Source organism: Salvia hispanica, chromosome 4, assembly GCF_029641045.1.
Source record: "Salvia hispanica isolate PSC_SH4W2 chromosome 4, Shi_PSC_v1, whole genome shotgun sequence".
Taxonomy (NCBI): Eukaryota; Viridiplantae; Streptophyta; class Magnoliopsida; order Lamiales; family Lamiaceae; genus Salvia; species Salvia hispanica.
In genome coordinates this window covers 35,824,209-35,894,899 of record NC_142695.1, presented here as the reverse complement: position 1 = coordinate 35,894,899, position 70,691 = coordinate 35,824,209, and the positions used below count along the sequence as shown (strand labels likewise).

At 36.9% G+C, this 70,691-nt stretch overlaps 5 protein-coding genes, 2 long non-coding RNA genes and 1 other non-coding gene across 21 annotated transcripts; 5 read left to right on the top strand and 3 right to left on the bottom strand.

The window, feature by feature from the left end:
- The first annotated feature begins 3,302 nt into the window (after nt 1–3,302).
- On the top strand, nt 3,303–6,471 carry LOC148928552 (ABSCISIC ACID-INSENSITIVE 5-like protein 2). The gene is made up of 4 exons (XM_089057122.1): nt 3,303–3,485; nt 3,653–4,592; nt 4,903–4,974; nt 6,176–6,471. Exons 2-4 carry the CDS (start codon nt 3,789–3,791, stop codon nt 6,254–6,256), a joined length of 957 nt encoding a protein of 318 aa, XP_088913248.1. The 5' UTR covers nt 3,303–3,485; nt 3,653–3,788; the 3' UTR covers nt 6,257–6,471.
- A 352-nt stretch (nt 6,472–6,823) lies between these two features.
- MC9 (metacaspase 9) lies at nt 6,824–7,973 on the top strand. The gene is made up of 2 exons (XM_089057123.1): nt 6,824–7,206; nt 7,287–7,973. Exons 1-2 carry the CDS (start codon nt 6,861–6,863, stop codon nt 7,889–7,891), a joined length of 951 nt encoding a protein of 316 aa, XP_088913249.1. The 5' UTR covers nt 6,824–6,860; the 3' UTR covers nt 7,892–7,973.
- An 809-nt stretch (nt 7,974–8,782) lies between these two features.
- Nucleotides 8,783–13,108, bottom strand: LOC148928550 (protein ZINC INDUCED FACILITATOR-LIKE 1-like). 5 transcript variants are annotated; one of them, XM_089057119.1, is made up of 14 exons: nt 12,541–13,108; nt 12,339–12,420; nt 12,141–12,243; nt 11,913–12,015; nt 11,716–11,769; nt 11,554–11,616; nt 11,191–11,240; nt 11,027–11,102; nt 10,719–10,925; nt 10,399–10,486; nt 10,095–10,241; nt 9,916–9,997; nt 9,158–9,280; nt 8,783–9,056 (listed from the first exon to the last, which is right to left on the bottom strand). In XM_089057119.1, the coding sequence occupies exons 1-14, from the start codon at nt 12,595–12,597 to the stop codon at nt 9,020–9,022; spliced, it is 1,272 nt and encodes a 423-aa protein (XP_088913245.1). In that variant the 5' UTR covers nt 12,598–13,108; the 3' UTR covers nt 8,783–9,019. The 5 variants fall into 5 exon arrangements, 4 of the variants coding, with proteins under 4 accessions (XP_088913245.1, XP_088913244.1, XP_088913246.1 ...); XM_089057118.1 differs by having other exon boundaries at nt 9,237–9,280; XR_016128921.1 differs by having other exon boundaries at nt 8,960–9,056; nt 9,237–9,280; nt 10,156–10,241.
- Nucleotides 13,109–16,007: 2,899 nt separating this feature from the next.
- On the bottom strand, nt 16,008–17,575 carry LOC148928549 (uncharacterized). Its single transcript, XR_016137756.1, has 2 exons — nt 16,837–17,575; nt 16,008–16,730 (listed from the first exon to the last, which is right to left on the bottom strand). It is a non-coding gene; the product is annotated as an uncharacterized LOC148928549 (long non-coding RNA).
- A 9,171-nt stretch (nt 17,576–26,746) lies between these two features.
- LOC125187283 (protein ZINC INDUCED FACILITATOR-LIKE 1-like) lies at nt 26,747–31,946 on the bottom strand. 7 transcript variants are annotated; one of them, XM_089057112.1, is made up of 18 exons: nt 31,787–31,946; nt 31,564–31,710; nt 30,495–30,535; nt 30,295–30,355; nt 30,097–30,199; nt 29,877–29,979; nt 29,676–29,729; nt 29,513–29,575; nt 29,154–29,203; nt 28,990–29,065; nt 28,680–28,886; nt 28,228–28,315; nt 27,981–28,066; nt 27,794–27,901; nt 27,672–27,716; nt 27,493–27,581; nt 27,261–27,304; nt 26,747–27,077 (listed from the first exon to the last, which is right to left on the bottom strand). In XM_089057112.1, exons 2-18 carry the CDS (start codon nt 31,706–31,708, stop codon nt 26,941–26,943), a joined length of 1,500 nt encoding a protein of 499 aa, XP_088913238.1. In that variant the 5' UTR covers nt 31,709–31,710; nt 31,787–31,946; the 3' UTR covers nt 26,747–26,940. The 7 variants fall into 7 exon arrangements, with proteins under 7 accessions (XP_088913238.1, XP_088913241.1, XP_088913237.1 ...); XM_089057115.1 differs by lacking the exon at nt 31,787–31,946 and adding an exon at nt 31,168–31,223 and having other exon boundaries at nt 31,564–31,697; XM_089057111.1 differs by having other exon boundaries at nt 31,564–31,941.
- Nucleotides 31,947–47,096: 15,150 nt separating this feature from the next.
- On the top strand, nt 47,097–47,695 carry LOC148928548 (uncharacterized). The gene is made up of 2 exons (XR_016137532.1): nt 47,097–47,210; nt 47,442–47,695. It is a non-coding gene; the product is annotated as an uncharacterized LOC148928548 (long non-coding RNA).
- Nucleotides 47,696–58,307: 10,612 nt separating this feature from the next.
- LOC148928547 (small nucleolar RNA R71) lies at nt 58,308–58,414 on the top strand. The gene has a single exon (XR_016129723.1). It is a non-coding gene; the product is annotated as a small nucleolar RNA R71 (small nucleolar RNA).
- A 4,185-nt stretch (nt 58,415–62,599) lies between these two features.
- Nucleotides 62,600–70,326, top strand: LOC125194236 (uncharacterized). 4 transcript variants are annotated; one of them, XM_089056336.1, is made up of 10 exons: nt 62,600–62,718; nt 62,789–62,834; nt 64,312–64,421; nt 66,045–66,292; nt 67,531–67,686; nt 67,778–67,934; nt 68,225–68,361; nt 68,658–68,693; nt 69,278–69,809; nt 69,915–70,326. In XM_089056336.1, the coding sequence occupies exons 3-10, from the start codon at nt 64,343–64,345 to the stop codon at nt 70,079–70,081; spliced, it is 1,512 nt and encodes a 503-aa protein (XP_088912462.1). In that variant the 5' UTR covers nt 62,600–62,718; nt 62,789–62,834; nt 64,312–64,342; the 3' UTR covers nt 70,082–70,326. The 4 variants fall into 4 exon arrangements, with proteins under 4 accessions (XP_088912462.1, XP_047948308.1, XP_088912461.1 ...); XM_089056335.1 differs by adding an exon at nt 63,370–64,161 and having other exon boundaries at nt 62,610–62,718; nt 69,278–70,326; XM_048092351.2 differs by having other exon boundaries at nt 69,278–70,326.
- The last annotated feature ends 365 nt before the right edge of the window (nt 70,327–70,691 follow it).

The window sequence follows — 70,691 nt, the reverse complement described above, 5'->3', positions numbered from 1 at the left end:
GTCTTATTATGTTATTTAATAGTATAATTTAATTTAACCAAAGTTATTGACAAATTGCTATGGGGTTAGTGAGCAATTTAGATAAAATATATAGATATGATTGCAAAAGTATAAAAAGTAAGTGAGTGGAGAATATTCTTTTTGGTTTAAACTTCTTTTTGGTTTAAGTTTAGTGTAAATGGTTGGAGTAAAACCAATATTTAGTGTGATATTTACACTAAAATAGGTTTGAGTTTAGTGTAATAGTTGGAGATGGTCTAACACTCCAACAACAACATAGAATGAATTCATCTCAATTCTTCACAATTACTAGCTCTAGGAGGGTAAATAACAAGATATAACAAGATTCTAACCTCAATTAATCAAATTTTCGAAATTTGTGTTTTGAGCTTGCAATACAAAATCTGAAATTGGAGAAGAGGTGGAGAAATTTGAGGGTTTGGCTGGTGGCGTGGACCAGCACTGGCCGGGATGGTGTCGCCGGCGGTTTCTGACGGTAGCTCGGTGAAAGACTTTAGATTCCCATCCTTTTTCCTATTTTCTTTTTTTTTTCTTCACCTCCACGTTTCTCACTCCCTCTTTATTCCTTCCATTTTTCTTTTCTACTAAAATATACTCTATCGTTCCATAGTAATTGAGGCATTTCAGAGATTAAAAAAAATTGTGTTAGGTGAATTAATTAAATGGAGAATAAAGTGGAAATTGAAAAAAGTAGAAAGATGAAGAGAGAAAAGAGTAAGAGAGAGTAAAGTATATGTGGAAAACTGTGTTGACTTTTACTAATAAGGGAAATGACTTTGTTACTATGGAACGTACCAAAATGACAAAATGACTCTATTACTATGGAACCGGGGGAGTACACACACATATATGTATACCCGTACAACCATTAAAATACTAGTCTATTTCTATTTAGTACTCCCTCAGTCCCGCTTAAGATGACACACTTTCTTTTTTAGTTTGTCCCGACTAAGATGACACATTTCTTTTTTTGGTAACTTCTCTCTCCAATTAATACACTCAACCACTTTTTCTCACTCCTATTAAAATATCCATCTTTCTTTATCTCTCTACTTTAGTACTTACACCCACCTTATCTCTCTCCAATTAAACACTTTAACCAATAATTCCTAAAATTTCATGACGGCTAAGCAATGTGTCATCTTAGATGGGACAGAGGGAGTATTAACTATCACTTGTACATATATAATACTAGTATTAACACCCGAGCTATGCATAGGAAATAAGAGTTTCAAATAATGAATAGAAAATATAATAAATAAAAATATACTTATCTTGTCTCACTCAAAATGAAGAATTTACTACTCCCTAGTGAATAAAACATTTATGCAATTTTAATTTATAATCTAAGTGGAGTAAAAACAATAAAATTAATGACAAAAATAGATTGTGTGACTAATAATCAAAGAATATGAATTAATTAGTATAAGATATACAAATAAAGAAAATATGTGAGAGTAAAGAAGTTTATTGAAATGCTATGCAAGTCATTAATCCAAATAAAAGGTAAATTAATATATAAATTTAATAGCTTAATTTATAAAAAATTAATTTAAAAAAAACATATGAAATATTAAACATAACCATATTAAATATATTAATAATTTAAATCATTAAAATATAAAACTTCTTTGAGAAGTCAAGTTAGAAATTTGTATTATCCAATAATCACATTTTAGTTGACTATTTATTTCTTTCTTTTAATTTCAGACCCTAGCATAACTTGGTATACATTGACAAAGACTAAATGAACTTTTTATATTGGAAAAAATATATTTCTTACTTCCCGCCACATATACACATAAAAAGTAGTATATTACTACTATCACTTAAAATAGCGATAATATTTTATGCATCTTGTTTATTTTGAATAATGTGATAATTTACACTACTCTTTATATTAAGATGTTATTCTATCACTTAGTAGTATTGTTTAATTAGAGACGAATTAAAACCTTTAATTGAGTAAATATAGGATGAAAATTGTAAGCATTACATATATGTGTTGTCGTTTAGCTTGTGAATTAATTCGGAGAAAAAGTATTGCAATAAATGATTAAATCTCAATTTTAACCAAAATAAATGGAAGGCAAACTAAACTCTTTAGCACAATTTCAATTTAACTCAAATATAAGGCTAAAAAATATATAAATTTAATAACTTAATTATAAAAAAAATTAATGGTAGTGCACTATTTAAATGTGTTTTAAAACTTCTCTAAGAAGTTAGCATTTTATTGGGCTATTATTCGTCCTATTGTTTTTGTCTTAAAAAATTATTTTTGGATAGAAGACACCTCATCTTTTCATTTTCCCTCCAAAAATGATATTAAGGTCTTTTTACTAAACTTGCACTTTAGATTAGGATAGATAGATATACACTAAAATTCTACAATTCTTATATTTATTTCTATTTTCTATTTCTATTTTCTAAATTTGGGGTATTACACAAATATTATATACAATGTTAGATGATATCTGATAAAATAAAACAAAAGTTTTCTATGAAATATTAAATTTTTGTTTATTTCAAATTAAAATTTATACGTATGTAGAATTATATGAAAATATAATAAATAAAAGTAAATCAACTAAGCGGTCAAGTTTTTATAGTATTTTCATAGATTGATAAAATGAAGAAATAAATTAATTGTTTTAAAAAAGTTTTAAGTATTAAATTAAACATAAAATACTATCCCACATGAATTGACTTTTAGTATTGATGATAAAAGTGAAATAGGAGAATAGAGTATAAAAATAAATAGATATAGTCAAATTTGTCCCTAAAACTGGAAAGGCTAAAATGTGAAAAATGAAAAGAAAGTCATAAAAGGTGAAATAATATCTAAAATGAATTATAACATTTTACTATATAAACCTTTTATGCAAAAATAATTTCATTAAGTACTAGACAATGAATAGGAATAGAATGAGTACATTTGTTAACACAAAAAGTGAGGTAGATTTGAAAGGGGTTAATAATCTAATTTAGTGAGAGAGATTTTGCAAGGGTTTAAATGTTAATAATCTAACTTAAGGGGTGAATTGACTTAAGAGGAAGGCCTGCACAAATTTCAAATTATTACTCCTATTAAACATTTTTAAATTTTAATCTTGAAACCCACAAGGAAAAGGGTGTTTTCGAATTATGATTTCGCAGCACAAGTACCGGTAATGAGAATTTAATCATATTTTATAGCATAATATAATGCAAAATCATTTAAAATTAGCAATACTCATTAAATGCATTTTTATTTTCCTGTAAGAAACTAAATAGAATATTCCTTCTTCTGTCTGTATTTATTTTGATTTCTTAACTCAGATTTTGAGCTCAAGTTCTTGCAGCATGGCTTCTCGGAATTCTATGCTCTAATAGAGAATGCTGGAAGCAACTCTGGAACCATGCCAGCTCAATTTTTGGTCTCGGAGCTACTTTCTCTCTCTTGGATTCTGGGAATTTTTCTGGTAAGATTTCTGCCCCGTGTCTCGTTTCCTTGAATTTTTTTGTTAAATGATTCATGCATTTTGTTCAATTTGATTTTGGGAGCCCAAAAAGATGTGATCTTTACTGCATTTCTACGATTGCTGATTTCTCGAATGTGATGGGCCTCTTCGTTTTCCCTTTTTGGCAGATTGAGTGGTTTCAATTCTTGCAAGTCGAGGGCTTAAGAAATTTGTTTGGTACTGCTAATTAAGGGGGTTTTTGAGTTTGATTTCTGAGGTAGTTAGATTGAGAGAGAGCGATATAGTCGAGGCTATTTGAATTTGATGGTAGCTCAGAGAATGGGGTTTCAGAGAGGTGATGGTAGCAGCGCTGTTGGGACCCAAATCCAAAACCCGGACCCGAAATCGAACCAATTGGTTAGACAGGGCTCTTTGTACAGCCTCACTCTTGATGAGGTGCAGAATCATTTGGGGGATTTAGGGAAGCCCCTTGGTAGCATGAATCTTGATGAGCTTCTCAAGAATGTGGAAGTTGCTGAGTACGAGCAATCCGCGCCTTTCCAGCCTGCGTCGGGGTCATCGTTGAATAGGCAGTCTAGTGTTTCCATCCCTAGGGATCTAAGCAAAAAAACTGTTGATGAGGTGTGGAAAGATATCCAGCTGGAGCAGAAAAGGAGCAGTCTTGATAGGAATGCCACTTTCGGGGAAATGACGTTGGAGGATTTCTTGGTTAAGGCCGGGGTGGTTGCTGATTCGTCACTGGGGAAGAAGAATTTGGGGTCGGTTGTAGGAGGGGTTGATATGATTGGGTTGCCTCAGCAGGCTCAATGGATGAATTACCCGATCTCTCCTCAGCAGCAGCAACAGCAAAATATGATGCCCGTTTACATGCCGGGCCATGCTATCCAGCAGCCAGTTCCTCTAGGGGGAAACTCTGTCTTGGACACTGCTTACCCAGAAACCCAGGTAATGTCGTCTTCCCCACTGATGGGCACGTTGTCGGACACCCAGACAACGAAACGGAAGAGGGTTCCCCCGGATGATATAGCTGAAAAGGGTGTTGAAAGGCGGCAGAAGAGGATGATAAAGAACAGGGAATCTGCAGCACGTTCACGAGCAAGGAAGCAGGTGCTTTTTTATTGCAGTCAGTGTTGGGCTGATATCTTCGATTTATTGGTTTTTAGCATATACTCCCTCCGTCCACAAAAAATAGACAAAAATAGACAAGGTTAAACTAATATTAACCTTACGCATCATTCTAAATGAGGACCCCACAATCCACTAACACTACTTCCACCACATCTAAAAAAAAAATACTTCCACCACATTTTCCCTCCCTCTCTCTTACTTTACCAATCATGCATTAAAACTCATGCCATTTACAACTTTGTCTATTTTTTGTGGACGGAGGGAGTATTAATTATTTATTGCTGTGCAGGCCTACACCCATGAGCTCGAGAACAAGGTTTCACGCCTCGAGGAGGAGAATGAGATGCTCAAGAGACAACAGGTTGGCTTTGCACTCAACACCCTTTTGTTTGTTTCATTAGTGCGGTTCATTTCTTGCTAATTTTACAGTTTCTTAGCTTACTTTCAACTCGGAATAGAATTGGTAATGATGTTAAATTTGACCTTTGTTTGCCACTCACTTATTTTATGTGGTTGCATTATACTTATTAGGCATTTAGTTTTTTAAAAATAAAATTAAATTAAAAAACTCTGAAAGTAGTGGATTTGTGATTTGCTCCCACTGCTTCCTCAGATTTTGATGTGTAGAATCCTCAATGACGATTTATGATTTGGCTTCTCCCCATATAGTCTTTTCAACTGGTTATCGTATCCTATGCTTTTTTTTTTTTATTACGTTTGATGGCTATTCACAAATCGACTGAGCAGTAAATTCTCCTTCTTAATTGCTGGGATCTAATGAAGAAATAATGTCTGACCTCAGGTCTAAAATGTTATCATTGAAATATTAGAATGTAAATATTAATCCAGATCTTTATGTGAAAGTGCCTGTATATGTTAACATGCTACATTACTTCTTATCTAATGAAAAGCCGTATTATTCTTGATTGACATATTAACCTCTACGTTAATGATTAAGCTTCATTAGTGCATTATTTGACCTTAAAACTTTGTTTGTGTGGCAAACCCTGCATCTCTGCGTAGCTTACATCTTGTCGGAAAGTCAAATTTTACTCCCTGCATACTAAATACTCCCCCCCTTCCCCAAAGAATATGCACTTTGGATTTAGCACGGGTTTTAATGTAAAATTGGTAAAGTAAGAGAGAGGTGGAGAGAAAAAGTAATTAAAGTATTGTTAGTTGAGAATGGGTCCCACCTCATTAGAGTGAAAAGAGTTTCCAAAATTGGAAAGTGCATATTCTTGTGGGACGGACTAAAAAGGAAATAGTGCATATTCTTGTGGGACGGAGGGAGTATTGCTTTATTCCTAGCTTGGGGGCACATGTATGCATTAAACATTTAGAATCATTTTAAAATACTCCCATGATAGAAAAGAATCCACAACTATTAACATTTCCTCTTTGAAATCCCTAACTGAATGTGCTCCATCTCCTGAACTAGAACGAGCTACTAGCAGTGTGAATTTAGTGCATGACCATATGTATTCGTGTATTCTCACATTATACTGCATTTTTTGACCATGTGAGTACTCTACTTATCTTTGTTTGCCACCATCTTGCAGGAATGGGAGAAGGTGCTGCCGAGCATACCACCACCACAGCCAAAGTTTCAACTGCGTAGAACGAGCTCAGCTCCCATGTGATAATGTAGATTGATTGCTTGTTTGTTTCTTCTTGTTTTAGTTAAGATTAGCTAGTGTTAGTTTTTCTTTTTCAACTTTACTGCTCACAATTGCCTCCTGTCTCCTTGACAATATCTATGGTTCGAATATCCTCTGGCTGTCTTATATGTACATTTTATAGCATCTACCAAGCTGGGAGGGATTATATGAAAACCTTGTTGTCATGATTTGATTCATAGTTGGTCTCCATTGATGTTTTCATCACACTTCAGTATTTTACTAATCTGTCATGTCCAATTTTATCTAGTGTGGTTGTTGATGATTTAGGAAAAATATTCCCAGTTTAGAAGGACATTTGTTTCCATTTCCTGTTCTTGAAAGTCAAGACTTTCAAACATCAAAGAAACCTTATTAGCTGCATTGCTAATAAGAGCCAAAACACATTCACCTACTGTTTAAATATATAGCTTTCAAGTTACTTCAGCAGGAATTATGGTTGCTTTCTCTCTTTAATGTTCTTGCTCACAAGCAATATTTGCTCAAACACAACAAGCAACAATTTGCATAAATAGTGCCTTCATTCACCCAACATCCTACACTAAATCTACCAACCGATCTGTGCAATATGGCGAAAGGCAACAAGTGGGCTCTTCTTGTGGGATGCAACTATCCCAACACCGCCAACGAGCTGCACGGCTGCCACAACGACGTTCTAGCTATGCACGAAGTGCTCACAGCCAGGTTTGGGTTCAAACCAAATCATGTTGAGCTTCTCACCGACAAGCCTGGAAGTCCCGTCATGCCCACCGGTGCCATCATCAAGAAGGCACTCAACAGCATGGTTGATCGGGCCGAGGAAGGTGACGTCTTGTTCTTCCACTACTCGGGCCATGGCACTTTGATCAAACAGCCTCACAATTCATCCAAGAAAGAAGAAGCCATTGTGCCTTGTGACTTCAATCTCATCACCAGTTAGTTTTCTCATACAAAATTGATAACAACACTAATGTTTTTAAGATGATTACAGATTATTCTTCATGCTGTTTGGTAGGTATGGACTTCAGGCAGCTAGTGAATCGTGTTCCGAAAGGGGCAACGTTCACCATCCTCTCGGATTCTTGCCACAGTGGCGGCCTGATCGACAAAGAGACAGAACAGATAGGCCCTTCTGCCACCTCAGACGCGACGGTTGCTGCAGAATACCACAAGCTGAAAGAGATCCCTTTCCAATCAATACTGCAGTATTTCATGTCTTTAACCTGCAAAATCAGCACAGACATTGGCACACATTTGGTGGAGGTGTTTGGAGCTGATGCAAGCCTCATGTTTCACCAGCCGCAGCCGGCCATCAGCAAGCCGCTGAAGCCGGATGAAGGGATCCTGCTCAGTGGATGCCAAACGAACGAGACGTCTGCAGACGTGGAGATCATGGAGAATGGAAGAAAACCATGTGGAGCATTTACGAATGCGGTCCAAATGGTGTTAAAGGAGAACCATGGCCCTTTAAGCAACAGAGAAATGGTGATGCTAGCTAGAAAGATTCTGGTGCAGCAGCATTTCAACAGACAGCATCCATGCCTATACAGCAGTGATGAAAATGCAGACAAAATTTTCTTGGGCTCACCACACAAACCAAGTCCAAAACAAAGCATGTAAAACCAACAAGTGATTTCAAGATAACATTCTCCTCGAAAAGAATAAATTCCTTAAAGTTATACAGTGCTATACTTTATAATGAGTTAACAATCCAAAATTAAATGCATCTCATTTCCAATTATTTTTAGAAGGCCTCTCAGTTCAATTAAAGTGAACTTGAGTGGAAGATAGTTCTAGAATTTGATGGAAACAAAATAAGTTTGTCTAGATGCAGAAAAATTAAAATTTTATCATTTACTAAATTTTAATATTTTTATAATTTGTATATTTATATATATAACTAAGCATAGATAAAATTTAATGTTTTTGTTTTTTTAATTATATTTTATCATTACTAAATTATAATATTTTTTTTGTGTGCTTTTTTAAATAGATATATTCACAACAGTATAATGTTCCGACTAGTGGTTTAACCGGTTGAACTATAAACCAGTAACTTTGATGGTTTGATGGTTCACCGGTCTACTTTGGAAGAAATAACTAATTTAGATGTACTAAAAAATTTTGACTAAAAAAGTGAAAAGGGCAAAACAAGTTTAAAAATAATGCAAAAGTATGTTCAATATAAAAAAACCTTTCACCATGAACCTCGGGTGATATTAATTTCATGATTTCCCACAAATATCCAAACCCTATTCAGTATTCACTATAACCGTTCAAAAAAAATAGTCTTATTTTATCATTTTAGAATGTTTTAAAAAAAATTGTCTCATGTACCTTACTCACTTTTTCTCCTCTTTTTCATTTTTACTTACTTTTTCTCCACCCTGTTATTGTACCTCTTTTTCTCTTCACTCCTTCTTAATCAATTTTTCAATAATAATCATGTCATCCATAAATAGGATTATTTTATTTTTATGGATGGATACACTATTTTATTGGAAAACTATAAGACCTAAGTATACACTATTTTATTGAAGAGATGGTACAATATCAAACATGCCAAAAAATTGATACCTTTTCTAAGCTTCATTTTTTAGACCAAATGTACACTATAAACTACACCATGGAAGACTATACTGTTCCGATCAGCTCAAGAGACTTTCACGGTCACCGGCTGAACTTGAACACATGTCATCATCGGGGATGACAAGAAATGGATGGAAGGTCATTACGAAGCCGACAAACTCAACCACGTTTAACACGAAGAAAACTAGGTGAACACCTGCATTGCAACGGTATAATTTGTTGTCAAACTCGGTTGATTACATATACATATGCAACAGCTCAACAATATCGTGTAAGACCGTCTAACGGCTCAACTACCCGATTGAAATAATTTTTGGAACTCGTCCAACGGATTTTGACATGTTGACTATTTTACATGAGACTCCCCCGTTGGTACCTGGTAAGAAGTCTGCATCCAGACGGCCTTGAGCATAGGAGAGTCTGGACACATCGAAGACGAGAAAGTGATGTTAGAACGCGTATATCAAAGAGGAAGTACACAAAAAATTATACATTATGCCTATTATATCGAGAATATTGTGATAAATAGTACTCCCTCCGTCCCGGATAATTCGGGTTACTTTGACCGGGCACGGGTTTTAAGAATTGTAATGAAAAGTGGGTTGAAAAAGTTAGTGGAATATGGGTCCTACCTCTATATATTAGTTTTATAATAAAATATGAGTAGGAATGAGTTAGTGGAATATAGGGTCCACTACCAAAAATGGTAAAAGTGAAGTGGGACAAATTATGTGGGACGGACCGAAATGGAAAACTGGGACGAATTATCCGGGACAGAGGGAGTATTATATAAATCTAATTCATCCGCTATCAATAGCCTATGTTATGATGATAATCGATAACAAGTAGTAAATGCGAATTATCCGGGTCCACTACCAAAAATGGTAAAAGTGAAGTGGGACAAATTATGTGGGACGGACCGAAATGGAAAACTGGGACGAATTATCCGGGACGGAGGGAGTAGCAACTACTTGGTTGAAGATGGAACATAGAAATGATTCATATAGAGTATAAAAATGTGAGCTGAAAATGAGAACTGTTCGAGTAAAACTCACAGGGGACCTCCGGCTGCAGGACCGATTGCTTTACAGAGAGACATGGCTGTCATGGATATGCCATTTGCAGCTCCTTGTTGCTCTTTTGTCAGAAAAGGGGGATATCAGACTGGTTCGTAACAGTTTGATTCATGAATGTGTGTGAAATTGCAATATGATAATGAGAGACCGGGACTAACCACAGCTATATTTTGAAGAACTAACAAATGGATTAGAGATGGGAGTTTTTGGGAGACGTACAGATCCTATGCGAGAGACCATGACAGGTCCCAGTATCCTCTCAATCAAGGTATATACGGAGAGCTGAAAGATAAGCACACCAATCCCTGAATGACCAAAGAAACATCAAATGAGATACGTCACATACATGTGAATCCACTTAAAAGAAAAGGAACAAGGATATTTCACCATGGTAAGTGCATTTCAAAACATGGTCATCTAAATGAAAAGCTATACGGCGACAGAGAAGGATAAACTGTGTACCTGTGATCGAAAGAACTGCACCAACATCTGCCGAGTCAAAATGCAAACCCCCGAGCGTCCTTGAGCTGACAGCCCACAAAGAGAATATCTGGAGAAAATGTAACAAATATTACTAAATATATGAGCATCAATATATTATTGGAGCCATAAGTCGTCCAGTTAACGATCTAATTAATACTATCGAAGGTATATGATGTTACATGCCTTGGGATGTCTATACCAAAAGAATATATTAGATATTTCACAAAATAAGAAATATAGAGTGCATTAGAGTATGAAAAAATATTTCTTCGTAGAAAGGAAGAGAACAAAGAAAATACCTCACTATAGGCCATATCATGGAGCTGGAAAACACAATACACAATAATAGCAGACATCAAGGGCCAATTTCTTAAGAGGCTTTTCTGAGAGACTGTGCGCTTGAGCTCAGAAACTTCCACTTTATACAACTCAATAGACTCGTAAGCTTTGCATTCCCTTGCAGATTTCTGAGCTATGTTTTCTTTGTTATGGAAATGAATTGTTTTCTGCAATGCTTCATATTTGGGGGGGGGGGGGGGATTTGTTGAGTTGTCCGACGCACGATACTGGTTTTACTTTAAACGGATGGCTTAGGAGAGAAGCATACGGGGAGCCAGAGGCAGAGACTAGACGCCACCAAAGCAAAGGCTGAAATCACTAGACAAGGTAAAAAGTATGGAAACCTGCAATTGATATTGATAGCAATGTAGAGTCCGTTTGCGCTATAAAATCATGAAGGCAAAAGGAAACGAATGGGGAAACCAGGCTTACCTTCCGAAGATGGATTTTTCGGAGAAGATTTGTGGATATTTTTCTGCAGGCTAAAGTCATGCAAGTCAAAATTACTGAAGTGTAAGAGATACTTTCCAGTAGATAGCCTACAAACTTCAAGATATGACAATGCAGAAAAGAGAAATTTGCGATATCCAGCACCCAAAAATAAAATTATGTTTGACTGAGCTTGAGAAATATTTTATACATTGAAGAGATATTTATGTTTAACAATAGTTACATAACTATATGCATTAAACTCAGAAATAAGTGCAAGTATATTAGTGTTTTTTCATGATAGTTTTTTATGCACCAATTATGTTAATCACCTGCAATTTCTTGGAGTGTTCCGAAACAAATTACCTGAGCAAGAAAGCCTCCGACAGCAGGACTGATGACCAAGCCTATGCCCCAGGCTGTGTTTATCTGTTAAAATCAAGTTAAACAAGCAACATATTACATATCAGGATGATATTGATAAATAATGAATTGAGCAAAGGAAAAGAACAAGGATCAAAGCCTCACAACTGACATCACCAAACCTTGGTGCTCTTTACGACAAATATCAGAAGCATATGCCTGGTCAATTGGAAATTCAAATGAAAAATTACAAGGTATTAAGAATTTACTAAATGCCAAGAAACAAACTTCAGTGTTGAAGTGCATATAAAAAGAAACAGAGAATATAGCTAAGTTACTAGAAAAGTTTTGGATCAGCGTACCCTTAAAGGTCCAAGCGTTCCACATAAAATTCCAAGAAGGAACCTTGTAATAATGGCCATCCAAAAATTTAAGCTAACACCAAAAATTGTATTGAATATAACCCTGGAAAATCCATCCAAATAAAGATACGAAAAAATGTAATAAGATCATAAGAGTACTTAATAAGGCCAATTGACACAAATATGAATAAGTGTGTAATTGGCAAAATATATATTATGGACACTCACACTATAAATGTTCCAAACATTATGACTGGTTTCCGACCATATTTATCAGCTATAAGTCCCCAGAGAAAAGAAGTCAAAGCTCTCCCGAGCATGAAAGACGATCCTTCAAGAAATATTAGCAACATGTTAAATACTTATCAATTATACAATTGTCTCATATACTATACAAGTATACAACAATGTTAAAAAGAGACCAACCTACATATCCAGCATAGTAACTTATGTCTTCCTCCTTTTCTGAAATATGGAGATCTCTTATCCGCAGTTGGTAGGTCGAATGCTATTTATTTACGATGCAAACCAAAAAAATGAGATGACGGGAACACGTTGAATGATACAGACACTTGAAAGTGTTGAAAAGTTACAATACAGAGTTTTCAAGGTTGGGGCGCATCACTACCATAAAATATAGGAAAGGGAAAAGAGACGATATTGGCAGAGCTGTCAATGGCACCATAAGATATCATTAGAATACAGTAAAAGGATAAAATATCAACGACATAAATGTGCATTAAGTCTAAAATCGCAAGTAAGGAAAGATCGAGCTAAGCAAATTGGTAAAAGCGCGAAAGTTTAATCATGAAAATTTTAAGCTATATGTGATGGACATATTTCTCCACCTCACATTATACCAGCTAAGGCATCTGCATCCCTCCACACCAAATTTTTTGTGATTATTGCAGCAAAAGTCAGTGCTCTTGCAAAAAACCAACTTCAGCCAAAATGCACAAACCATTTCCCAACCCATTTTACACTCAATAAAGTATTTGGTTCCTACTTTTCCTTTGCTGATCATACCATGTTTTATCAAGTCCTATGTGTTTCATTAAGCAAATTCCTTATCTTATCACTTCTAAAAATTCATGATAATACTTTTCAACAATAACAGTTTTTCTGAGTATTAACTACATCATATTGATTAACAATATTAATGGAATAAGTGAATTTGAATTAGGGTAGAAAATGACACTTACTCCAAATTTTGCTAATAATGACACTTATTCAAGGCATAGTAGAGGTGGTTGGGGATAGCTCTGACACAATGCATCATGTCCCCATCCGAAACACAACTCAAAGTAAGTAAAATATCAATAAATAATGGAAAACATTACACAAAATGCAGAAGACAAATAAAGGCCAATGATTATAGTGTGGAGGAACGAAATATAAACTCCGATTAAATTCGTTCACCAAATACAGTATGATCAAACCAATTCAATCCGGGATAAACCTCACAAATCAGCTTAAGAAAATCATCTAAAAATCCAATCTTTTTCTCCATACCAAACCCCAACATCAGATTAAAGATGCACCTGCAGAGAGAGTGATGAGCCAGACCAAAGTGAGAAGCTTGAATGGAATCTTTCATCAGAATCCCTCGTGTGTTCAATCTTGCATTCTGGATCAGCGGCGCAGCATTTTCCGGCATTTCTGCCATTGCATTTTCAATCGGAATTTGGAAGGCTGCTATAGTTTAATAGTAATAAGATCATTTTCAATCTTACGTGGCTTTTGTTTTTATCTTGTTTTTCCACTGGCCAGCAAGAGTGCCTTCTCCACCAACCACCATAGTTAGTTATACTACAGATTTGCAGACAATAATAGAAGTATTAAACTTTGCTACCTTCTGCTTAATATTTTGTGGCGGGCAATAATAGAAGTACGTGTAGAATTATTTTGTGGCGGGCAGAGTTTATATTTTTAGGGTAGTGATTTAGAGACATAATGTCTTATGCCATAATACCCCTATGTCACTTTGCCATAAATGTAATTTATATTTTGACTTATATACCCTAATGTTATTTTAGAAAGATAGCTTAGATTATGAAAATTAAATTAGCTACTTTATTGATCATATAGTTTTAATTAGAGTATTTTAATCTTAATTATAATTTTATGGAATGGTGCGACAATTTGATTTTGTTTTCTTTGCATACTTACTTTAACGGTATAAACTTTATCAATTAAATAATAATTTTTAAAACATACATATTTTTTACGAGAAAGAGCTCATATGATTTTTTTAAAATATAAAACTAAAAATTATTGCTCTTAAAAATATAATTTACGGAGTACTATTTTATTTATAAAAGTTACTCTATTACTTTAATATTATAAATATATTATATAGGACTAAAATTATAATTCTTCTAAGTAAAAGTTAATGTTTTTAACTAATAAAAGTTATTCTTCTTACTAATAAAAATTATTATTGTAATACTATAAAATATCATTATTTTGAATAGAAATTACTCTATACTAGTATTATTTTTGTGAATAAAAATTATTGTTATGATCAATGAAAGGTATTGCTTTTAAAAGATCAATAGTCATTTTGCATTTATCATGTGATGATTCAAACACCTAATTCGACCAATTGGATGGAAGCATGTTATCAATTAAGTTGCACTTCATCATCGTATAAAAATTACTCCAAAATTTAATATTTTTGTTCTTTGATTAATAGATACATTTATTTGCAATTTTATACTAAAAAATAAGAATTAAATGAAATTAGAAATTAAAAAAGTAAATAGTTAAATAAAAATTATGAAATGTTTGAAAAATAATACATAAACATAGACAGTATTAATATATCATTTATCAAATTTTTGTTTCATATTATTAAAAAAATGACTTAAAAACTATAATATTTTAATAGCATGAAAGACAAAATACTAACTATATGGCTTAAAATATTAAATAAATAAGTTAAAAATATGTGATTATTTTTTTTTTATCAAAGTTCGACTATAACGCTCTAAAAAGACTTTACAGAAATTAAACTTTTAAAAAGTAAAGAATTCGAATCAAAATTGTAAACTCAATTAATATAACTAAAGTCCTTAATCAAATTTTAATTTATTTCATAGTAATTGAGCTTAAAACTCTAATACTCCTCTATAAAGAAAAGGAGAAAATAAACTACTTATAAAATTTAATTATGATAGAGTTAGTTTGAAAGATATATCCTGGACTAAATAATACAATAATTTTGATTTTAAAAAATAAGTGTATGACTTTATTAATTTATTATATTTGTATAGTATATCTTCAATTAATTTATTATTAAATGTTTGTTATTTATTTTGTATTTATATTTTTTAATATTAGTATTGGTTTTATTAATTATACTAAACCAAAATTAATCACTTTAACTTATCAACATTTTCGAATTTTAAATGAATCACAATCAACTTTTAACCAATAAAATTATTAAATAAAGATTTGTTGTAACTAATTTGTTAATTTAGAAAGTATTAGAAGAATTCCATAATTATAGGAATAGCAAATCTCATTCATCTTAATTAGAAGAGATATAACGGTTATAGACTTATAGGGACAAGAATGTATATTTACAAAATATTAATTTAATAAGAAATGAAATCCTATTTAAAATGACTATTTTAACCTCTTTATGACATTATAGCTTGGAAACATTATGTCTCTAAAACATTTTTCATATTTTTAATAGTGTTACATTTAAATAAAGGAGTAATGTATAGATAAAGATATGTACTATATGCTCTCAGATTTGCCCTTAAAACATATAGATAGGTATCTCACAAATTCGGTTGGATAATGTTTCTGCATCAATTTGTCTATCGAAAAAAATTAAAGTTTTTCTTTTTTAGCCTTTCATCAATCTTCCACTGTATACTTTTCCCTATAGAAATCCATGGGTTTCATCCTAAAACCAATTGGTGATAGAAGGAGTGGCTCATACGATTAATATACTAGTTTCAATTTTATCTTGACACCGATGTGGAATAGTTTTATGTATTTTTTAGTTTCAGTTACCAACACCCTCCCTTAAACCCCTCAAGGTGAACCTTGTGTCAAAGTGCATACATAAAGTAGAGAAGATTAAGGAAATCATTCATTTGATTAGGATAGGTACAATACCCTAAAATAGATTGATTTGTAATTGATTATTTTTCCTTAGTTAGGGATTATGTTTTCCTATATAATAGGAGATTCTGAACTATGCAAAGACACAAGAAATAAACAATTCATTCTCTCAAATCTTTTCCTCTCTTTATTATGCACAGCCACAACATCGCCTCTCTCGATTACATCTTTCAGATGGTATTAGATAAATATCATCATAGTCTCTACCTTTACCGACCCTTTTAAACCCTGCAAAACAACAAGGAAAAGAGGATGTCAGAATCAGATTCCGAAACAAATAGCTGTGTAAACTTCACACCCGAATTTGCGGCACAATTCGCCAAATTCATGAGACTGAGTATGTCACAGAAACCACCAAATCAACCACCAACCCAGTCAACCCAGCCAGAATCACTGGGTGTCGTACATGTTTAAAACAAACTTGATAGGGATAATTACTCCCTCTGGGCGAAGCCAATGACACGGGCAATCACTAGAAAGGGTCTGAAATCTCACATTACTGGAGTTTCAGACCTTTCGGCATCCATTGATCCAAACTACCCGAAGTGGGAGCAACGAGATAACAACATCGAGACTAGCCTTGTGAACGAGGACTCACAGTATGAGACTGCCAGAGACCTATGTGAAGCTCTAGCAATCACATATGAGAGTGGAGCGGACTCGTTCCAAATTTCAGAGCTGCACAGGCAAGCATGTGGAATGAAAACAAGGTAATATGTCATTAGAAGCTCTATGGAATAAATTTCAAGATTTATGAATTTCCACAGACAGTCGGGATCCAAACCTGATGGATTCACCAAGAAGCATCGAATGGTAAGATCAGATATCAGAATACCCATAGGCACCGATTGTATCAATTTATATGGGCGCTTGATGACAAATACGACAAGATCAAGAGGGAGATCCTGAACATGGACCCAATTTCAACGGCGAGAAAGGCGTATAGCCTGGTCAGACAGGAGGCCGTGAACGAGAAACTGATGAATCCAGGGCCAAAGGCCCCCTCCGAAATTGGAGTCGGACTAGGGGCGTTCGGCTGAAATCGAACACAGATCCCTCCACCACACCACCGTCCCGGAACTCAAACTACCGCAGAGAAGAAATAAAAGTTAACTGGTATGTACCCATTGTAGATGTAAAAAGCATACGAAAGACACATGCTTCCACATCCACGGATTCTCGGAGTGGTACGAGGATATGAAGAAGGCTCGACAGGCCTTGAATGCCAATCGAAACAACAGTGGTGGTGGAAGAGCAGCGGCGGCTATCACAGTTAGCAACCAAGCCGCCTACACCGAAATTCTAGTAGGCAGCAAAGGTCAGTCAACTGTGAGCAGCGAGAACAGGTCGGAGGAGAAGGCTATAGCCTCTGTTTCGGTGGCTAGGACATGGTCTGAAGGTGAGAAATCGGAATTTAACACCACCAGCGGCGAGAAAATGCCGATGGCGACGATTCCCACGGAGGCTGTGGTTAGCAGAGCGCGGCGGAGATATCCTCAACAAATGAGTGATTTTCACTATTAATACCCTAGAGTTTTTTAAATTCCAAACCGACCCCAAAAAACACCCTATATCGCCTATTATACCCCGCCCTCATACTATCTCCCAAAAACCACCTCCATACTTCCCGAAATCTCATACTGACCCCTGAGCCCAAAATACCTCCGATTAACCACCCTTAAACTCCGAAAAATTCAAAAATCACCCCCATACTTCCCGCCGCAGGGCAGTCAACTCCCATTAGTCAGAACGTGGAGTTGAGGTAAACAGTTCAAATATTGATATTGTACTTCCTGAGAATAGTAATGTCTCTAGGAACAATGGAGATGACTGTGAAACCAACGGGAGAAATGGAGAATCATATGACTTACCCTTGCGAAGCACTAGAGGAGTCCCCCCCCCCCAAAGGTAGTCACCGGATTGGAAGGGAAGAAAGACCAAATATGCAATGATTAATGTTGCACAGGGACAACCCTCAGAAATGGCCAGGGCATTTGAAGCAGCACTGTATAAGGAAGAAGAAATCCCATAGACGTTTGAGAAAGCTGCGAAACATAAATATTGGAGGGAAGCGATGAAGAAGGAGATAGATACTCTCATCAAAAATGGAACATGAGAGGAAGTGCATGTTGCCTCAAGGAAAGAAGCCGGTGGGATGCCTATGGGTATTTACTGTCAAAAGAAGAGCTGATGGTTCAATCGAGAGATACAAGGTGAGACTCGTGGCCAAAGGATACTCACAGGTATATGGGGTAGACTAAGAAGAAACTTTATCTGCATTGGCAAAGTTGAATACTGTTCGAGCTTTACTATCTGTAGCAGCATGCAAAGATTGGCCCTTACACCAATTCGAAGTTACAAATGTCTTCCTTCATGTAGAACTAGAGGCAAACAAAGAAGTATGTATGGAAGTCCCTCTAGGATGTTTAGCTGAATTCGGAACCGGACAAGTATGTCGTTTGAGAAATACATTATATGGGCTAAAACAGTCTCCTAGAATTTGGTTCAGAAGGTTCTGCCAGGCAATGTTCAAACTCATATTTAAACAAAGCCTTTAAGATCACACACTCTTCACAAAGAAAAGAGACGATAAGGTGACATGTCTGATCCTGTCTGATCATCTATGTCGATGACATGATCATCATGCTGGGGTTTGGTGCCCCTTGCACAGCGGAAGACTTGTACAAAATAAATAAATCAGACAAGGATCGATTTGACCGATTATGCGATTAATCAATTCACATGTTAAACAGATAATTGCATGCTAGAACGCAAATAATTCATGCTTAGAAAATATAAATCCTAAACATGATTTCTACGGTTTAGAGTTACCGATTTGATTCTCCAAAGAATCGACGATTGCTCGCGCCTTCTCCACGTGATGATCTCCAATACTAGACCACAGATCTTCTGACTGGTTCTCGAACTGTATCTCGATATCAGGGTGGGCTGATCTTATCAAAATACTAGGACTCGAATAAAGAAGACAGAAAAATTCCTCATGGAGGAGGAGCTGAAAAATTTTCGATTTCCTCCACTAATGAGAGAGGGGGACGAAAATTTCATCTAATAATTGTGATTCTGTCTCTCCTTTATTCTCCTATTTATATTAAGTTCATATTGGGCCCAGTCAGGGATCTATGGAAGGTTTTGGATATGGGCTCCCCCAATTAGCTTTTTACTAATTAAATTGAACCCACAATTTAATACAAGCTTACATTGGAATATTACGAACAGCCACTAGAAGTAATATTGCACTCCCCATCCAAATCCAAAATTATAAGTAATCCGGGCTTCCGTTTTGTTTATTATTTATTTCTCACGCTTAAGATATAAATGTCCATTAATTAATTAATGTCTGCTATGGACTTAATTAATTAGCATCTTATTAATTCCAAGAGTGGTCTTAGCAAGAAACACTTATTTATTATTCATAGAGTAATAAAACTCCAACTGGCCAGTTTCCCGAATAATAAAACCTTGTTCGAGCTCCTCTTGAGGACATTATCAAATGAGACTCACCTCGTGCGCGATTCAACATAATAGCAATCCTAGCACCGCTAGATATTAATCACCACTACCCAATATATCAGGATTATTGGGTTGCGAAAAACCCGCACCATTTGATAAGTCAAAGTAGTGCATAATCAATACCGTATGCTCAATGCTAACGTATGTAGATTAAGAAATAGTATTTTATCAAGACCTAGTCTTTCAGTACATAGCAAAAAGACACGTCTTGCTGTTAGATCCATTCAGTGCTATACCACACCAACGTCATCTTATTTCAGTAAGGCTTAGAAATAATCGGACTGACATTGCAACCTTTCACGATAGGTAGTCTAAGCCTATCTGAGATCCTTTTCTTTTGCAAAACATTGCATAGAACCGACTGTGTTACCTTAAAGTGGACGACGCCCACAACCAGTCTACTAAACAAAAGACTTAGACTTTTTTTGCTTCTTATACATTTAAATGTTTATAAAACATCTTATAAATGCACAAGCAAACACAATGTAATAATATATTGATTCTATTCGTGCGAAACTGCTCGAATAATACTGAATCGGGTTAAAAGTGGATTATAGAGTTTTACGTATACAAGCAAGATTCTATTCGAGCGAAATTTGATCGAAACATGCTTTTCAGTATACCAAACCTAACATATCACTGGAGATGATATTGAAGAAATTCAAAGTTTGAAAGAGAACCTGATCAAAGAGTTTGAGATGAAAGATCTAGGAGCGTTGAAGTACTTCATAGGAATCGAAGTGATGAGATCCAGACACGGATATTTCCTTAGGCAGAAGAAATATGTCTTGGATTTGTTGGCAGACACAAGCTTATTGGAGTGCAAGCCTGTAGAAACTCCCATGATGCCAAACCATAGGTTAAGAATAGAAGAAGGAGTTGATCTCGCTGATGGAGAAAGATATCAACAATTAGTGTGGAAGCCATAGACTGATCACATGGAGGCCGCCTTGAGGATCGTTCGATATTTGAAAGGAACTATGGGGTATAGAGTGTTCCTAGGAAAAGGAGAAGATCTAGAGATCGATGCATACATTGATGTTGACTGGGTAAGCAATCCAGTCGATAGAAAGTCGACAGGGGGCTACTTTACATTTGTTGGGGGAAATCTCGTTACTTGGAGGAGCAAGAATCAAACGGTAGTAGCTCTATTTAGCGTTGAAGTCGAATTTCGAGGAATCAAGAATGTACTCATGGAAATCATGTGGTTGAGGAGATTGTTGACAAAAATTGGCTTCCCACCTACACGAAAAAAGTCAACTATTCTGTGACAACAAGACAGCAATTAGCATTTCAGAGAATCCAGTACAACACGACAGAACCAACCGTGGTAAATCAAAAGTCCACGTGATAATATTCCCAATTCAGTATCACACGATGAATTATGTTCATTAAGATTGAGTTGGATCAATTTTTTCCCATAAATTTTTGAAGAACTTTGTTTGTGGCTTTTAAATTCAGCATAGGTGATTATTCTTCTTCGGATTTGTTTGAGGTTTTCTCATAATTGAAGTTAAGTCATTATCTTCTATCAGAATTGTCCATTCTTCCATTTTTTTTTCTGCAAATATTAAAGTAATACTTATTCTCTAACAATTTGGTTCATCTTGTTTATTTTTGAATTTATACACCCAACAATCCATATAGGTAAGTGCGTAACTCGGGAACATGGTGATTGGAGCTTAAAAACTTTTTAATAATTTTTTGTTGCCGTAAATTTTGTAATTATTTGATAAAATGGCTGTAAATTTATTTGATTAAGTTAAATCCGTCGTTACATATTTATTTCTGATTTCATAATTTTCCTATCAAACATAATAGGTTTATTAGAAAAAAAAATTAACGAGGATATCAAATGTATGCTAGTAAAATCAAATATTTTCTTAATTTGGCCATAAATCTGAGACACTAACTAACGTAGGCATAACTCACATCACTTATCAAACAAGTAGTTGTCATCGGTTGATTGGCATGAATTTTATGAAATATAGTGGAAATTGGATAAAAAAGGTTAGTGAAATGTGAATCATATTTTTATATATTAAGTTTATGATAAAATGTGAGTGGAATGAATTCGTTAAAGGTGAGGTCCATTACTAAATTAGTAAAAAGTAAAAGTGTCAATTAATTGGAACTTTGTGTCAATTAAAGGGTGGAGGAAATATTAAATTTAATTGACCATTATTCATTTCTTTCTCTCGATTGATAAAACAGAAAATACCTTCTCTATCTCTTAAAAATAGACCACATTTATCATTTTAGAAGGTATTATTCCCTTTCCCATATTGAAGAGGTATCTTTACCTCTCCATTGATGGAGATGTAAAATCTTGTAACTACCATACTTGTCTTCTTTTCATGAAAACTATTCTCCGAGGGAGAAGGTATTTGAAAGGTATTACACTTTATGTTTTTTAATACATTTTGTACTACTCCCCCGTCCCACTTTAGAAGTCTCAATTTATCATTTTTTGGTGTCCCACTTAAGGAGTGTTGGAATATTCCATAAATGGTAATAGGTCCCACATTGCATATCATTTTTCCTCTAACATTTTATTACTATAAAACTAATATGTATGAAAATAGGATCCACCTTCCACTATCTTTTTTCACCAACTTACCTTTACATTTTATTAAAACCTGTGCCGAACAAATTAGGACTCCTAAAGTGGGACGGATGGAGTATTATTTTATTTTTTTTAAAATAATTTATCTTTCTATATTTTTTTTCCTTTGGAATGTATTACTCCTTCCGTTTTGATGCACTTTTTATTAGCACTAAAAATACCTGCAAGTATACAGAGTAGATCTAGTATAGCTAAAGGTCAGTACCGGGATATCGTGTTGGGAATAAATTTACAGACTGCCTACCACATACTCAGTCTCATATACTATTTGGACACACAGTTGAGATTTGATTAAACTAAGAAAAACAGATAATAAAAGCAAGTAAAGAAAGCAATTAAATGAAAACAGTGAAACAGTTTCGCAGTTTGCAGTTAACATGGTTTTAGAAATCAGATGGGACAAGGGAATCCTAGGGTAGTGATTTCATCAACTCAATAGTAATTCTAATTATTTAGTTCTATGTTCATCCGACTCAAGCTCTACTAGGAGTTCTTCCTATCATGTATCAATACTCATGTCACAAATATTGCATTGACACATAAAATATAAACCACTCAAAGTCATCACCGATAAGAGATTAGCAATAAATTAAAGTAACAACCAAGCAGTTAAATATAAACAAAGGAATAATTAAAGTAAAACGAGTTCTGAACATTAAACAAAATAAAAAGAACTACATAGAGTCAATTACTTTCATCCCCTACGATTCTATAAATTTAGCTATCCATACACAGATAATCTAAATAAATATAAGCAAAATAAAATATGTTCAATCTAACAAAAACTAGATAAAACCCGGAAGAATTAATCCTGCTCTTGCTTGATCTTCCTTGAATTCTATGCTCCTTGTAGAAGATGGAAGAATTTATGTGTAAGGTAGGGTATGGAATTAAGGCTCTAAGATTGGTGAATTATATGAATTAGGTTATGGGTATTTATAGGCATGAAAAAGGTTTGGAGAAGGTAAATTTCGTGCCTTATAGTGTAAGGAAAAGATTTGTCTTCAAGGTAATATCTTCTTTCCTTCCTTGAATTTCCGCCTAAATTCCCGCCAGCATTTGACAACTTTGCATGACTTTCGTAGAATGGTCATAACTTTGTCCACAGAACTCCGAATGAGATGATCTAGGTACCATTGGAAAGCTCTTTTGAAGACGAAGAGAATGACATATACAAAGCTCTGATCGGACTTTAGGATCACCGGAAAATAGAGTTTGAACATAGCTGTCGTGCGCCGCATTTTCCCAGCGGCCCTTAGCGGGCGCTGGAGAGAGTCAGAGAGTTCTGGAGTGCTTTGCAGCGACCGCTTGCGTGCACCAGCGGTCCGCTAGGTTGCCTTCCGCTCCAACTTCCGAACTTTGATGTTTTTATGCCCTTTTTTAGCTCTATCTTGCACATTTCTCACAAAACACGCCAAAATACCAAAATAGACAAAATATGCAAATAATAGACATGTAATGCAACTTTGACACTCAAAACGGACCACAAAATGGCCTTAAAATAGTGCAAAATCCGAGCGTATCACGTTCCACAATAAGAGTCACTCCCATTTTATTTTATTTTATTTTATAAATTTCCTATTGTGATTTTTCTCAAAATTTTCGAAATGCATACTTAGTCCTTCCAAACTAATGACACTACAGACTAAATAAATAAAATTTGGATGTTAAAAGGGGCTGAATTTGATTATTTAAATTTTAAAACGTTAACAATGGTTGCCCTTTTATTTGGAGAAGAAGACGAAATTAAGAAGAAGAAGAATAATAATACTCTCTCCATCTCATGATAATTGTCACTCTTATTATGAGCACGAATTGTAAGAAATGTAAAGAAAAGTTGGTTGGAAAAGTTGGTTGAATGTGAGACCCACTTTTTTATTTAGTCTAATGTGCGACCGTGACAAGAGCTACAGGGGCGGCAGGAGAGAACGGCGGCGAGGTGTCAGATATGCTTGGATTTTGCACTGTTTTAATGCCATTATTTGGTCCGTTTTTTATGTCAAAGTCACTCTACACGTCCATTATTTGCATATTTTATCTATTTTGGTATTTTGACGTGTTTTGTGAGAAATGTGCATAATTGAGTGCTTATGCTAAACTTTGTTTGATGCATGATTTGAGTGCTTATATACACATTACCTTTATACACTTTGAGAGTGAGGGAACACTTCCCATCTTTGGAAGTTTGCCACATGTGAGTGCTTGAATTTAAGGAGTTCCACGAGTTAGTAATGAAAGTGCACTAATAAGCCTTGCCTGATTTGATTGCATTAATACATGCTTAATCTATTCTTTCATCTTTTGAGGCAATGACGACGTCTAGTCCTTGTGCATTCCGTGCGTCTATTCTTGTGTCTTTATTGTTTTGTTCGAGGACAAACAAAAATGTAAGTTCGGGGGAGTTGATACGCTCAGATTTTGCACTGTTTTAAGGCCATTATTTGGTCCGTTTTTTATGTCAAAGTCACTCTACACGTCCATTATTTGGATATTTTATCTATTTTTTGGTATTTTGACGTGTTTTGTGAGAAATGTGCATAATTGAGCAAAAAAAGGGAGTCAAAATGCAAAGTCTGGAAATCTGGAGTCAGACGGCGACCGTCGCGAAGTTGTATGGCGACCGCCGGCGCCGGCCAGAGCAAATGCAGCGGCCCGCCTCGGAAAATTATACTTGAAAGAGAGTCTCACCCGGCGGCCGCCGAAGGATCAGATACTCTGAACTCCAACGCGGCGACCGCCGGAGAAAGGCGGCGAATCCGATTAGCCCTAGATCTGCTCCAAGATTTATCATATTTTGAAGATCTTTTCCTTCTACAATGAGGATTGGCTTTCCCCAATAAATAGGACCTCAAGCTTCATCAATCACAGAGCTTCTTTTTGCAAAATAATTCACAGAGATCAAAAGCTAAAGTACTTCAATTGCGCAAGGAGTTGAAGAAGGATTTCAAGAACATCAAGAACGACAAGGATTCAACCTATGAGTTTTATTTGCTTTAGTTTTATGTTCAAATTGTCTTCCATTCAATCTATGTGTTTAACTTATTCCATTATGTGTAACTAAACTCATAGGATTCTAGGGATGTGTTAGTAACGACTTTGGTTATACAATTCCTTTTTCTATTTAATATCCGTTTTTTTTTTTTACTTTGTTTCTTCCCTAAGTAAATCCTGATGCTTCATGATTGAGTGACACAATCGTGTATGATTTAATATAGCTTGCTTCATAACTGTGGGAGAGTTCTAGCGAGTTAGATCCACTTAGTAGACGCTACAGTTAGGTTCCCTTAAAACGGCACTGTTAATTGAGAGTGAGGACTTTTCAAGGGTCTTAGGAGCTTTATGGAGTTACGTGTTAGGATTGACAACCCTAATCTTGTAATCAACGTTTGCATCGCATGAGCATAAGCTAGGTGACTCTTCCTATCAAAGTAATAACTGTGCTAGGGTACTGTAGTTTGGAATTTGTATAACCATAACCGTGAACACATATCCCTGGAATTCCCTTATCTCTATCGTTTGTCTCTGTGTTTTAATTGCATCTAGTTGTTATTTGTTTTCAAATCTTTTCAGTTTTCAAAAGTTTCCAAAATTCTCTTGTTCTTCCAGATAGTAATTGCGTCTTAGTAGAAGATAGACACTTTGTGTTTTCCTTCCCCGTGTTCGATATCCGGTACTTACCTTTAGCTATACTATATATACTTTATACTTGCAGGTTTATTTAGTGCTAAAAAATAGTGCATCAGTGTCGCGGCGGCCACGAGGGCGGTCGGTGGGGTCGAAGAACAAGCCGAAGCTGCCCATCATCATAACCCACGACAGCGCAGTCTCAGGGCCAGGTCATCGGCGGCACCGTCACGGCCCCCTCATCGATTTTGGAATTTCTTAGCATTATATTAATTTTATATTTAATTTTGTTTAATTAATTATGCATTAGTATATTAATTAAGTTAAAAAAATCATTAATTAGGCCTTGACCGTTAGTTTTTTGCGGAAAAGGACCACTTCGATAACGATTTCAAATGTTTAGGACCACTTCGATAACGATTTCAAATGTTCTGGACCCGATTTTTAAAAAGTGAATATTTTGGACCAAATTCGTATTCTGACTATATGTTTAGGATTACCTTTACTCTTAAAAATAATGCAAAAAGTATGTTAAATGTATAAAACAACCTTTCACCGAGAACCTCCGATGATTTAAATATATATTTCTTTTGGTAAAGAACCTCGGGTGATATTAATTTAATGATTTCCCACAAATAAGCAAACCCTATTCACCATAAATCTTTTTTATGTAGTTCACTAATAAAACATAAGGAAAATGTGTCCAAAAATAATACTCCATCCGTTTATGAAAACTAGTCTCATTGCCATTTTGAGATGTCTATAATTTCATTTATAAAAATAGAAAGTTTCTCTCATACTTTACTCACTTGTTCTCCTATCAATAAAATCTGTTGTCATCCACAAATGAGACTATTTTTAATGGACGCATAAAGTAAATAAGTACATAGTGCACTATTTTGTTGAAACACTGTGAGCTAAGTACACACTATTTTATTGGAAGAGCTAAGTGTACAATATTTTATTGAAGAGATTGTACAAAATCAAACATGCCAAAAAATTGATACCTTTTCTATTCACAGTTCGCTTATCATTACTCACTATGCTTCATTTTTTAGAACAAATGTACACTATAAAACTACACCATGGAAGAAAATACTGATCCAATCAGCTCAAGAGACTTTCCTGGTCACCGACCGAACTCAAACACACGTCATCGTTGGGGACGACAAGAAATGGATGGAAGGTCATTACGAAGCCGACAAACTCAACCACGTTTAACACGAAGAAAACTAGGTGAACACCTGCATTGCAACGGTATAATTTGTTGTCAAACTCGGTTGATTACATATACATATGCAAGAGCTCAACAATATCGTGTAAGACCGTCTAACGGCTCAACTACCCGATTGAAATAATTTTTGGAACTCGCGTCCAATAGATTTTGACATGTTAGACTATTTTACATGAGACTCCCCCGTTGGTACCTGGTAAGAAGTCTGCATCCAGACGGCCTTGAGCATAGGAGAGTCTGGACACGTCGAAGACGAGAAAGTGATGTTACAACGCGTATATCAAACACGAAAAATTATGCCCATTATACCGAAGAATATTGCGATAAATAGTTGCAACTACTTGGTTGAAGATGGAACACAGAAATGAGTCATGTAGAAGATAAAAATGTGAGCTGAAAATGAGAAATGTTCGAGTAAAACTCACAGGGAACCTCCGGCTGCAGGACCGATAGATTTACAGAGAGACATGGCTGTCATGGATATGCCGTTTGCAGCTCCTCTTTGCTCTTTTGTCTGAAAAGGGGGATATCAGATTGATTCGTAACAGTTTGATTCATGAATGTGTGTGAAATTGCAATTTGATAAGGAGAGACCGGGACTAACCACAGCTCTATTTTGAAGAACTAACAGGCCTGTCGTGATGGATATCTGTTAATGTTCGTTGTGAATCAGTAGAAAAATAGAGAAAAAATAGAGTGCAGTGTAAATTGAAGATAAGAACTCACAGCGAGCACGTTCTTGAACATTGAAGCAAAATTAAGAAGTAATAAGAGGATGAGACCCGATAAATTGGCCAAAAATGGGTAGGTTGTTAGCAACGGTATCGAAATGACCTGCAAAGGATAAACAGGCAGGCAAGATGTTAGAAGGACAAGCAAATGGATTAGAGATGGGAGTTTTAGGGAGACGTACAGATCCTATACGAGCGACCATGACAGGTCCAAGTATCCTCTCAATCCAGGTATATACGGAGAGCTGAAAGATGAGCATACCAACCCCTGAATTACCAAGGAAACATTAAATAAGATACGTCAAATTACAGGTGAATCGACTTAAAGAAAAAGAGCAAGGGTATTTCACCATGGTAATTGGTAAGCTGCATTTCAAAACATGGTTATCAAAATGAAAAGCTATACACAGAGAAGGATAAACTGTGTACCTGTGATCGAAAGAACTGCACCAACATCTGCCGTGTCAAAATGCAATCCCCCGAGCCTCCTTGAGCTGACAGCCCACAAAGAGAATATCTGGAGAAAATATAACAAATACTACTAAATATATGAGCCGCAATAGATGACAATTTATAATTAAACAAATTATTGTGTTTAGGTCTACTTTCGGATTCCAGAAACCATTAAGCAAATTAGCATGAGGGCCATTGCTTATTCTTGAGAAACTGTATATTATTGGAGCCATAAGTTGTCTAGTTAACGATCTAATTAATACTATTGAAGGTATATGATGTTACATGCCTTGGGATGTCTATACTAAAATAATACATTTGATACATATATATGCTGTTTTTACAAACAAAATACTAAGAAATATAGAGTGCATTCGATTATACGAAAAAATATTTCTTCGTACAAAGGAAGAGAATAAAGAAAATACCTCACTATAAGCCATATCATGAAGCTGGAAAACACAGTACACAATAATAGCAGACATCAAGGGCCAATTTCTTAAGAGGCTTTTTGGAGAGACTGTGCGTTTGAGCACAGAAACTTCCACTTTATACGACTCAATGGACTCACAGGAGTCGCCTTCCCTTGCAGATTTCTGAGCTATGATTTCTTTGTTATGGAAATGAATTGTTTCCTGCAATAATTCATATTTGAGAGGGGGGGGGGGGGATTTGTTGAGTTGTCCGACGCACAATACTGATTTTACTTTAAACGGATGGCTTAGGAGAGAAGCATACGGGGAGCCAGAGGCAGAGACTAGACGCCACCAAAGCAAATGCTGAGATCACTAGACAAGGTAAAAAGTATGGAAACCTGCAATTGATATTGATAGCAATGTAGAGTCCGTTTGCGCTATAAAATCACGTAGGCAAAAGGAAATGAATGGGTAAACTAGGCTTACCTTCCAAAGATGGATTTTTCGGAGAAAATTTGTGGATATTTTTCTGCAGGCTAAAATCATGCAATTCAAAATAACTGAAGTGTAAGAGATTCTTTCCAGTATATAACCAACAAACTTCAAGACATGACAATGCAGAAAAGAGAAATTTGCGATATCCAGCACCCAAAAATAAGATTATGTTTGACTGAACTTCAGAAATATTTTATACTAGTATTGAAGAGATATTTATGTTTGTTATTATTTACATTACTATATGCATTAAAATCAGTAAGTGCGGAGTAGTTTTTTTCAAGTTAGTTTTTTATGCACCAATTATGTTAATAACCTGCAGTTTCTTGGAGTGTTCAGAAAGAAATTACCTGTGCAAGAAAGCCTCCGACAGCAGGACCGATGACCAAGCCTATGCCCCAGGATGTGCTAATCTGTAAAAATCAAGTTAAACAAGCAACATATTACATATCAGGATAATATTGATAAGATAATGAGTTGAGCAAAGGAAAAGAACAAGGATCAAAGCCTCACAACTGACATCCCCAAAGCTTGGTGCTCTTTACGACAAATTTCAGAAGCATATGCCTGGTCAATTGGAAATTCAAACGAACAATTACAAGGTATTAAGAATTTACTAAATGCCAACAAACAAACTTCGGTATTAATGTGCATATAAAAAGAAACAGAAAATATAGCTAAGTTACTACGAAAGTTTTGGATCAGCGAGCGTACCCTTAATGGTCCAAGCGTCCCACATAAACTTCCAAGAAGGAACCTTGTAATAATGGCCATCCAAAAGTTTACGCTAACACCAAAAAATGTATTGAATATAGCCCTGGAAAATTCATCCAAAATAAAGATACGAAAAATGTGATAAGAGTACTTAATAAGGCCAATTGACACAGATATGAATCGGTGTATAAATGAAAATATAAATATTATGGACACTCACACTATAAATGTGCCAAAAATTATGACTGGTTTCCGACCATATTTATCAGCTATGAGCCCCCAGAGAAAAGAAGTCAAAGCTCTCCCAAGCATGAAAGACGATCCTTCAAGAAATATTAGCTACATGTTAAATACTGATCAATTATACAATTGTCTCATATACTATACAAGTATACAACAACGTTAAAAAGAGACCAACCGACATATCCAGCATAGTAACTTATGTCTTCCTCCTTTTCTGAAATATGGAGATCTCTTATCTGCAGTAGGTAGGTATAATGCTATTCAGTTACTATGCAAACCAAAAAAATGAGATGACGGGAACACGTTGTATGATACAGACTCTTGAAAGCGTTGAAAAGTTACAGTACTAATTTAAGGTTGGGGGCGCATCATTACCATAAAATATAGGAAAGGGAAAAGAGACGATATTGGCAGAGCTGTCAACGGCACCATAAAATGTCATTAGAATACAGTGAAAGCATTTAATATCAACGTCGTAAATGTGCATAAATAAAGTGTAACTTAGCAAGAAGGGAAAGATTGAGCTAAGCAAATTGGTAACAAGCTGCTACTATCTTATACTATCAGACAAGCCAAAGTTTAATCATAAAAATTTAAGCTATTTGTGAAGGAAATATTTCTCCACTTCACATTATACCGGCTAACGCCATTTCCACCCCTGCACTCCAATTTTTTTGTGATTATTGCAGCAAAAGTCAGTGCTCTTGCAAAAAACCAACTTCAGCCAAAATGCAAAAACCATTTCCCAACCCATTTTACACTCAAATTCCTTATCTTATCACTTCTAAAAATTCATGATAATACTTTTCAACAATACAATTTTAACAGTTTTTCTGAGTACTAATCTACATCATATTGATTAACAATATTAATGGAATAAGTGAATTTAAATTAGGGTAGAAAATGACACTTACTCCAAATTTTGCTAATAATGACACTTATTCAAGGCATAGTAGAGGTGGTTGGGGATAGCTCTAACACAATGCATCATGTCCCCATCCGAAACACAACTCAAAGTAAAATATCAATAAATAGTGGAAGACATTACACAAATTGCAGAAGACAAATAACATTTCTTGACCTCCAAAAAAGAGACAAATTTCCCTGCATAGATCATTGTCATTTATGATCAACACCTCACCCATACCATTAGCTTAAGGAAATAAATACGAGTCCCACATCAATAAAGGCCAATGATTAGGAAAGAAACATAAACTCCGATTAAATTAGTTCACCAAATATAGCACTCCATCCAAACACGTGCACTGGTCCAACCACCAACCAATTTCACCATCGAGGGCTGCTATCAAACCAGTCAGTTCAATCCGAGATAAACCTCACCAAATCAGCTTAAGAAAATCATCTAAAAATCCGATCTTTTTCTCCATACCAAACCCCAACATCAAATTAAAGCGAGTTCAAAAATCAAGAAAAGACGTAGTACCTGCAGCGAGAGTGATGAGCCAGACCAAAATGAGAAGCTTGAATGGAATCCCTTCATCAGAATCCCTCATGTGTTCAATCTTGCACGCCGCGCAGCTCTCGTGGTAGTCTTGTTTCTGGATCAGCGGAGCAGCATTTTCCGGCATTTCTGCAGCGGAGTAAAACTCAATCGGAATTTGGAAGGCTGTATAATGAATCCAGCTGAAGGAGCTGTCGCAGCTTACGTGGCTTTTGTTTTTATCTGCAGCAAGTGTGTTTCTCCACCATAGATATACAGATTTGCAGCCCAATAATTATAAATAGGAGTAATAAACTTTGCTACCGTCTACTTTTAATCAGCAAATTGTTGTGTTTAATCTTCAAATTAGTACGTGTAAGCATGATATGATAGTGTATTGCCAAAACTTAGTACGTGTTGAATTAGATTGTGGCAGGCTGAGTTTATATATTTTAATAATGTTAATACTCTCTCGATTCCATTAACACTTTTTATTTCTTTCATCCTTAAAAAAATATGAATATTTTTATTTATAAAAAGTTATCTTAATTTATTATCCTTATATATCAAGTTATTTATAATTTATACTATCATTGAAACATTAATTAGAGTCTTACTATCTACTAATACTACTTTAATTATCATTCCTCCCGTATCTCTTACTTTATCAATTTTGTCTTAATTCTCATGACATATCATAAGTCCATATTTTTATAGAAATATTTAAATTGGGCCAAAATAATTATACATATTTAATTTAATCAACCATTTTTCTTTTTCTTTTTTTTCTCTCGATCGATTAAACAAAAATAGTCGATATTTGCGTACCAGAATACTGCATGCGTCCACGAAAAATAGTCTAATTTTACTATTTTATGGTATCCAAAAAAAAGTCTCATTTCTGAAAATAGAAAGTTTCTCTCACATACTACCTGGAGTACTTTTTATCACCTCTTCCATATTTTACCTACTTTTTTTCTCTTACTTTACCTATTTTTTCTGTTTCTCTCTTACTTTATTAATTTCTAATTAAAACTCATGACGTTCACAAATGAGACTATTTTTATTGACAGAGCGTATAATACTCGTGAGTGTGAGATTAATAATTTTTTAGTTCGATAGATTGTACTAGTAGGTGTCGTTCGATTGCCATAAATGATTATCGCATGATTAGCTATTTAGAATTTAATTATAAAATTATTTTAATTTAAAATAGTGACTATAACTATATATCATAAAACTTTCCATCTAAAATTAAATTGTGGTATTCAATTTTATAAACTAAACATAGTACTTATGGATGCTACTAGTTAATTTTACAAACCGTCATATACTAGTATATAATTATAAATGTGACGTAAGTATTGAGATTATTTAATACTCCCTCTGTCCCATTAAAAATGAAACGTTTTCCTTTTTTGGTTGTCCCATTAAAAATGAAACGTTTTCTAAAATAGAAACAACTCTATCTCTACTTTTTCATCTCTCTTACTTTACTCTCTCTTCTTTCACTCACAAAACAACACTACATAAAATCTTGTGCCAATTCCTAAATATTGCATTTTAAGTGGGACGGAGGGAGTACTACTAACGGAAAGAGTAGTGGTGGACTCCCGCGTATTCGTTTTCTTTCACTTTCATATTTTCCTTTTTCTATTTGGGAAATATATATACTAGAACTCTCTAATCAAAATGAGAAACCATATTGATATTCTCCTTCAAACAAGATTTATATATGAAATGAAACTAACTCTCTGCATATTTGTGGGGGCTTTTACGTAAAACGACATGCACTATTAGTACGTATCTTCTATAGTAGAAAAAAGTATTTGGTGGATGAACTAGTATAAATATACTGTACTGATATAGGTGTCCATTATAAGTTTATAACAACAATGATTCATTAAATTTTGAATTCAAATTTTCACAACGTCATCATTACCTTATACACGCTCGCAATAATAAATTATTAAATTAAAAAATAAATCATTTTCGCGAAAAATAATAGTACTAATGCATGTTTGCAAAATAAATTAATAGAGAAACTGTAGTGATTTTGATTGTTTAATGAAGAAATGTTTGACTTCGACTTGAAAAATGTATCATTAATTAAACATTTCCTTGTAAAATCCGAACAGTACGATAATCACGTGTGACATTATTATTCGAATGATTAAGATTTACGCGAAGTTAAATTCCTAAAGTTAAATTCGATAACAAAGATTCTAACTTGAACATCAAGTTAGTAATGAGTTTAGACGAAGTCTAAAAGTGGTTACTTTTACTTCTTTTTATCCAGTAAATAATACAACTGGAATCTAATTGAAATTATACGATAAAATGGTGGAGCCAATTTTTTGAAGACATGTGTATGGTATCTTTATGTATGCTAAAGCTAAGCATAAGTAATGATTTCATACCATGCCTTTGAAGTTTGAAATGGCCCTATTTAATAACGAGACCATAACTCTTTTTAAGCACATAGTATATAAAATGTCTTAACTTCAAAGGCCCTATTTAATAATGAGACCATAACCCTTTTCAACCATGCACATATATATATAAAGAGAAATGTTTTAGAGACAACCATGCACATGTATATAAAGAAAAATGTTTTAGAGACATGATGGCAATGTTATAATGAAGACTTTATAGTAATTATATATCAATTTATTTTTAGTTAAATTAATGTTTATACATTTACTTTACTATTCCTTTATATTATTACATTGTACTACTATATTAATTAGATCTAATTAAGAAGTGTATTTGTTAACATGGGGCCCGTATATTTATGATGGACAATCTTCATTTTGTTTCTCTACTTCTATTGCAATTATTTATGGATATATATTTAAATATAAAATATTAGTATAAATTTGTTGTCTTTATATATTAACATACATGAATTTCTAATTAAATTAATCTTTATATATTTCAGTGAAAAAAATTTAATAAAAAAATAGTTTATTACGACAATAAATTTTATTAATGAGTAGAATAAATTTTATTATTAAAATAATATTAATATCTTTTACTCACAAAAATTATAATTATTATTTATAAAATTAATAATTTTATTTATAAACACAATTATTTATATTTTAAAAATTTTATTAGCATTTCCCATAAAATTATCCGATCTACATTTAATAATACTGTAATTAAGATTTTAAATAGTCTAATTAAAGTTATGAAGACATTAATGCAAGTATGTGTGAATTAAATTTCATAATTTAAGATTTGTCTTTCTAAAACAACAATAGGGCAAATTAATTACAATATAAAGTATGATCATGGCAAAATGACATTGGGGTATTATGGTATAGAGACATTATGTCTCTGAATCACTATCCATATATAATATCAGACCCCAACCCCTCTTTCGCACGTATACTTGTAATAAATAAATCATATACACTAATTACATCACCCTTCAAACACCATAATTACAAAAATCTCTCATGTATTGGGCTTCAACACATAGAACCATAAACATCAAATGACATAAACAATTTCATATCCATATGCATATGCCTCTCTGTTCAATTTATTATTTTGTGGCAAATCAAGTCTGGTATCTGCCCGGGATTCCTCTATGACCTGAAGGTCCCTCTGTATTTGGACTCATAGGTCCCTTTGTATTTGACCTGAAGGTCCCTCTATAATTGGACTCATAGGTCCCTCTATAATTGACCCGAAGTGTTAGAGTTTGTATACTAGAAATCACTTTTCGAGTGATTGAATACTGTAAAACTCTTATTTTATTTTCCAAGGAATAAAACAGATTATTTTTGTCATAATGTTGTTATGTTTTGCACTTAATGGATGTTGTTTAAATGTATAAGTTAACTTAACAAAGTCCAAGTCTTTGTTTTAGTAGACCGGTTGTGGGCGGCGTCCACTTTAAGGTAACACGGTCAGTCCTAACAAAGAAAAAGAAAAATTTCACAACCTAGTTGGAATTAGACTATCCATCGAGAAAGGTTGCAATGTCAGTCCGCATATTTCTAAGCCTTACTGAAATAAGATGACATTGGTGTGGTATAACACTAAACGGATCTAACAGCAAGACTTGTCCTTAAGCTATCTATGAAAGGCGAGGTCTTGGTAAATATTTGTTTCTTAATAAATGTAGGTTAGCATTGAGCATACAGTATTGATTATGCATTACTTTGACTTATCAAATGGTGCGGGTTTTTTGTAACCCAATGATCCTGATATATTGGGTAGTGGTGATTAATATCTAGCGGTGCTAGGATTGCTATTATATTGAATCGTGCGCGAGGTGAGTCTCGTTTGATAATGTCATCAAGAGGAGCGCGAAACAAGGTTTTATTATTCGGAACCTAGCTAGTTGGAGTTTGATTTCTCTATGAATAATAAATAAGCGTTTCATGCTAAGTCCACTCTTGGAATCAATAAGAAGTTAATTAATTAAGTTCATAGCAGACATTAATTAATTAATGGATATTTTTATCTTAAGTGCGGGAAATGAAAGTTAAAACGGAAACCCGGATTACTTATAATTTCGGATTTGGATGGGGAGAGTTCAATATTACTTCTGTAGTGGCTGCTCGTAATATTCCAATTATAGCTTAAATTAAATTGTGGGTTCAATTTAATTAGTAAAAAACAAATTGGATGAGCTCATATCCAAAACCTTCCATAGATCACTGTCTGGGCCCAAAAGGAACTTAATGTAAATAGGAGAATAAAGGAAACATAAATCATAATTTTATATACTATAAGTTTCGTCCCCCTCTGTCTAAGAGGAGCTCGAAATTTCTCCTATTCCAAAAGGATTTCTTCTGTCTTCTTTATTTAAGTCCTAGTATTCTGGTGAGATCAGCCCACACTGATATCGGAGTACAGGGGAACCAGAGAGAAGATCTGTGGTCTAGTATTCAAAGCGTCACGTGGAGAAGCTTCTAGCTATCTTCAATTCTTTGGAGAATTAATTAGGTATTATTTCTGCTCCGTAGAAAAGCATATTTTAGGTTTCAATATTCTTAAAGCATGATTAATTCAAGTTATGAGCATGATACATGTGAGAATTACGCGAATAGATTTTGTCTAAATAATGTGCTAAATAGATCTGATTATTATGTGATTTATTTGTGCGATTAATAATTGTTAAATTATGTTAATCCGTCGCAACGCTTCCGCTGCCAGTTCCATCAATTGGTATCAGAGCCAGTCTTTGGCTCTGATTATTTGGATTTAAATTTCGCGAATTTCATGTATGCATGCGTTATTTGATTACGAAGCATGTTCTTGTATTTTATTGTTTATTTTTATGCATGTTGGACTCAAGAACATTTGAATCAATAGAACTTGAATTATACGATCATACGAGATGAGCGATCCATCGGCGCTCGTGCCGAGACGGATCGCGCTACGCATGATCGAGAAGGGGGCCGAGGGTCGACGGTGATGGGGCGACGCGCTGACGAGCGAGGGCTCGTGCGCGCCGCCGGCCAAGACCGCGAACCCTAGGCGGCGCCCGATGCAGATCGACGACGGCGTCGAGCGAGTGGGAGTAAGAGAGGCGGTCGACCGGCGACATGCAGACGAGAATGGTCTCGTGCACGCCGCCGGCAAGACCGCTGGTCTCAGCGAACTCAAATAAATCGCGACGGAGATGAATGGTGGTGACGTGAACATGGGCAGAGGGCTCGTCCACGCCGCCTTCGTGATTAGAGTCTCCGTTCTGCTCCGCGGCCTAGACCGCCGCCGATAGATTAGGTGGCGAAGCCACTGGAGATCGCCTAAACCCCAAACCTAACCCTAAACCCTAACCCTAGTCGCCCAGCCCTAGCGGCGCGTGACCGAGAGCAGCCACGCCGGGAGCGGCGGCTGCTGGTTCGCGCAAGGCCGCAGGGACAGTGGGAGATCGCCGGAGTTGCGTGGCGTTGGCTGCGTGGCTGGTCGACGGCAACTAAGGGATAGTCTCGACGTTTTAATGCCGGAGAGGGACGAGGAAGCGGCGCACTCATTGCGCGTGACGCCGGCGGTTGCTGGGCGGCGAACTCGCCACTTCGGCGAGCACATCACCGGCAAATCTTCGTCGTCGTTGATTCGTGCAAACCTCAAACAACGAGATAACGATGAAAAATTATTTTAATGATTATTTAATTCATAAATTAGAAATTATCATTAAAAATAATATTATTTAATGAAATAAAATATTTTGGGAAGATTTCCCAAATTTTAGGAATATTTTGATTATTTTCTATATCTATGAATATTTTATATCCTAGATGATATAGATAAGAATAATTTAATAGTTCCCTAATTATTATATATATCTAGAATCCTTATTAAGATAGATATATAAGATTACATTAAATAATATCAAATTATTTTCTTCCTAATCTTGAATATGGAAATTATATGAATTTAATTTTTCATGTCTAATTAAGATTTTAAATAATGTACTTTATTTTAGATATATCTTATAGTATGACATGAATAAGAATTAAATTCTAGATTAATTAATTCCTAAACTAAGATACTAAAGATAATAAAGGATTTAATTATCCAGTCAATTAAATACCAACATAATTTAATTAGTCTTAATCTGCCTTAAGGCTAAAGCATAATTAATGAAAAACCATAACCCAAATATCTAAGCGATAATTATGAACTAAAAGTTTATATATGGTCTCCATCGGTTGGACTGCCAAATTTTGTGAAGCTGAATTTCTAATATTATTGTCACCTGCTTTGTAGGGACAATAATCCTATGAAAACAGTAAGTTCATAAGGACGGACTTCTCACATAATAAATAGAATGAACTAGAAAGTGGTTCCCAATATTATTGCCACCTGCTTTGTAGGGACAATAATCCCAAGGAACTGCGAGTTTCAGGGTTCAATCAGAATTTATGAGATAGCTTGATTTTGTTATCAGCACATGAACATTGTCATGGGAGTGTGTTGTAGAAATAAAATTCTGTAATGCTAAATTTGATGGTCGTGCTTAGGCAACATTAAGCGGCCATGCCATGTCTTGTGGTCTCTGGACTATTCATCGGTGTTGTGACCAGTAAAATTGTCAAAATTTTAATGCGTATTAACCTCCTTTGGAGGATACAATTTATTAATTTTGCTGTTGTAAGACTTTGAAAAGTTTTATGGTTAACCTACTGAATTTCCTTACATAAGTTTATGACAAATAGTAAATTCTTCTGTTTGCAGTGCAATAAAATCCGTCAAGATGTCTTTTAATCCTCTTTCTGCAATTCTCAAAGAAAACAAACTCGAGGGCCAAAATTACATAGAATGGAAACAAAATTTGGATATCGTTCTCACAGCTGAAGAGTACAAGTTTGTGCTCACTACTCCACGCCCACCAGTGCCGTCGGCAAGCGCCGCGCAGGCACTGCGAGATGCGCATAGACGGTGGCATAAGGCGAATAAGATGGCTAAGTGCTACATGTTGGCTTCTATGTCTTCATTACTCAAGCATCAGCATTCTGCCATGAAAACTGCTGCCGAGATTATGCAAAATCTCGCAAATCTTTTTGGTACTCAGAATCGAACAGCTAAGTCTCAAGCCTTTTGGAGTATCATGACGAAGACTATGAAGGAAGGAACATCAGTGAGGCAACATGTCCTCGAGATGATGAGCCACCTCAACCAGATTGAGGTTTTGGGAGGGACGATCGATCCCGAGTCCCAGGTTACTATAATCCTTCTGAGTCTTCCCCCTAGCTTCCAGCAGTTCAAGCTCAATTTCGAGATGAACAAGCGGGATTATACTTTGGCTGAGCTGCTGACTGAACTTCAGTCGGTAGAGGACCTTATGGTTTAAGCTAAGGTAGCTATGCTGCGTTTGGAGCCTAATTCCTCTGGCTCGAAGCCTCGCGTAGGAAAGAAAAAGGCACCGAACCTAGTGGGAGCTAAGAATGCTAAGGGAAAGAAGAAGAAGAAGAAGAAGAAGAAGAAGAAGAAGAAGAAGAAGAAGGGTGATAAGAAGCCTACTGGAAAGTGCTTCAAATGTGGAGAAAAAGGTCATTGGAAGCCAGACTGTCCTAAAAAGGGCAAGGCTACAGGTATGCACCATGCTCTAGTAGTCGAGTCATGTTTGGCTTCGACATCTACTCATACTTGGGTTATTGATACTGGAGCAACTGATCATATATGTTTTGATCCTAACTTAATGCAGGTGACAAGATGGTTACATGATCGTGAGATCGAAGTCCAGCTGGACGACGCTACTAAAGTGGCGGCCGTTGCAGTAGGAGACGTTTATTTGCGTTTTTCTAGTGATAGATTTTTTTATTTTGAAGAATGTTTTGTTGATACCCTCTTTTAGAAGAAATTTAATTTCAGTTTCTAAATTGTCTTTTGATGGATATTCGATTTCTTTTAATGACGATTGCGTTATTAAGAAAGATGGTTCTTATATCTGTCGTGGTATCATGGAAAACAATCTGTACACAATCACTTCTACACAGTTTAATCAACGTAAATCGGAACTCAATGCTGCATCGATAATTTCTAAGAAAAGAAAAGAACCTTCAATTTCAATGAATGAAACGTACTTATGGCACCTTAGACTTGGTCATGCCAACGAAAGAAGGATTCATGCGATGGTTGATCAAGATCTTATTAAAGGTCTTGAAAAGGAAAGTGTGAATCCTGTTTGGAAGGCAAGATGACCAAGAGACCTTTTAGGTCAAAGGGTAATAGGCCAAGGAAGTACTTGAGCTCATTCATACTGATGTGTGTGGAACAATCTCAAACGAGGCAAGGAGCGGTTTTCGATATTTCGTCACTTTTATAGATGACTTCTCGAAAGTTGGATACATCTATTTGATGCGCTACAAGTCTGAAACTTTTGAAAAGTTCAAGGAGTTTAAGGCTAAAGTAGAGACGCGTCATGGCAAGAGTATCAAATGCCTGCGATCTGATCGCGGAGGCGAGTACCTAAGTGCCGAGTTTTTGGACTACTTATCAGCGTCGGGAATTCGATCCCACATGACTGCGCCGGGCACACCCCAGCAGAATGGCGTAGCTGAAAGAAGGAACAGGACTTTGTTAAACATGTTCCGATCGATGATGAGTTATGCACGGTTACCTATTTCGTTTTGCGGGCATGCTTTGCTATCAGCAAGCTATATATTAGACAACTTACCTTCTAAATCAGTTCCTACTACCCCATATGAGTTGTGGATTGGGCGAAAGCCCAATTTGGAACATTTCAGAGTGTGGGGGTGTCCGGCCCATGTATTGGAAAATGATCCAACTAAGCTGGAATCTAGGACGGAGGTATGTGTGTTTATAGGTTACCCTAGAGGATCAAAAGCTTATGAATTCTATAGTCTCCGAGATCAGAAAGTAATTGTGAGCACTCATGCCACATTCTTAGAGGAAGACTTTGTAATGAATCATAAGACCAGCAGTGAGATAGCTCTTGAAGATCTAACTCTAGTCACAACTTCCATTAACCAAGAACAATTACCTAGTGTAACAACAATTCCAGAAACATCAACTAATACTCCAGATGTTGTAGTGCCGCGTCGCAGTGGGAGGGTCTCTCATGAGCCCGAAAGATACATTGGTTTGGGAGAGTGTATGGATCACTCCTCGGACAACAATGTACTTGATCCCTTGAATCTTGCAGAGGCGCAAGCAGATGTCGATCATTGCGAATGGGTGAAAGTAATGGATTCGGAACTACAATCAATGATAGACAAAGACATCTATGATTTGTCTGTCCTACCCGAAGGCTGTACTGCCATTGGGAGCAAGTGGATATACAAACGTAAACGTGGACCCGATGGGCGAGTTAAAGTCTTCAAGGCAAGACTGGTGGCTAAGGGGTATACCCAAAAGGAAGACATCGATTACGATGAGACCTTCTCCCCAGTGGCCATGCTCAAATCGATCCGTATACTTTTTGTCTATAGCAGCTTACATGGATTGGGAAGTGTGGCAGATGGATGTCAAGACTGCGTTTTTAAACGGGAGTCTTGAGGAGACCATCTACATGGAACAACCCGAAGGCTATGTGGTAAAGGGTGGAACACATGGTTTGGAAGCTTAAGAATGCCATTTATGGCCTTAAGCAAGCATCTAGATCATGGAACCAGTGTTTTGATAAGACTGTTCAAAAGTTTGGATTCGAAAAATGCCCCAATGAAAGCTGCGTGTATAAGAAGGTTGAAAAGGGAAATGTTGTGTTCTTAGTTTTATATGTAGATGAAATTTTTCTAATTGGAAACAATAAAAAGATGTTGTCATCAGTACGAACTTGGTTGTCCAGCCAGTTCGAGATGAAAGATATGGGTGGTGCGGGACACATTCTCGGTATCAAGGTTCTTCGGAACCGTGCAAAGAGAACGTTGTGCTTATCCCAAGTATCTTTCATTGATACAGTACTTAGACGCTTTAGCATGCAAGATGCCAAGAAAGGTTTATTACCTTTTAGACATGGCATCCATTTATCTCAAGAGATGTGTCCTAAGACAGCATCTGAGACAGCGGAGATGAGAAGAATACCATATGTCTCGGCTGTTGGTAGTCTCATGTATGCTATGCTTTGTACTAGACCTGATATTTGCTTTGTTGTTGGCATGGTAGCAAGATATCAATCAAATCCCGGCCAAGGACATTGGACTGCCGTAAAGAACATACTCAAGTACCTTAATCAGACTAAGGACTATGTTCTAGTTTACAATGCAGCCGAGCTCTGTCCTTTAGGATATACAGATTCAGACTTTCAAGCTGATGTAGATTCGAGAAAATCAACTTCCGGATATGTGTTTACCTTAGGAGGTGGAGCTGTAATTTGGAAGAGTGTAAAGCAGAAATGCATTGCAGACTCTACCATGAAAGCCGAATATGTGGCCGCTTCGGAGGCTGCAAAAGAGGCTGTATGGCTTAAGAACTTCCTTTTGGACTAAGGTGTGGTTACGAATATGCCCAAGAGCATCACCATTTATTGTTACAATTCTGGTGCTGTGGCAAATTCGAGGGAATCACGGGCTCATAAAGTGAGCAAGCACATAGAGAGGAAGTATCATATCATTCGAGATATAGTGCAGAGAGGAGACATAAAAGTGGTCAAGATTGAGTCAGAAAACAACCTGGCAGATCCTTTCACGAAGGCATTAGCGGTCAAGCCGTTTGAGAGCCATGTTGAAGGAATGTGTCACGACCACAACTCCCTAGTACTAGTGAGCGTAACTATTTCGTGACTAAAATAATCTCATCAATCATGAAATAAACATAAGAGCAAAAATTCAACTCGAGGTAATAGTTTCAAAGGCGAATGGGAACATAGTCAAAAGAGAATCAGAGTATCAAGACTAAAATCATAAGTTTCTAGAACATAGGTCTACTGCAGCGGAAGAGTCCAAGACAAAATAGTATGTATGAAAACATATGATGGCCTCTATGGTTTCCCCCCACTCTTTCGAGTGTTGTGATGGTTTTCGTATGTAATTTGGAGTGTATCCAACTGATCCCGACCCAGCTGAGTCGTTGGTACGATAACCGGGACCTGGCTTCAAACAAATTTCCTCAACCCACTTCTACTGGTTAGTATAATGGAGGTAAGGGTTGATTCCCACGAGGATGGACACGTTTTGATAACTGCGGTGACTTTCCTGGGTGTTTTGGTTAGCTACCACGCTTGGGTTGAGATTTTACCTAGACAGGAAATAAAGGTGGTATTCTACTGACTAGTAGGCGTGAAAATAACAGACATGTGGGAGTGTTCGTGAAAATAGGGGAAAATGTGTCTTAGAGGCATATGAAAAGTAGACAGTTACTAAAAGGGGAAATTTAGACTACAAGGCATATTTGGTGGCTGGGTGGTTCTCTGACAGGTCTGGGCAGTACATCTGAAAAGTAGGGAACAAAAGCAAAAGTAACTTAAAAGTAAAAGTGGTCCAATAAAGTTGATTTTGCCGTTTTCTTCCTCACCAAGTATTGACAAAAATCATATGAACACAGACACCATAACTAAAACTTCAGATTCATAAATTCAAACTCAAGATCCATCGATTAAAATGCTTAAACTTAAATTAAACGGTAAAACTACAACTTTTACTTCTACTGACTGACATGCAAGGTGGTAATCACGACGCGGAAAAGAAACTCATGCACGAAAACTTGACTAAACATAGCTACAACTTCGAATCAACAACTCCCGATAAGAAAACACTTAGAAATTGAAAGCAATAACTAAATCTAACTTTCCTAGGCAGAATGAAGCAAACTCGAACCAAAGCGACATGCGAAATAGAAACTTCATAACGTAAATGTTGGAAAATAACAAAGTACTTCAAAAGAGCAACATCGATGAGTGTTTGCAAATAACTGACGATGAAACAAGTAAACTTTAAACTAAGAAAGCGATTAAGATTGTTTGTGCCACTCCGGGCGATGATACTACTACACTGCTACGATAATTGGCTGGAACGACGGACTGATGACTTCTCCGGCAAAATCTTGGACGTCAAGTGACCATGGCTGTGGCGAGGAACGAGAGGTAGGATAATGCTGAAGGACTGATCTTCTAGAGAGAATTCTACTAAGTGTGTTGAGAACCGAGAACTTCTAATCGAACTCTAAGGAACCAACTCTAAGTGCGATTGTCGAACTCCTTCTCTCTCTCCAAGTGGCTTCTTTTATATACAGGCTTGCCCTTGCTTTTAGGGTAGACTTCTCCCGCGTTTTGACCTTTTTGCCCTTGTCAATGATCATCCCAACTATCCTCCTTCTCCATCTCGAGCCTTCTCTCTGGCATGCATCCTGGTCAGTATCGCCCCTTCTGGCGCCCTTTTCACTTGCGTCACCTGATTCGTCTCTTACTGACTTGGATCCTTCAATCCTGCACACTTAAGCAACTGTTTTGCAGATAATACATGCGTTTCACGACATACTGACCAGTAACCAAGGCTTAGAATACGACTTATCAATATACTACTTTGGGCTACCTAACTACTTATTTAATGATCATTTCCCAACACCTTCGCCTCCTCATACACGTTCAACCTGCACATTAGAAAAGAAACATGCAGGGCTGAGTATTTGATATACTCAGTGGGCACATTGCCGAAACATAATTTTCGGAAAAGTTTTGTCAGCCAGTTGAGCGAACACGAGGTTTTAACTTAAAAGGCCCGAGTCACTGAAAATTATTGTGTTCATAAAGTTGATTGCGCAATCACATAACATATATACCATATCTGAAACGTATGTGAACCGGGAATGTGGTCACATTCCACGACGATCACTGGACCGGCCAACTTGAAAGCTAGCTCACGATCCCCATATGTGTACACTAGTCCGAGTAGGCTTTACTTTCCTACTGGGACCGAATTCGATTAAACATAATTGGCATAGCCAAGCAGATAGGTAATCCATAAAACATAAAATGGCATGACAAAACATAAATAGCATAATTTTCACATAATCATGCTAAAAGGCAAGTTCACATTTTGAAAGAAATGCCCACCTCGATAGCTTAAGTATTTTCGGGAAAATCCTTGACTTGGTCTTAAATGACGTACGAAGACGTCCCTTTAGAAAATAAGGTAATACCTTAATTAGACTTTAAGAAGTCAAATAGACTTAAACGTGAATGCATCCTAAGTGCGTGCTAATTCTATTATTTTTTTCTTATCTCACTAGGAAAATCCTAGGATCCTTGAAACATTAATTAAATCGGTAGATTTAATTCTTCAGAAAGTTTGAGAAATTTCTCGCTTAACTCAAAAACACCTTAATCTCCATATATTCATTATTCATGAAGTTAGATAAATCCGTAAATTAATATATCGTCTCAGAAGTTACTTAGCGAACCATCGCTTGTTCCTAATTAATTGATCAATTAATTTGGCCAGATTCTTACTTAGTGAAATCTTCATGTAGCCCAAGAATTAAAGAATGGCAGCCCACTTCCTAAATTAACTCCTTAGCCCAAGAATTTAATTAAAAGGCCCAAGATTAAAATATAAATGGCAGCCCACTCATTTATTTAATTCTTTGACCCAAAGTGTTAATTTAAGAGGCTCAAAAACAATTAATTGATTAGGCCCAAAACATATACTCCTCCTCACTTCCATCGGTCATCTCCTCTTTCTCTTCACAAATTCCCAATTCACAAAAAAAAAATCCCCAAATTCCATTTCAAATTCCTCATTGAAAGGGGAGATCGAAAGGAAGAGCAGCGGCGCCTCTCCCTTGCCGCCCGTCGGTAATTGCTCCGGTCGGCGCCTTCTTCATGCCGCCGGAAATCCGCTCCTCTTTCCCATTCTCTCTCTCTGCTGCATCGCAGCGGTGTAGCTCCACCGCCAGCCGTCAGCTCTGGAACGACGACGAGCCGGGGTTACCCCCGTCACACAGCCAACGCCGCCGTCTCGACACCCATTCGTCGTTCACTGCTGCTGCTGCGCCGAGACCAGCCCGTCGTGCAGTTCAAGCTCACGGAGTTTCTTTCCGTCAGTGCTCGGAGTCTCCGGATGGCTCCTTCCTAAGCTAAGTCTTCCTATCTTAGCTATTTAGGTGGTTTCTCTAGGCAGAGTATGTTCTTGTTTTAAAATTTTAGATTTAGGCAGATTGTAGTTGTTCTTCGAAGAAATTGACCGATTTAATAATCTGGACTTTTGGCTTATAGTTTTGAACTTATTTCTTACTGATTGTGAGGGGTTAACATTTCTTGAAGGAAACTTGTTTATACATAATGGTTTCTATGTTTTGAGGGTTGAGCACTACTTAGCTACTGAGTTTGAGTCGAGAGGCAGCAACATGTTGTATCTCTTGTTTCATTATGTAGTAAAGCTCTAAACATGCTTGTGCTTGGTTTTTCTACTGATTTTACTTAGAAATAACATGCTATTTGAGGTTTCTAAGTTGTGGTGCCTCTATATGATGATATGAGAAATTATATGGGAGAAAGATGAAGGTGTACTACCTCTTGCAGTAGCTATTAATTTCTTTTTCCTCTGCTCCTAGAACTCACAGCTTGCCCACTTGCTCTCTGGATCCTTTTTGACAAGTTAGGGGATAGGGTGAGCTTGAGTTTTAGCATAAAGTACTTGTGAGAAGGGAGGAATGGTGTTACCTATGGAGAGTAGGAACTCCTCTTGATGCAAGAACTCTCTGCAGAAGCCTTACTCTCTCACTAACTCACTACTCTCTTTCTCTATTGCTGGTTGAAAAGTTGTGTAAAGGGGTGAGGTCAAGGGAAGGCATATATATAGGAGTCTTGAAATTCTGAAATCTGCAGGGAAGATAATGTGCAGGAGTGTATCTACTATTTTGAGCTATGTGTTGGCTTCTCTTTCATAGTCTACTTGAACCTCTATTGTTCATATTGTGTATGGAGTCTTGTCTCATTTATGGGCTGATTGGCAGCTTGTGTGAGGTTGTACATAGGGTGCATCGTGAAAGGTGAATGGGCTGAGCTCATCCTTTGTTTTCTTATTGCAGCAAAATCCTCTTTGCTGATTCTTCACCACCTTTAATTTAAGAAAGCTTGGTGTTTTTCCTGTGCATAAGTACTCTTGCATTAATACACTTTATTTGATTTTTGCAGGTACAAGAGAGAATGCAGGAGCTGTTGGGAGTAGAGGAGTTCGATCTGACCTTGCTTCCTTAGGCAAGTCTTTTGGTCTACTCTAAGAAAGGTATTACTGCCACTTTTCCTTAAGTGCAAGCTGCTGGCTGTCTTAGTACTTTTAGGTGTTTAAAGTTTTTGTTCTCATATAGCTATTGTCGTGAAAGGGGTATTAGGGAGCTAACTTTGCCATCCTCTAATTTCCTCTTTAATAAAGTCTTGTTGTTTCATTTCTCCTAAAAGGATGTTCCTTTAATTCCTCTTGTTATTAGGCATTTAATGTCTTGTTTGCACATTGCAGACCTTGGAAAAAGAATTGGGCTGCCAAGTGGGCCTACCGAGGCATGGGCTTGCTGCCCCTGGCCCATCGCGCTACTTCTTCAAAACATCGGGCCATAAGACCCTTGGGATCGAAAGAGAGGCCCAACATTCACATATTTGTATTCTTAAATTCTTTCTCGTCGACTTGTGTGTAATTTATTTTGTAACTAGAGAGTATCTTGATATGTATTCGGACATTCAAATTCTGAAATGTAACCTCATATTATTTCTTGACATTTATTGTATTTAATACATATAAACGTAATTGTTTTTTTCCGACCGACACCCTTCAATTTAGCAAACAAGCAAAGTCATTGACTAATATTTCTGATTCGAAAGTAATTAGAAGAAACGAACATTTCTCTGGTTAAGAAAATGGTAATAAAAGAGCGGGTATTACAGAATGGGAGTTCGACTTGTACAAGACCTCAATCCGCTTTCAGTATAAGTGGGAGAATTAGACGTTAGCACACATTTTGTATACTCGAAAGTGTTTTGAGTATAAGTGGGAGATTGTTAGAGTTTGTATACTAGAAATCACGTTTCGAGTGATTGAATACTGTAAAACTCTTATTTTATTTTCCAAGGAATAAAACAGATTATTTTTGTCATAATGTTGTTATGTTTTACATTTAATGGATGTTTATGCATGTTTAAATGTATAAGTTAACCTAACAAAGTCTAAGTCTTTGTTTTAGTAGACCGGTTGTGAGCGGCGTCCACTTTAAGGTAACACGGTCAGTCCTAAACAAAGAAAAAGAAGAATTTCACAACCTAGATGAAATTAGACTATCCATCGAGAAAGGTTGCAATGTCAGTCCGCATATTTCTAAGCCTTACTGAAATAAGATGACATTGGTGTGGTATAGCACTGAACGGATCTAACAACAAGACTTGTCCTTAGGCTATCTATTGAAAGGCGAGGTCTTGGTAAATATTTGTTTCTTAATCAATGTAGGTTAGCATTGAGCATACGGTATTGCTTATGCATTACTTTGACTTATCAAATGGTGCGGGTTTTTTGTAACCCAATGATCCTGATATATTGGGTAGTGGTGATTAATATCTAGCGGTGCTGGGATTGCTATTATATTGAATCGTGCGCGAGGTGAGTCTCGTTTGATAATGTCCTCAAGAGGAGCGCGAAACAAGGTTTTATTATTCGGAACCTAGCTAGTTGGAGTTTGATTACTCTATGAATAATAAATAAGCTTTTCATGCTAAGTCCACTCTTGGAATTAATAAGAAGTTAATTAATTAAGTTCATAGCAGACATTAATTAAATAATTAACATTTTTATCTTAAGCGCGGGAAATGAAAGTTAAAACGGAAACCCGGATTACTTATAATTTCGGATTTGGATGGGGAGAGTTCAATATTACTTCTATAGTGGCTGCTCGTAATATTCCAATTATAGCTTATATTAAATTGTGGGTTCAATTTAATTAGTAAAAAAGCAAATTGGATAAGCCCCTATCCAAAACCTTCCATAGATCCCTGTCTGGGCCCAAAAGGAACTTAATATAAATAGGAGAATAAAGGAGACATAAATCATAATTTTATATACTATAATTTTCGTCCCCCTCTGTCTAAGAGGAGCTCGAAATTTCTCCTATTCCAAAAGGATTTCTTCTGTCTTCTTTATTTAAGTCCTAGTATTCTGGTGAGATCAGCCCACTGTGATATCGGAGTACAGTTCGGGAATCAGAGAGAAGATTTATAGTCTACTATTCAAAGCGTCACGTGGAGAAGCTTCAATTCTTTGGAGAATTAATTAGGTATTATTTCTGCTCCGTAGAAAAGCATGTTTTAGATTTCAATAGTCTTAAAACATGATTAATTCAAGTTATGAGCATGATACATGTGAGAATTACGCGAATAGATTTTGTTTAAATAATCTGCTAAATAGATCTGATTATTATGTGATTTATTTGTGCGATTAATAATTGTTAAATTATGTTAATCCGTCGCAACGCTTCCGCTGCCAGTTCCATCAGTCCCTCTGTAATTGGACTTATAAGTCCCTCTATAATTTCAGATCCAGAGCAAGACTGTCACAGATCCTCTTTAATCGCATGATTCATATTCTTTGATATAGATGATGGAATATGGTATGGATATGTTTTATATATTGTAAATGAATTATATGATAGAAATATGAAATTGATGCAATTGATACGTTTACACATGGTTTTAGAATTATTTGAATCATTGGATTAAAAAGGATCTGTGACGGTCTTGCTTAGGTCTGATATCAATGGCAATGGACCTACGGGTCATATATAATGACAATGAACCTACGGGTCATATATACAATGGCAATGGACCTTCGGGTCATATATATGTATACAATGGCAATGAGACCTACGGGTCATATATACAATGGCAATGGACCTTCAGGTCATATATACTCCCTCCGTCCACAAACAATAGATCTATTGTTGTTCGCACGGGTTTTAATGTAGAATTGGTAAAGTAAGAGAGAAGGGGACAAAAAGTAGGTAAAGTAAGAGAGAGGGAAAGAAAAAGTGAGTAAAATATGAGAGAGGGAAGAAAAAGTAGGAAAAGTATGAGAGATAAACTTTCCATTTTTAGACAGTGATCTATTTTTTGTGGACGTCTCAAAATGGCAAAAGTGATCTATTTCTTGTGGACGGAGGGAGTATATACGTACAATGGCAATGAGACCTTCGGGTCAGATACAATGGAATCCCGGGCAGATGTCAGACTTGATTTGTCACAGAATAATAAACTGAATAGTGTGGCATATGCATATGTACATGAAATTGATTCTAATATTTGTTGGTTATTGTTATATATATTGGTTAAAGAATATATTGATATCTGGGATGTGGAATTAAAGGTAAGGTTTATATACACTGAGTTGTGGCTCATATAAACCACTAATATTTTTCAGGAATAAGATATCAGTGAACCTTTTGGGTCAACATGAGTCATAGGAACTACATATGTTATCAGGGTCGGCGGCTGACACGTTTTGGCAACCTTCTCCTCCTCCTCCTCATTAATTTTTGCATGCAGATAAATGTATAGTATATAGAGTGGTGAGAGGGTCCCACTGCAGTTTAGAATGGTTTGAAATATGTAATTGATAAGTGTTGGGTTTTGAAATTATTGATGCACTTTTTATTTGCACTATAAATACCTGCAAGTATACAGAGTAGGTATAGTATAGCAAAAGGTTAGTACCGGGTATCGAACACGGGGAAGATGTACACAAAGTGTCTATCTTCTACTAGAACTCAATTACTATCTGGAGAAACAAGAATTTTTGGAAACTTTTGAAAACAGTAAATATTAAAAACAGTAAACAACTAAATGCAAGCAAATCACGGAGAGAAAAGTATAGAGATAAGGGGAATTCCAGGGATGTGCTTTCACTTTTATGGTTATACAAATTCCAAACTACAATACCCTAGCACAGTTAATACTTTGAAAGGACGAGTCACCTAGCTTATGCTCATGCGATACAAACGTTGATTACTAACATTAGGGTTGTCAATCCTAACACGTAACTCCAAAAAGCTCCTAAGACCCTTGAAAAGTCCTCACTCTCAATTAACAGTGCCGTTTTAAAGGAAGCTAACTGTAGTGTCTACTAAGTGGATCTAACTCGCTAGAACTCTGTCACAGTTATGAAGCAAGTTGTATTGAATCATACATAATTGTGTCACTCAATTATGAAGCATCATGATTAACTTAGGGAAGAAACAAAGTAAAAACAAAACGGATATTAAATAGAAAACGGAATTGTATAACCAAAGTTGCTACTAACACATCCCTAGAATCCTATGAGTTTAGTTACACATGACTGAATAAACTAAAAACATAGATTGAAGGGAAAACAATTTGAACATAAAACTAAAGCAAATAAAACCCGTAGGTTGAATCCTTGTCGTTCTTGATGTTCTTGAAATCCTTCTCCAACTCCTTGCACAATTGAAGTACTCTAGCTTTTGATCTCTATGAATGTTGCAAGTAGTCACTCTCTTTCTCTATGAATGTGTTCTTGTTGTGTGAAAACTCTTTTGATGAAGCTTGAGGTCCTATTTATAGGGGAAGATTATTCCTCATCATAGAAGGAAAAGATCTTCAAAGTTTGGTAAATCTTGGAGCAAATCTAGGGCTGGTCGGATTCGCCGCCTTTCTCCGGCGGGCCGCCACACCTTGGCCGGCGGTCGCCGTGTTGGAGTCCAGAGACTCTGACCCTTCGGTGGCGGACCGCCACATGTCCTCCGGCGGTCGCCGGGCGAGACTCTTTTCCTAGCGTAAATTTCCGAGGCGGGCCGCCACATAGCTCTGACCGCCGGGCGCCGGCGGTCGCCGTACAACTTCACGGCGGTCGCTGGTCGCCGTCTGACTCCAGATTTCCAGACTATGCGTTTTTACTCCCCTTTTCGGCTCAAATATGCACATTTCTCACAAAACACGTCAAAATACCAAAATGTATAGAATATGCAAATAATGGACATGTAGAGTGATTTTGATAACAAAAACGGACCAAATAATGGCCTTAAAACAGTGCAAAATCCGGGCGTATCAACTCCCCCAAACTTACATTTTTGTTTGTCCTCGAACAAAACACTAAAGACACAAGAATAGACGCACGGAATGCACAAGGACTAGACGTCATAATTGCCTCAAAAGATGAAAGAATAGATTAAGCATGGATTAACACAATCAAATCAAGCAAGTAGTGCACTTTCATTACTAACTCGTGGAACACCTTGAATTCAAGCACTCACATGTGGCAAACTTCCAAAGATGGGAAGTGTTCTTTCTCTCACTCTCAAAGTGTATAAAGGTAAAGTGTAAATCACTCAAATCATGCATCATGCAAAGTTACCATAGGCTTGCTCAAAGTCTAATCCCTCCTCTACTCAATGTGATTAAGCATCAAAAGTCCGAAAGGTCTTTCTTTTCGGTTGTAACGTAGGCTCTTTGGTAGGTGAGGAATATTTGGCTAAAAAGTGACTCAAATATAAAAATATCCCAAGTAGAGTTAAGATGACTCCACTTTTCTAAAACTTAAGGCACTTCTAACACTTTATTTTTCTCCTTCAATTTACTTTCAATCCTTTGATTTTATTTTCTTTTCACAACCTTTCACACATTTTTTTTCTCTCTTTTTTTTTTTTACACATCCTTTCTTTTTTTTTCCTAAGATCAAGCACATATTTGGAAATTTTCTCAATTTCACAACTTGTACTTTCTTAATATTAAGCACACTTTCCTCCTTATCTCTCCAATCCCTTTACAAAAGAAGATAACAAAAACTATACTAACCCAAGGAATTGTCCCCCCATTTATTTTGGCTTCCAAAGAAAAGGCTCAAAGGCTCAAAATTGGCTCCAAAGGAAAAATTTGAGAGGGTCGAAAATTTTGGATATAAAAGTAGCTAAGAAAAGACGGCCTAACATCCTCCTAAATCAACTTAAACACTATGTAAACTTAGGCAGACTAGGAGCAAGTTCTAGAAACATATACATGCATACAGATAAATCACACAAGAAAGAATTTAAGGCTCAAATCTCACAAGGTAAAAGCACGATTCAAGGCGAACAAGCAATTCACTAATTATGCACCTTTTCACCCAACCATCATATCAAAACGTTAAGCCACACTTAAACATAGATGGAATATAATATCATTGGCAACTCGGTCTAATGTGTCCCTAAGCATGCGTGTTTCTAAGTTCTTCATGTTATGTTCATGACATGGATTCAAGAAAACATTTTTAGAACACAAAAATCTCCTACGGGTTTTTGGAAAATTAAAGCAAAAACAAACTAACAACAAAAAGAAAACCCTAAACTCACGGTCCACCACTTCATCCCCCCAAACTTATTTACAACAAAGTGTAAAATAAGTTTGTAGAGTCGGTAGGGACGTGAGTATACTACTGAAAACAAACGTACCCTGAAAAATTTCTCGTAGAGGTTGAGCGGGGCGAAAATTCGAAGAATTTCGAAAAATCGCGCTGGAAAATTGTGCCCAGGTGGCGGTCCGCCGCAGCTGTTCGGCGGTCGCCGCACGTCAAAGATGCTTTCCAGCGTTCAGGTGGCGGACCGCCGCAGAGCTTGCGGCGGTCGCCACGGAGAGGTCAGAACCTGCGAAAATTTTTGCAAAGCACAAAATTAAACGAAAACCAAAAATACTTAAAATTAAAGCAAAAATTGTTAAAACAAGGAAATAAATCGTCTCAAAAATATCCAAAAACATGGTACAAATGCTCATTTAAAGTCATCGAGCTTGACTTCTTCAATCTTGAGGAGGTGGAGGGAAACGGGCGCTAAGATCCTCGAAAGCTCCAACGAGGTACGTGATATCACTCCTCATTGTCTCTCGTTCCTCTCTAGCTTCGGCGGCCATCCTTCGGAGCTCTTCATATTGTTGACGCCGATGAACGTCTTCCAAACGTTGTTGCTCCCCAAATTCTTGCTCCACCGTGCGCCAATCGCCTTGAGCCGTCCACCCTTGGCGGTTGTAGGCAATCTCCGCTTGTTGCTCCGCCCATCGATTGTCCAAAGCGTTGGACATGTTTTGCATATAGGAGAAAATTTCTCCTAATTGGGCGGAGGTGTTGACTTGAAACTCCTCTTCCGGATTTGGCCTCCCGCGGCGGCGGTTCGCTCTTGTCCGGCGGCGATGTCCTTCCACTTCTTCTTCTTCTTCTTCCTCTTCTCGTCGTGGTTGGGATTGCGGTGGTGGCGGTGCTTCACTCCTTTGAGCTTGTGAATGCTCCGCGCCTTCTTCATAGTTATCAATGGCATCAAATGCGGAATCCTCATCGGGCTCAAATTGAGGAATGCGAGAGGGAATGTTCCTCTTTCTAAATTCCCCATTGACGGGGTTAGCCTCGATAGCTCTCCGGTGGGCGGGTGTGTCGAGCTTCCAATTGGCTTGGTTTGCCCAAACATCGACCTTGGTCAATTGCGGGAGTGGAACGGGAAAGTGATCCTCCGCTACTTGCATAAAATACCCTTGACCCCAATGATCGGTCTTCAAAAGCCCCACCGAAAATAGCACCTCATAAGTGATAAACTTTTTTTTTTTTTTTTCCACCATCCTCCGTCATACCGGCAAAAGAGACCCCCAAATGTTCGCCAATTGCCGTAATCAATTCCCCACAACAAATGACGCCCCCGTCTTTCTTCGTGATCCTATCCACATAGTAAGTAAAGAGGGTCCCATAATCGATTCCCTTCTTGTTGAGTAGGCACCACATCACGTTGAGCTCCGTTTGGGAGACACTTCCCCCATCGATACGAGCAAACATAAGCTGAGTCATAGCACGATGGAGGTACCTCAAGACGGGGTTGCGAATTGATGAAGACTTGGCATAGCCCGCTGCATGCTCTTGCTCATTTGTCATCGCCCCCCAAACCTCGGAAAATTCATATTCATTGTCCTCTTCGGGGTTGGGGTCGAAGCAATGGAAGATCCCACTAAGCTCTTCCATGGTGAGCGAGTGCCAACGGTTCCCTAGGCGGAAATCGATGCTAAGTGGAAAATTTTGGCGGCGATCCTTAGTAACCTTTAGCGAGCTGAGGAACTCGAGAGTATACTTTCGAAACGATGGCCACTTCCTTTGGAACATGTAGACGAGGCCATTCCCATCACCCACGTCGCACAACTTCCAAAAATCCTCCATGATCCCCAAAGTTTGGAGAGGGAAATCGTGGGGATATCTAGAAGGTGCCGTTTCTCGGGCCGACACTTTCTTCCACATATCCTTTTGCTCTTCCGTGGCAAGGCTAATGCCAAAGTTCTTTGCATTCTCCGGTTTCCCTTTTGATCCCATTATCCTACAAAAGAAATTACACTCTTAAAAGAGCATCAACAAGTAGGAAACTTGCATTCAACCAAGTAAAAATCAAGAGATAAGAACTTATATGCAAGCTTGGGTAAAATAGCATCATAATTTTTAGCATAATAACATTTTAAGCAAAAACAACCAAATTAGGACACAAAAAATCATCCCCCAACGTGAATTCATCCCCCATGCAGAGACGTATCAACCAAATATCCATAAAAACCAACAATCTCTACAAAATCACAAATATTGCAATTCATGGAAGTAATAATAGCCTCACAATGCTATGAACATGATTGCTACTTTTAAACTCTAAAAACCAAGAGAGAATCATCATTCACAACTTAATAATCACCAACCAAGCAAATTTTAAACCATAGAATTCAAAAATTCATACACATAATCATCCCCCATCATGAATTAAGAGATTCTACCGAACAATTCACCCAAAATAAAGCACAATCCATGGAAGAAGTAAAGAAAAACCCAGAAATTGAGTTAGGATTCATACCTTTTTGTGGAGAGAATTTGTAGAAGAAGAGCTCTAGACTTTGAGAGAATTGAGAGAACGATAGTGTGGGTGTGTGAATTTGGTGATTTATATAGGTGGGGGTTGTGTGCAAGGAAGGAATTTGAGAAGGAATGTGAAAAGGAATGGAAAACATACCTTTTATGGTGGAAATCCCGTCTCTGGACTGCGTGTGGCGACCGCCGCGTCTCTCGTGGCGGGCCGCCACACGGGCCTTCGTAAACAGCAATCCTGGCAGGCCGCCACACGGGCCTTCGTAAACAGCAATCCTGGCGGGCCGCCGCGGCCCGTGCAGCGGTTACTCTGGCCCGCCCTAAGCCTGCCCTAGGCCCGATCCTTCCTGCACATGTTAACATACGTGTGGCGACCGCCGTGCTTTAAGTGCGGCGACCGCCACCAAATATTTTTTTTTTTTTTTTTAACAGAACATAAAAAAAAAAAACAAGAAAATAAAAAAATTAAAAGAAAATTGGGTTGCCTCCCAATAAGCGCTTTTGTTAAAGTCGTTAGCTCGACTTGAAGTGGCCCACTAGTTGGGCAGATCAATAACTCGAGTGTTGAAAATTGGCATAGGGAGCAATTTGGTCCCTAGCTTCTTCCACCACTTGTACTTCCCCTCTTTCGTTTTGATGACGTATATCTCGGGGTCCTCATTGGGTGTTTTCTTTCTCTTCTGTTTCTTCTTCTGTGGAGCAGATGTAGAAGAATTAGCATCACCCTTTTTAGAAGAGTGTCTTACCTCTTTGACAATGTAGATAGTGGAGGTAGAAGGATCCTCCGCTTCAAAGGGATCTTTGGACTTGGTCAAGTCGGTAGCCATGACTGCTCTGCACTGTTGTTCCATTTTTGCCCGCTTTGCCTCCTCAAACTTTAGCATCTCGCTCTCGATCTTATAGGTGGATTGACCATGATTATCACTGATTGTGATCTCGCCACGACCTACATCAATCAAAGCTTTGCAAGTGGCAAGAAAATATCTCCCTAAGATTAGAGGGACGTTCTTGTCTACTTTCATGTCAAGCACAATAAAGTCGGCAGGAAAAATAAAATCATCAACTTTAACTAAGACATCCTCAATCATACCTACAGTCTTGATGGACGAGTTATCGGCCAACCTGAGTGTTACATCTGAAGATTTGAGTGGCCCGATGTTGAGCTTTTCGTAGTACTTCAGTGGCATGAGATTGATGGACGATCCTAAGTCGCACAGTGCTATGTCAACCTTCCCTTCTCCAATTCGGCACCTAATGATGAACTGGCCCGGATCTCTTTGCTTCACTGCCCTTTCCTTTTGGATGATCTCGCTGCAATGATGCGGTAGCTTAAGGTCGGCTTTAGTCGGCTTTTTTTTCCTCATTAACGCCTCCCTTAGTAGCTTCGCATACTTTGGTATCTCCTGCAACGATTTAACAAGTGGAATGTTAGTATGGACTTTGCAAAACATGTTAAGGAATTGCTTGAACTGCTCTTCAAGCTTGAACTTCCTCTTTGGCTGAAAAGGGAGTACAATCCCGTTGTGCCGCACAAGCTCCTGCTTAGTGGACGATTCTGCCTTCTCAGTGGCGGGCCGCTGCGGGGTGTGCGGCGGTCCGCCGGCGACTGGGCAGTCCTGCGTGGTTGACTCTGCCGTCTCAGTGGCGGGCCGCTGCGGGGTGTTCGGCGGTCCGCCGGCGACTGGGCAGTCCCCAGATTTCTGCTTTGCCACCCACTTCTTGTTAATATCATCCACTCTTGCTGCTGCCTTTGCTCTATCCTCATCTAACTTCTTCTGAATTTGCTCCATTTGAGTGATAATATTGGTTACAGCTGCCGAGATTGTGTTCATTCCTTGCTCGAGGTTGTTTATCCTTGCTTCGACCACTCCGATCTTGGTGTCATTAATCTTCCTATCTTGCGTAATTACCTCCAAAATCTTCGTGATTCCTTGTTCATACTTGTCTTCCTTCTTCATCGGCTCAACCACTCCTCCTTTGCTAACATTAAATCCTGCAGGGGGTTGCAAGTAATTATTGTTAGAATAAGAAAGATTTGGGTGCGGACGGTTCCCATTATAATTATTGAAATTACCGCCCCCCTGATTAGGGCGATAATTGTTATTGTAGTTTCTGGGACCGCCTCCTTGCACGTAGTTGATTTCTTCCACAGTTGATATGGCAGTTTCGGGTGCCTTGACCGCCACTATGGAAGTTGCCGGAATTGGATCTTCCTTCCTCGAGATGTCCATTTGATCAATCCTGACTCTAAGTTCTGCTAACTCCTTAGCAAAAGAACTTTCTTCGGCCTCTTCTATGGCTGCTACTCTTCTCGTGGCATGCCTTTCCTTCGACCACCCCCGACTGTTGGTGGCGAACTCCTCGATCACCGCCATGGCATCCTCTCCTGTCTTTCTTAGAAATCCTCCATTTGCCCCTGAATCAAGCATAGCACATATTTTCTCATTAAATCCATTATAGAGGATTCCTACCTGATGGTCTATGGAAAAACCATGGTTTGGGCACTTTCGAAGAAGAGCTTTGAAACGAGCAAATGCCTCATAGAGGGGCTCGTCATGGCCTTGTGTGAACTGAAAGATCTCACTTTTGAGCTTCAAAATAGTGCCTGACGGGTAGTATTTGTCGAGGAAGGTAGCTACGATGTCCTTCCATGTGGAGACCTTTTCTGGTGGCATACACTCAAACCACTCCTTAGCAGAATCAATCAATGAGAATGGAAAAAGTCTTACCCGTATGGCATCGTCGTCGACACCATTTAATTTCAGAGTGTGTGCGATTTCCACGAATTTGGAGAGATGGCGGTTAGCATCTTCAGTCGCCCTACCTGCAAAAGGAGTTTGCTCGACCCTTTGGATAAGGGGCATGCGTAACTCAAAATTGTTAGCATCAATACGAGGGTCGTTAGGAAAAGTGATCATATTCCCATGATTGAACATGTTCATCACAGGTAATGTTTCTCTGTTCTTCTTTTCCATGGCTTCTCGGGCTGCTCTCTCCGCATCTCTCTCATCCATCAGCAACTTCACCATCTCCTGCAGCTTCTCAATATCTGTTCGGTCACCCATTGTTCCTGATCCTTTTTCACTTCTTATTATTCTACGAGTTCTTTCAAGTTCTAAATCAAGCGGCTCTAAGATGTACTTCCCAGAACGCGTTCGCATACAAAACCTGCAAGACTCGAAAACAAAACAAAAAAAAATTAAAACAAAAAGCAATAAAAATCCAAAGTAGTAAAATTATCGTTTGAAGATATCACTCCAAAGTGAATTGTCTTCCCCGGCAACGGCGCCAAAAACTTGATACACTTTTTATTTGCACTATAAATACCTGCAAGTATACAGAGTAGGTATAGTATAGCAAAAGGTTAGTACCGGGTATCGAACACGGGGAAGATGTACACAAAGTGTCTATCTTCTACTAGAACTCAATTACTATCTGGAGAAACAAGAATTTTTGGAAACTTTTGAAAACAGTAAATATTAAAAACAGTAAACAACTAAATGCAAGCAAATCACGGAGAGAAAAGTATAGAGATAAGGGGAATTCCAGGGATGTGCTTTCACTTTTATGGTTATACAAATTCCAAACTACAATACCCTAGCACAGTTAATACTTTGAAAGGACGAGTCACCTAGCTTATGCTCATGCGATACAAACGTTGATTACTAACATTAGGGTTGTCAATCCTAACACGTAACTCCAAAAAGCTCCTAAGACCCTTGAAAAGTCCTCACTCTCAATTAACAGTGCCGTTTTAAAGGAAGCTAACTGTAGTGTCTATTAAGTGGATCTAACTCGCTAGAACTCTGTCACAGTTATGAAGCAAGTTGTATTGAATCATACATAATTGTGTCACTCAATTATGAAGCATCATGATTAACTTAGGGAAGAAACAAAGTAAAAACAAAACGGATATTAAATAGAAAACGGAATTGTATAACCAAAGTTGCTACTAACACATCCCTAGAATCCTATGAGTTTAGTTACACATGACTGAATAAACTAAAAACATAGATTGAAGGGAAAACAATTTGAACATAAAACTAAAGCAAATAAAACCCGTAGGTTGAATCCTTGTCGTTCTTGATGTTCTTGAAATCCTTCTCCAACTCCTTGCACAATTGAAGTACTCTAGCTTTTGATCTCTATGAATGTTGCAAGTAGTCACTCTCTTTCTCTATGAATGTGTTCTTGTTGTGTGAAAAAACTCTTTTTGATGAAGCTTGAGGTCCTATTTATAGGGGAAGATTATTCCTCATCATAGAAGGAAAAGATCTTCAAAGTTTGGTAAATCTTGGAGCAAATCTAGGGCTGGTCGGATTCGCCGCCTTTCTCCGGCGGGCCGCCGCACCTTGGCCGGCGGTCGCCGCGTTGGAGTCCAGAGACTCTGACCCTTCGGTGGCGGACCGCCACATGTCCTCCGGCGGTCGCCGGGCGAGACTCTTCTCCTAGCGTAAATTTCCGAGGCGGGCCGCCACATAGCTCTGACCGCCGGGCGCCGGCGGTCGCCGTACAACTTCGCGGCGGTCGCTGGTCGCCGTCTGACTCCAGATTTCCAGACTATGCGTTTTTACTCCCCTTTTCGGCTCAAATATGCACATTTCTCACAAAACACGTCAAAATACCAAAATGTATAGAATATGCAAATAATGGACATGCAGAGTGATTTTGATAACAAAAACGGACCAAATAATGGCCTTAAAACAGTGCAAAATCCGGGCGTATCAATTATATAATATGTGCATTTTATGTACTTGACGTGTGGATTATTTATTTTAAATTTTGAATTTATTTATAGTAAGTGTACATACGTCATATGGGTTGAGGTGTGACACTTAATTAATTAATCTCTTATTAATTCCAAGGATGGACTCAACAAGAAATTATTATTTATTATTCATAGAGTAATCAAACTCCAACTAGCTAGGTTCCGAATAATAAAACCTTATTTTGGAGCTTCTCTTGAGGATGTTATCAAACGAGACTCACCTCGCGCACGATTCAATATAATAGCAATCCTAGCACCACTAGATATAAATCACCACTACCCAATATACCAGGTTTATTAGGTTGCGAAAAATCCGCACCATTTGGTAAGTCAAAGTAGTGCATAATCAATATAGTATGCTCAATGCTAACCTACATTGATTAAGAAACAATAATTATCAAGACCTCGTCTTTCAGTAGATAGCATAAAGACACGTCTCACTGTTAGATCCAATTCAGTGCTTTACCACACCAATGCCATCTTATTTCAGTAAGGCTTAGAAATATGCGGACTGACATTGCAACCGTTCACGATAGGTAGTCTAGGCCTATCTAGGTTGTGAAATTCTTCTTTTCATTGTTCAGAACTGACCGTGTTACCTTAAAGTGGACGACGCTCACAACCGGTCTACTAAAACAAAGACATAGACTATGTTAAGTTACTTATACATTTAAACATGTAATAAGCATCCATTAAATGTAAAACATAATAACATTATGACAAATATAATCTGTTTTTTATTCCCCGGAAAATAAAATAAGAGTTTTAACAGTATTCAATCACTCGAAAGGTGATTTCTAGTATACAAACTCTAACATTTTGTGTATAGCGGGTGTAGTGTGCAGTGTGTGAAGTATGTGTATTTGTGTAAAGTGTGTGTGAGTGTGTATTTGTAGCATATGTATTTTGTGTAAAGTATGTGAGTATATTTTGTGTATAGTGTGTGTGAGTATATGTACTGTGTGTGCTCAAATTCTTCAAATTTAATTTCATATCAATTACTGGGGGTAGGAATACGGATACCCATGGGTATCTGACCTGAAAAAACCTGACAAGTAAAATACCTACCTAATATCCGACCCGATATATTTTTGGGTACCCAAATACCCACTTCGGGTATCCAAACTCGATGAATCGAATACCCAGATACTCAACTCTTACATATGTTAATAGCTAATAAAAGATTCAAATAAATATTATTATTAATATAAATATAGAAAATATTTAAACTGACTAATATCTTTAATATGCCATATATTTTATTATTATATAAAAAAACAAAAGTAGTCACATTTATTTTATAGTGCACGTTACAATTATCATTGTCTATATGAGAATTAGTTATGCAATACTTAAATGTTACTCCCTCCGTCCCTCATTAATAGTCACACTTTTCCATTTCGGTCCGTCCCCGATTAAGAGTCACACTTCATTTTTACCATAAATAGTAAGTAGGTCCCACATTCCACTAACTCAATTCACTCACATTTTATTATAAAACCAATATAAAAAAATGGGTCCCACATTCCACTAACTTTTTCAACCAACTTTTCTTTACATTTCTTAAAACCCGTGCCCGGTCAAAGAGTGACTCCTAATAGGGGACGGAGGGAGTATTAAACATCTAATCAAATATAGAAACAATCAATAATATGCATCAAAAGTCAAAACAACAATCAGGTATTAAAAATAAATGAATCGAGTATTTGGGTAATACCCGATGTCCGACCGAGCTATCCGATATTTTAAATTTCATCACCCGATCCCTTACCCAATCGCATAAAATTGGGTATTGGGTCGGATTTGGGTAAACACAATATCCGATATCAATATTCTCACCCCTATTAATTACTACTTCATTTTAACAAACATAGAATTTAGAATTAAATTAAACTTTCAATTCAACCTCATTGAATTCCAATTCCAATTCCGTATACGAAACGGAAGCTAAACGTAATTTGACAAATTGAGCCACCTCAAAATCCCAAATATCAATTGTTTCCCAGTTTTACACTAATTGTTATTTTCAGTTAAGCCCCACTTATTTTCACTCTCTGTCACCTTCACCCTGTTTCCTTCAAACAATTCGCCTCCCATTCTTGAGGGTTTTTCTCTCTTCAACGTCTCAAGGTAAAATCCTTACTCTCTAGTTTAGAATTAATTTATGCTACTTTGATTTTTGATTTTTCTATTATTTCAGGTTTTTCCTTTCTGGATTGAGCCCGCTTGCTGGAAGATTTTCAAACGTACGGTTCGAATTTCATTGGTTCAAAACCTAAATTTAAGAAGCCTTCTCCCCCCTTAATATACATAGTTTTGGGGATTTTTTTTGCTGGGCGAATTTTTAGTTGAAATTATTGATTTTCCTGCGTGCTGCCATTAATCGTGAATGTTTTTTCGCGTCGGGGCTTATTTTTGAGCTAGGTAGTGAATTTGTGGAACTGAATGCATTTATGTCTCTGTTTGCGATTTGTTGGTGTAAACGTTTTATCAATATTTATTAGTAGGATTTTAGCTGGGCATTTATCTGGTGATGCTGTTCGCTGTTATCATTATTCTTATTATGGCTATTTATAGTTTTTGCCTCCGTAGCTTGTGTGACAATGTGAGTGAACTATTCTGATGGATAAAATGAAGCAATAGGTAATATATTAAACAAAAAGGAATTTTGAAAGTAATCCGTCAAATGGGGAAAATAATCCCTTCTCCATCTTGTTACAATATGTAAAATGCATGTGGATCTTTGATTGATACTTCCCTTTTGTGGCTTTTGCCTTACAGCATTCTGAAGAAAATCTTGGTTGCCCCCCGTCGAGATCCTCAATCATAACAAATAGACACTAACCCTCAATCTCACATTTCAGCTCTGTCATTTTTCTTAAGTTAACTTAGTTTTTACTTCTATGTACTAGTTGAACTATGTTTCCTAAGGTTTCAGATGCTTTACCTTTTCTTTTAGTTGAATGAAGTTTTTGCATATATGTGTTAGTTGGCAACAGGAGCAGTAATTGTCACAACAGGGGGATGGTATCTTTCTTACCCACTAGACCTCAGACTTCAGTATATTTTGGTTTTACATTATCCTGTGCCTAACCATTGAAATTATATGACAGTTCACTATAAAATAGTAGTACAGTTTTTCTGTCAGACAGAACCAAGTACTCCATTATTTTATTTTCGTACTTTTAGTATCATAATTAGTCAAGTATGCCGAGGGACCTACATTTTGTATTAGCCATCTCCATCATAAGCACTAGACATGAGGTTTACGAACATCTATATTAGTCATATTATTATAGTACCTTTAACATGTATGACATTCAAATTCCTAACTAATAGGTCTTTGCAATAAGCAAATGAAAATTGCAACTTGTGTACTTTTTTCATGAGCATGATTTTTCTCAATAGGCTCTGAAATTACTCCAAACTGGCATACTTTGTATCTAAATTGCTGTTTAACAAGTTTATTATGGGTGATCTTGTTCTTCTTCGTCTTCTTTTTCTTCATCTTCCCCGGGGTTCTCTTGGATTTACCATGCAACTTGAACTGTAATTTTATGAGAATAATCCAGGGTAAGTTTGAAAGGTTTCTTATTTTTTGCAGTTAGTATGGATTCCATAAAAAATCGATGACCCCCCTCCCTAGATTAATTACTGCCCCAAAACTTGCTGATTGTTTTCTTAACATTTCTGTAGTGTTAATCTGTTTAAGTATTGTTGCAGGCACTTCAGAGCATAAACAGTTTTGCAAAAAATGAGTGATGAAAAGTTTAATGAGACAATCCTTACTGAGAAATTGTCTAAACTCAATAGTTCTCAGCAAAGCATCGAGTGTATCCTTTCTTGCCGAAATTCATAAGTTAGTTTTCTAGTTATGATATTGCAGTGAATGGATGGTTTTTGGATTGTAAATTTCCTTTTGTCTTTGATTTTAAACGTTATAATCATATGTAATGGAATGAATTTCTGTTTGTCAGCATGTAGCAGTAGCACATGTAGCCTCTAAAGATTTGTTATGTGTTTCATTTTCTTTTACTTGTTAACGTAACATGGAAGCTAATCGTTGTTATCAATTTCTTGCCTTACTTGAGATTTAATTACTGGTTCACGTGATCTGTATGTATGCAGACTTGGTGTGGTTCATGTGTTACACTTGTAATATAAATGCGAACTAGTGTTATCAACTTATTTGCGATAATGCAATATTTGTTACTGATTGATAATATCTTCATGTATGCTCATTGCATTTCACTTACCAGAGACCTTCATATAGAGTGAACAATTGTTTCCTACTGTATTTATTTTGTGGGGTTTCAATGTGCATATCTTTTTTACTCTTAACGTGTAGTATTGCCTGATGAGTTTCCTTGGAGGGAACCTGCCTGTTGAAGAACCACAATCAACTTCAAGAATTTATCCATTCATAGAGTGTGAATTGTGATAAAAATCTTGTAAGATAAATGATGAATATGCATACTTTGTTAACTTGAAGTTGAATAAATTGTGTGCTTTTTTCTGAAGGAACTCAAAGATATGAAGCATCGGATACTTGATACAGGCACCTGTACAGTTGATGAACTCAAAAACATAAAATAAAGGAGAACTTGCTTCAATAATTCCTTGTTTTCCCTTAAAAGACAATGTCAATTTATTTGTTGCTGTTTATGTTTCTTTTAGCCTTTTTTTATTTAATTTTTTGTTTGGGAAGAGGGGCTGGCAGTTCACCTGTTTCCTTTCTGTTTGTTAGTTGATACTAACAGAGGGTTTGATTTGTTGGGCTTTCAGCAATCTATGCAAGAGTTAGATGCATGGTTAAGCTCTTGGATATTTTTAATTTTCATTGAAGTAATGTAGAACTTGTCTGGCTGGCTGAAATATTAATTTTGTCCCTTACCTTATCACGTTAATACCTTTCTCGTTGCAGTGGCTGATTGTCCAAGATGGATGTTATAATAAGATTTGTAAGGACAATAACTAATTTTGATGATTTATTTAAGACCATTATAGCTTGCTCTTTGACTTGCAAGGACCGTGCACTTAGATTGATGAATTTCTTTGCAGTGATCCATGTTACATCCTTATGTTTATAGATATCATAAATGGTATAGCTTGTTATCGGGATCTCTTGCTATAAATTCCTGGGATGTCGGTTCTTTCTTATGATAGGAGTTTGTTGTGATTCTCAAGATTTTGGACTGCTAGTCTTGTAATGATGGGTGTAGCAGTACATGAGATTTCTGTAACGTGCTATACTAATTTTTAAAACCTATCTTCCGTCAGGAATATATGCTTTCCTCAAGATACAACTGATGACGTTTGGCTAAGAACTAATTCTCTTGTTTATGGCTAAGATTTAGTCTTTGTATAGTTGAATGGGGTCTTTGTGGAGCTTTGGTGTTCCCGTTTAATTGTTCAGAATTGTACTATCAAGAGGTTTTCTTTTAACATTTGATCAGCTTTGTCCCGGTGGTGCATTTCTCATCGTAAAAAGGCTAAGCAAGTTGTTGAAACATGGGAGAAATTGTTCAAAGCAGCACCAAACGAGCAACGCGTTTCCTTTTTATACTTGTCCAATGACATCCTGCAAAATAGCAGGCGTAAGGGCAGTGAATTTGTCAATGAATTCTGGAAGGTTCTTCCAACAGCTCTAAAGATAGTATATGAAAGTAGCAATGAAAATTGCAGAAAAGTTGCCTTCAGACTGGTGATTCTTCATTCTTCCCCATTTTCTTCATATTATATCATGAAAAGTGACTAGTAGGCTTTCTGCATTCCATCTACTTCAATATATTTATAGTAACTGTATGTGGTTAGCATTGGCATGAAATTTGCAATTTGCTCTACCCAGCATTAATCATAATGTATAAGTTTTACTTGCATATCTCTCCATTGCAAGCTTGGTCTTGAAAGGTCCCCTTAATCACAAGAACTCTTGTGTTGCATGACTCTTGTTGGTTCTTGGTTTATATCCTTGATGAGTTATTTCTAAAACCATTCTGATAACTAGTGTTCTAATGATTATGATGGTGCCTTTGTGCAGCCAGATGAAGAGCCTCATTGAGAACTTGTTTAATTTTGCTAAGTTTTTTCACCAGAACTTAATATTTGATGTGAAAAAAGAAAATAATGTGTTATGGTTTAGGCAAAGTAAACATATTAGTAAATATGCTTAAGGTTGATTTCATTCCTTGAGCACTTAACATAGCTTCAGCTTCTATTATAGCACTAGTTCCCCAGTGTTGACCCCAGAGGATAGGTAGTGCCTGTAGCATTTATTAACTATAATTCTGTGTTGGCTCTTCTTTCAAACATCTGATCCAGTTGGACGGCTTCTGTTCAGCAATATGTTACTAGCAAAGCATGAGAGCTCTGCTTCCATTAACTGAAATATGTTCAAACAAGTTGTCTTACTTTTTTTTGTTCCCCCCTCCTTAATAGTTGCAGCCTTTCTTATTATACGCTCATACTAAAAATAATTGTTATGATGTACAAAAATACTACTCCCTCAGTTCCACCTTAATAGAGTATTATTCATTTTTGGTTGTTATTTTTGGTAAAAGTAGTACATTTTCTCTCTCATACTTTATTCTCTCTCTTATTTGATCATATCTCTATCTCTCTCATACTTTATTCTCTCCACTTAACCTATTAAACATCTATATCTTAGTATCTGTGCCGGAAAAAATGCCCTATCAACAAGAAACGGAGGTAGTATCATGCTATATTCTGGAAAAAAGCTTTATAGTCTCGTTTCATTCCACACTAGGGTGTCCTATCCTTGTCTCTCTAAGAGCTTCGACTTTAAGCACCGTTCCCTATTACCAATTTCTCTATTGATCTCATCTTTTGAATATTAACTTCTACTTCTCACATGATACTAACTTCTATTTCGTTTTTCTTTTTTGATTTTGGGGTGGGGTTTGGGTTGACTCTTTATATCAGGTTGACATCTGGGAAGAAAGAAAGGTTTTTGGATCTAGGGGGCAAAATCTGAAAAATGAATTGTTGGGGAAGAATCCTTCTCCAGTCAGCAATGGGAAGATCGTAGTTCCTAATCCTATTAAGGTGGTGAAGAGAGATGCTACATCTCTCAGAATCGTAAGTGCAAATCCATGTATGCCAGATGTTTTGGAATAATGTTTCATTTATTGGTAGAACTATACTTATCTTTCATTGTTTTGAAATCCAGAAATTAGCTGTTGGAGGTTTGCCAGAAAAGATTTTGACTGCTTTGCAGTTGGTACATGATGAAGCTGTCAATGAAGAAGAAGCCTTAGGAAAATTTCAAAAAGCAATTTCTTCTGTTCAAGAAATCGAGAAAGATGTTCTATATGCTACTTCTCAAGGTTTGACACAAGATGTTTTCCTCGGCATTTACTTCCTTGTGTGAATGACCATTTCTTGGTTAGAGTTTTACATATAGATATAGTAATTCAACATGAGCAGACAAGGACACAATGAGAATTTTGTGAGCTTCAGAAGAACATCTTCGTGGAATTACTTGTGCTCTGCAAGTCCCAATTGCCTATTCTGTTTTCAGAAATCTTATAAACAATGAAAAGTTCACCCACTTTTGGTTTTACTTTTACTTCGAGTATCTGATGTCCTCTGATTTTCATCTTGATTTTGCCTTCAGGAAATCTCAATGGTTCTGATGTTGATAATATAGAGACACAGGAGAATGTTATTAAACAATGCATTAACGAACTTGAAAAGTCTGAAGCAGTTAGAGTCGACCTTGTTTCTCAGCTTAGAGAAGCACTTCAGGATCAAGTATGATTTCATTTTATGCAAGTTTGTTCCTCTATAATTTATAAGCCACCTCTAGGTAGTGCGTAACTCATGTCAATTGGTTAAACAATATATAGTTCATGGTGGTTGTAATTGACATGCTATCAGAAAGTTTGATTTGACAACTGAGTTTATTTTGAGATAATTTCATGGCCAGATGAAGTTATATATTAGATATACTAAGTTTATTGCTAGTGAAAGTACTATAGAAATTTTAAAGTGACAGCTTGCATGTATGGTTATATATGTTCAAATTCTGACATTTCAATGTTTTTTAGGAAACAAAGCTGGAGCAGCTTCGAAGTGTGATATCTGTAGGTTCTCTCTCTCTCTCTCTCCACATTTATATATACATGTGTGTGTGTGTGTATGGATGCATCTGCTTTTATATGCTTGTTGTCGTTCACATGCCTCTAGAAAAAGTAAAATAAATCATGTTCACGGACTATATTTGGTTAGACACAAGCTCTCGATATGGTGCCTAGAGTGTCACTTTTTGTTTTGTTGGTTATTTACTTGTTACTAAGAGTTCAATCTTAAACATCCAGCTAAAACTTGGACAAAATAGTTCCAAATAAGTAATAAAAAATGTTCTTATATTTGAGGATTAGATTTGAAACCTGTGGGTGATTGTTAATGTTAACATATGGATTTGAAAGGCCTCAGTCATTTAGGCTAGTCACTGAATGATTCAGGCGGACTGATACATACATTTCAATTCCTTAACTAAAACAGACTTCAACAAAAAGTTTTACTCTTCGTCTTAAAAGTTCCATTTTGCCTCAGACCTTAATCTCTGTTTGCCGTTTCAATGCTATTCTCAAGTTGAAATACAGGATATCCCCCAGTTTTTTTTTTTTTTGTTATCCTCATTACACTTGTATTTTGTTGCATGCAGGCTGGTCGTAGTCAGATTGAGCAAGCAACTAATATCAGACTCAAGCTAACATCAAAATCCTCTGTGCCACTGCTGGTGAACCAAGTAGTGATCGAACCGCCTTTTCCCAGTGCAATTCCAGCAACCAACATTACTGTGCCTCCTACCAATCCATTGACTTCATTTGCGAACCCTACCACGGAAGAGAGCAAGAAGGCTGCAGCTGCTGCAGTTGCTGCAAAACTCACCGCCTCAACATCTTCTGCCCAGATGCTCACATCTATTCTTTCATCTCTCGTAGCAGAAGAGGCTGCATCGATGAGCAGTGGTTTGAAACGGCAGAAGCTTGAGCCACCGATGTCATTTTCTGATGGGAAGAACCCCGAAGGAACGAATTCAACCTTGTTTCCGACTTCGCAGCAGGCAATGACCAGTATGCCACCTGTTCAGTCCAGCACTGTGCAGACTGTTTCTCAGGTGAACCAACTGCAGGCCCAGCAGTTTCATCCGCCTCCTCTGCCACCGCCACCACCACCACCACTTGCACCTCCAGGTAATTCCCCTTCAAATCAAATGGTCCAGTCTAATATGATGGGGCTGACCTATGGTTATGGTGCAAACAACCTACTCCCTCCACCACTCTCAAATGCACCAACAGGGTTTGCTAGGCCGAACCCTCCGCCTCAGCAAACACAACAGCAGCCACAATCACAGCAACTGCAGCAGCTGCAGCAACCAGCTAGTGGTGGATACTACAGGCCTGTTGGTATCGGATTTTATGGGCAAAGCCACCAGCCACCAACGCCTCCCATACATCGACAGTGAGATTTTATTGGTAAACGGTAGACCTTGTGTTATTTTTGTACATTAATAGGCCAGTAAACCATGGCTAAGGACCACATTAATAGCTATGTTAGTGTACTATCCTTCGGTCTGTGCCCTACCGTGTTATTGAGTTCTCTATGCGGCGGCATGTGGCGTGGTACATGTAGCTCATGTAAAACTAAATGTAGAATTTATTAGTAATTTAATCATAGATGAACTAAAAGTACAAGACTCTTCAGTTTTCACCCTCTTTTGTTGGCCTTGGTTAAGTTTTCTGCACCCCTTGGCTCATAGTACTATCTGTTTTATCTGTATGTGCAAGAACAAGGGATGGTGTATATATGAATCGAGTCTTGCATTTTAATTTAAACTAGTTTCACACAGATTAAGAAATTTTTAAACATTAATTTTAGATTGTAAATTAATTAACCGAAATTAGAAACAATATCATTATATAAAATTGTAAACAAAATAACTATGAATTATACGACTAAAACATACCATAAGCTTGAAATAATTAACAACAAATTATAAAATTTGGAGAGCATTGATTCACAGTACATGAATGGAATAACTATGAAAGACTGAAATTCGTACTAATAGTATCAGA

Bases quoted from the DNA above. Each gene is read 5' to 3' on its own strand.
- LOC148928552 (XM_089057122.1), top strand. From the start codon at position 3,789: ATGGTAGCTCAGAGAATGGGGTTTCAGAGAGGTGATGGTAGCAGCGCT. The intron at 4,593-4,902 runs GTGCTTTTTTAT...ATTGCTGTGCAG, and splicing joins GTTCACGAGCAAGGAAGCAG to GCCTACACCCATGAGCTCGA. The intron at 4,975-6,175 runs GTTGGCTTTGCA...ACCATCTTGCAG, and splicing joins AGATGCTCAAGAGACAACAG to GAATGGGAGAAGGTGCTGCC.
- MC9 (XM_089057123.1), top strand. From the start codon at position 6,861: ATGGCGAAAGGCAACAAGTGGGCTCTTCTTGTGGGATGCAACTATCCC. The intron at 7,207-7,286 runs GTTAGTTTTCTC...GCTGTTTGGTAG, and splicing joins TGACTTCAATCTCATCACCA to GTATGGACTTCAGGCAGCTA.
- LOC148928550 (XM_089057118.1), bottom strand. From the start codon at position 12,597: ATGGTGCCATTGACAGCTCTGCCAATATCGTCTCTTTTCCCTTTCCTA. The intron at 12,244-12,338 runs GTTGGTCTCTTT...TATTTCTTGAAG, and splicing joins TTACTATGCTGGATATGTAG to GATCGTCTTTCATGCTCGGG. The intron at 11,241-11,553 runs GTAATTTGTTTC...GCATGACTTTAG, and splicing joins TCGGAGGCTTTCTTGCTCAG to CCTGCAGAAAAATATCCACA.
- LOC125187283 (XM_089057112.1), bottom strand. From the start codon at position 31,708: ATGCCGGAAAATGCTGCTCCGCTGATCCAGAAACAAGACTACCACGAG. The intron at 27,717-27,793 runs GTGAGTTCTTAT...GAACATTAACAG, and splicing joins TGTTCAAGAACGTGCTCGCT to ATATCCATCACGACAGGCCT. The intron at 27,078-27,260 runs GTACCAACGGGG...GTTGCAATGCAG, and splicing joins GGATGCAGACTTCTTACCAG to GTGTTCACCTAGTTTTCTTC.
- LOC125194236 (XM_048092351.2), top strand. From the start codon at position 64,343: ATGAGTGATGAAAAGTTTAATGAGACAATCCTTACTGAGAAATTGTCT. The intron at 67,687-67,777 runs GTAAGTGCAAAT...TTTGAAATCCAG, and splicing joins ATGCTACATCTCTCAGAATC to AAATTAGCTGTTGGAGGTTT. The intron at 68,694-69,277 runs GTAGGTTCTCTC...TGTTGCATGCAG, and splicing joins AGCTTCGAAGTGTGATATCT to GCTGGTCGTAGTCAGATTGA.